The sequence below is a fragment of the Pleuronectes platessa genome, chromosome 19, assembly GCF_947347685.1.
Source record: "Pleuronectes platessa chromosome 19, fPlePla1.1, whole genome shotgun sequence".
Taxonomy (NCBI): domain Eukaryota; kingdom Metazoa; phylum Chordata; class Actinopteri; order Pleuronectiformes; family Pleuronectidae; genus Pleuronectes; species Pleuronectes platessa.
In genome coordinates this window covers 18,127,743-18,199,671 of record NC_070644.1, presented here as the reverse complement: position 1 = coordinate 18,199,671, position 71,929 = coordinate 18,127,743, and the positions used below count along the sequence as shown (strand labels likewise).

The 71,929-nt window shown below is 42.6% G+C and overlaps 4 protein-coding genes across 5 annotated transcripts in view; 1 reads left to right on the top strand and 3 right to left on the bottom strand.

The window, feature by feature from the left end:
- Positions 1 to 6,837, bottom strand: part of igsf9a (immunoglobulin superfamily, member 9a) — a 43,593-nt gene extending 36,756 nt beyond the window's left edge. The window contains 1 exon segment of the mRNA XM_053411787.1: positions 6,562 to 6,837. The gene's annotated coding sequence lies outside the window, so the exon portion shown is untranslated.
- Positions 6,838 to 7,353: 516 nt separating this feature from the next.
- LOC128425273 (transmembrane protein 230) lies at positions 7,354 to 12,396 on the bottom strand. The gene is made up of 4 exons (XM_053411817.1): positions 12,265 to 12,396; positions 10,472 to 10,586; positions 9,974 to 10,096; positions 7,354 to 8,198 (listed from the first exon to the last, which is right to left on the bottom strand). The coding sequence occupies exons 2-4, from the start codon at positions 10,571 to 10,573 to the stop codon at positions 8,058 to 8,060; spliced, it is 366 nt and encodes a 121-aa protein (XP_053267792.1). The 5' UTR covers positions 10,574 to 10,586; positions 12,265 to 12,396; the 3' UTR covers positions 7,354 to 8,057.
- Positions 12,397 to 26,646: 14,250 nt separating this feature from the next.
- Positions 26,647 to 31,492, top strand: adra1ab (adrenoceptor alpha 1Ab). Its single transcript, XM_053411479.1, has 2 exons — positions 26,647 to 27,562; positions 31,041 to 31,492. Exons 1-2 carry the CDS (start codon positions 26,647 to 26,649, stop codon positions 31,490 to 31,492), a joined length of 1,368 nt encoding a protein of 455 aa, XP_053267454.1.
- A 10,821-nt stretch (positions 31,493 to 42,313) lies between these two features.
- dpysl2b (dihydropyrimidinase like 2b) lies at positions 42,314 to 63,663 on the bottom strand. 2 transcript variants are annotated; one of them, XM_053411090.1, is made up of 14 exons: positions 63,397 to 63,663; positions 53,478 to 53,566; positions 52,857 to 53,041; positions 50,993 to 51,157; positions 50,546 to 50,607; positions 49,179 to 49,259; positions 48,771 to 48,839; positions 47,965 to 48,085; positions 47,617 to 47,773; positions 47,373 to 47,514; positions 46,975 to 47,145; positions 45,191 to 45,370; positions 44,780 to 44,945; positions 42,314 to 44,624 (listed from the first exon to the last, which is right to left on the bottom strand). In XM_053411090.1, exons 1-14 carry the CDS (start codon positions 63,661 to 63,663, stop codon positions 44,533 to 44,535), a joined length of 1,947 nt encoding a protein of 648 aa, XP_053267065.1. In that variant the 3' UTR covers positions 42,314 to 44,532. The 2 variants fall into 2 exon arrangements, with proteins under 2 accessions (XP_053267065.1, XP_053267066.1); XM_053411091.1 differs by lacking the exon at positions 63,397 to 63,663 and adding an exon at positions 60,867 to 61,140.
- Positions 63,664 to 71,929: the final 8,266 nt, after the last annotated feature.

Genomic DNA, 71,929 nt, shown 5'->3' with positions numbered 1-71,929 from the left:
TTAAATGTTTCAATACTTCTAAACACAAGTCTATTATAAATAACAAGGTAGAGTTTAATGGGTGATGGTCACATTAATGATGTGTGCTTGTCAACACCCCCCTCCCCCCCTCATATCTTCTCTCCCTCCCCATGAGGCTTTTATGAGCATTTTCATTTCATGACGGGGGCAAAGTCTGAACCTGTGAAAAACAATTACACAGGCTGTCAACAGCTTGTTCCAGCAGCACTGCCACGCTGAGGCAAACAGCACTGTGGTGGTGGTTGGAGAACTTCCTATAAATTAACATTGACAATCTCTCCCACACTTGATCGCGATCCACGAACTGAATTGCGATCATTCCTCCCAAATTAGGAAGGTACTATCTAAAGAGTATTGACTTAAACCAGACAATGGGATGAAACGTCTTGACTGATCTTGATACCACAGCTCCACACCACAACCACCTGCTGTGCAGACTGTTTTAGCTTCATTTTAGTATCCTCAGTATCCTCGTTTGGTGTTTTGATCATATTTTACTTATTTCTCTAAGGAATCATTCAATAACAAACTTGTTATGTTTTAGGATGACTCAATATCATCGAACTGTTAGACCTACGAGCTCCAGAGCCACTAAGAGAGGAGACTGAACATTTAGTATCTGTATTGACATCATCTAGGATGATTTATTTCAGTCCTCTCTCATAGACAAACAAATACAGTGGTGGCATAAAAGAGAAAACCTTTAAGCAGCACTCTTTATCTCCACTCAGGTTTCAATGGCTGTTGTTCCCAAATGAAGGTCAAATAAAAGCTCTTAAAGTTTCTATTATACAAGTCTTGGTTTTCCACGAATGTCAAACCGGTGACGGCTGAAGGAGTGAAACCCTCTGAAAGCATTATCCTTACATTCTCTTTGAAAGTGGTTCATTAGATTGTGTTGTGTTACATTTCGGAGCGCTCTCCATTATCCGATAAAAGTTGCTTTGTGAAATACCTGACTCTTTTTTAGCCTGACCACCTCCGCACTGCATCAAGTGCTTTCCTCGCCCCAGCTCCTCTTCCACCAAGCGGCTCACTCGTGTTAAATCATTTTTCAAATATATCAACAAAGAGACCCTGTGATATTAAAAGGTAGACTGAGGCTAAATGTCATGAAATGTCAACGTCTCTGTAATTTTTCAAACTTAAGACAGATGCTTTTTTTTAAATATGTCACAATTCTTTCAGACTTTTGAAAGTAAAAGGACTGCGGCCCTCTTCGGGATCGATTAAAATACAAAGTCCTCTGATTGTTCAACCCTTGCCCAGCAAACACAGATCTTCCACAAAAACCAAAGTGAAAGTCAATTTGAACTCTCAATCTCCAGCACGTCTGCAGTTTGCAGTCTAATGGAACATTAACAGAATTCTATCCCCTGCCCTTCAGCCGTGTGGCTCCGAGCAAAGCAGCACTACACTCAGAGTTTATCCTGAAGTTATTACACTTGAACGAGGCGGTCGAATGTTTGCCGAGGCTGAGCTCGGGCAAACCGAGGTAGAGCTTTACCGCCGCTATTCTGTTGCTTCTCTCCCTCCCACTGTGGCCAGGACAAAAGAGCTGCACACACACTCAGTCTTCCCTCTTTGTCGAACAGATGCTCGCCATCTTCTCCTCATTCTTCATCCGCTGCCTCTTATTAAATCATGAGACGAGCCATGATGAGGACTGAACACCCTGTAATGACATTTACGCTGCTGATTAAAGAAAGAGAGCCGGTCACATCCAGTCTGCTGGGGCTATCCAAATAGAGACGATTATAGATGGATTAAAAAATGATGTTCCCTCGTTTTGGGGCTGTGTTAAGAAAATGCTTATTGGTCTGGCGAGGTAGCTAAGTGAAACAAAATACCAGCTGTGTGGAGGGAAAAGAGAGAGAGCCGGGGCAGCAAGAAGAGCGATGAGAGGCGACAAAAATCTTGTTAAGCTGCGGGACATTTGGTGTCATTAAATCTGGAGCAGGAACTCAGAGAGCAGCTGCCGGAATGAAACGGCCTGCACAGGTGAAACGCTCCACCATGGAAACGCAGATGGTCTCCAGACATTTCCCTCCGACGTATCATTTCCTCCCTCTGACATTGAGGACATGCATAAACATAAGCACATTGGTGACGACGGCACAATCTGGAAAAAAAATGTTTAAGGCTACAAATAAATGAGCCGGTATCGCACCAAAAGAAAGCGCCCTGTCTCCTGCCGATTTATCAGCTGACAGAAATAGGAATGTCAGTGGCGGGCACGCTGCTGGAAGTCAGGGCAGTTGCCGTTTTCATCTACATAAGGAGAGAAATGGGGACCAGCTGATTAATTGCAACCGAGGCCCAGTCACAGATTTATCAGCAGCTCTGCTCTCCCCCTACCCCACCGCACTTTAAACTAAAAAAGATAAAGGGGGCTCCTACATATTAGCTTTCTGTTCAAATTCCATTTCTTTCCCATGGGTATCGCCGTTGTGCATTCGAGTGTGTGTATGTGTGTGTGTGTGTGTGTGTATGCACTCAGAACATGTCCTTGGTCAGTGGGTTAGGCCTGTTTCAAGGCTGTTTGTATCTGCCAGCAAAGCTAAATTGGACATTAACCTCTGATCACAGCGAAAGGGGAAAGAAGACAAACTTCCCAAATGCTCCAAAAGGCACAACATAAAACACACAGTCATGCAGAGCTGCAGGAGAGATGGGTTTCCTGTTTCCAGACAATACAGTACCCTAGGCACACCAATGCATTCTGGGTGATATGCATATGTTAATGTAGAGTAAAGTCAAATTAAGCTGATGTTGTCGATCAACTTCATTGACAAAATAAACACAATAATGCAACATAACGGACGGCAACACCAGGTAATTGTCTGATGTGTTACATTAATGCAGAGCCTCACATTAGAGATGACGGCGGTGTAACCATGTGTCAATACACAATCCATATTATTGATCACTGTGCTGTGCTGTTTATTTTTGAATTTTCATCCTCAGGAAAAAACACACAACATGATTAATTTTCCATGCAAAGCCACGTGTCTATCAGCTGTCAGCGCTAACTGCTCTTAGCTAACAGGTGGAATTAGCATTTCAGTTTTAGTTAGAGATACTCAAATGTTCATGTTGATCTCCTAGTGATGACTCATTGTGTGTTGTTGTACCGCCTCATGTCTGCACATGCATCCTCACTAGATTTGTGAGCATTGAGGCAATAAATCAAAGTTTAATTGCAGCCTATGCAATAGTGATAAGATATTTATAACCTGATAAAGGAACCTGATACATTTGATAACCTGATAAAGGAGCTTTTCCTGAAGGCTTCCAGAAGGGATGTACGTGAGAACACAATGTCCAAGTCAGCTGCTCCCTACATTTTCCAAAAAATTTTCCTGCCAGTCCCCTAGTAAAATGTCAGAGTGAGTCCACGTGAGAATACAGAAGGAAACTGATGAAGATTTACGTGACAAATGCGAAACTGAATAAAAGATGTGGTGCAGTAAACATAGAAAGCAGAGGATGTTGACTTGGAAAGACGACCAGATACCAGAGCTTCCTACACATTGTGTCCCGCCTTGCATCATAAGGCAACGACAGCATAGAGCTGCACCTAGCTCTACAATGGACAGGAAGTCAAAAGTAGACGTCCCTGACTCTATAAAACGTCATCGTCATATTTTCAAGCTGCTTTCATGACATCGACGACACACACTAACCACACACTGTCCGGCCAAACACAAGGTTCTCTCCCAGTCTGCTTGTTTGACTGACAAAAGCTTTCCCTCACAATAGCAGCCGCCCGCCTGGCTCAGTTTGATGTGCACTTAGGAGAAAATAGGACACATTAAAAGCAGAGCAACCAAAAAAAAAAAAATAACAGGAAAAGAAAGAGGTTTAAAATCCATCTCCGCGCTCAGGGTACAAATATTTACAATAATTTTACAAGTATCCAAGAGAAGGAAGAAAAGGAAGGACAAAATGTTTTTGTTGTTCTGTTCCATATACTTCAGTAAGGAAAAGAGAGAACACGCCAGAAGTGAGGTGAGGTCCTAGACTTTGAATTTCGAGTCCTATATAAACATCTAGACAAATAGAACTTTTTTTGCAGCTAGTAAATTAAAACATAAGACTTAACATGAGAACCTGATCATGAAAGATATCATGTCTCCTGCTCTACACTGCCAAACTTTAATAACCTTCTTTCTGCTGACGGATTGTTGCAAGTTGTTGAGTTTTTATATTTTTATATTTTTATATTTGGGCTCAAGACGACATTAAGTTATTTCAATTCAAAAGACCAAGCAATAATGAGTCAATCAGGTCAAGTTTAAAGTTGTCGGATTCGTGACTCATGTCCAAGGTGTGTGACTCCAGTCCTGTTTCCAGTTTCCTCGTTGTGTAACAGAAGCTGTAACTCGATATTCAGATGGTGTAATCCTCCTGTAATGTTCAACCTCTTTGCTTTAAAGGCCCTGAAAAACAATTTTCCCCAATCGGCTATATATGAATGACGGCATTCTTCATTATAGTATTTCAATTCATACATGTTTTTTGTTTTTGTGTCTTTATGTCCTGCGCTCATCTTTCAGTTGATCTACGCAAGATGTCAGCGTACAGACGAGAACACAAAAACAACTTAAAAGAAGCATGCCAGGCCAGTAGGTGGCGATACTGTCTACATCAATGATCTCTCATGTACAAAGGAAGAAAGACAACTTGTAATTGGACCTAGCACTGCGAAACCAAACGTAGATACACAAGTATGCAACTGCTATTGTTGTAGTTTCTGGTTCATGTTCATAACACAAAGCAATATGTGCAAAGCTTCGTTTTACACACAGAACACAGAAACCGGAGTTGTTGAAAACGTGCACTTTAGAGGACGTTTGTTAAAATCTCTGTTCTAGCTTTAAAACACTGATGATTTGTGGATGAGCGGCTCAAACGCTAGTGTTGCTGAACATCTGCATTAGTGTGTAACCGTGTTAGTCATGAGTGACACAGAAGGAACACTTAACATCTGAAGCCAACTTTTCAGGCGTTTTAAAAAAAAAGTAAGAGGGCAGTTTTTTTTACATTACTGCCAATTAGTGTTTTACATTACTCCCCGTGTTGGACTGAGGTTTCCCAGATGATTCATCACAGAGATCATCATGTCTCCTTTCATTTTGTCAAACTCATCCTGCAGCTGTGATTCAGAGCTTCCTCTCGATCTCGACACACAGAGCCATGTGCAGTGAACTGGGATAAAGTGGCAGAATCACTGGTGTGGGCTTAATGGCGGTTTCGCAGGTAATTGTCTGCTCGATGTGAAGTGCTTCTCTTTAATTTAGGGGGTGTCGGGCAAATCCTTGGCTTTCACAAAAAAAGAAAGAACATATATCCACTCAGCTCCCTATGATGCAAAGCTTTATGGGAAATGTAAAACTAAAACATGATTCTTCCCTGAACCACGTCAGGAGGAAGTATGGGGAGAATATCTCTGCTGTAAATCAGTGAGATACAGATGGACTCCGGACTCCAACAGAGCAAGAAGACGACATGTGTTCTGACCCTGGCTCTGAATACTATACGATCGTATAGGTGAGTTATACATGAATTCATATAATAAATAATATGTATCTGAGAGTGTAACGTAGTGAATAGGATACGAAATGAAAGACTCAGCCTCTGCTCCTCTTTGTAGCGCAGACCATTGAAAGAGTATTCAACTCAATTCAAAGAGCATTCATCTGAATGAAAACACCAAGCAATACAAGAAATCAATTCCACTAGTTTCAGTTCACATAGTGTCGGGGGGGGGGGGGGGGTAAAAACAACATCAGATATATGAATCATATACACACAGGCCTGAATAAGATATGGAGGCTTTGAATTAAAGCAGATCGATATGACCAGAAACATAATTAAAACAAATACATTAATTCATAAAAAGTGTTGACTTTAGATACAGATTGTTGCTTCTGAGCAAAGATTTTGTTAGTAACACTTTGAAATTGATATAAAGGATAAGCAAGAGGTATATTATATACACACAGCTGGTTTTCTAATCATGCGATATATTTTTTACGATAGAAAACAACTTTAGAGCAAACTGTAAATCTCTAATCTCGAGTGAAAAGGAGCAGAAAGAAGAATAATCGTATTTAATCTGCTCAAATATAAAGACAGGGTTATGGAATCAATCCAATTCTTTGTAATAGACACTGTATGATATGTGCAGCAGGTTTTTCTTGACTTACAGATTTTAGAAGATATATTGGACTTTATTAAATGTTATTGGGATTATTATCGTTTTACAGCTCCGTCTGAACTGTCCTGAGAAGTTCCAGCTCCACAGACTCACTTCTGTCAGGTTCCCATTTCACATGATTATGAAAAGCTCCCATAGAAACTTCATTATACTGACGTTTAAATGCACGACACAGTTCAGAGGCTTTGGGAAGGAACGTTTCCACAGTGTGAGCTCAGCACATTAACTTCTCATCCTTTCAAAGCTGCAGGAAACTTTTCACAATCATTAACTTCTGACTTTTACAGCTTTTAATTTAATTTTAAAGCTCATCCTACCTGTAGCACAGAGTCAGTTCCTGGATGTTTTAAAATCCAGAGCTCGGTCTTCTCTTAACGCATCCTCCTCGTGTGTGTCTGTCTGTGTGTGTCTGTGTGTGGAGTCCAGAGGAATTGAAACAACTATGGGCCTTGTTCCTTTGTGGAGCTGCTGAAATATGAGCGCCTCTCCCGGTGAAAAGCCCCAGGCAACAGGTGTTCATTTCAGGTACAGGTGAGTGTGAAGTGTCGGTGCGGCCACACGGAGCTCCAGAGTCCCACCTCCCCCAACTTCCTCCCTCCCTCCTCTCCCTCCCTCCCTTCATCCCTCCCCTACCGCTCCAGTTCCTGTTTGTGTTCAAAAGGTCCAAACCACATCAGAGTCCCATCAGCTCTTTAATGTTTGAGCCAATGTAGATTTAATAACAGAGTTTGTTTGTGCAGGCAGAGGATGAAAAGGAGATTTGTTTAATTATTTTTTTTTTTTTTTTTTTTTTGCCTTTAATCCCCCTGATGGATCGGTGGTAGCCACAAGAGGGTGTCCTTTACCTTAACCTGCTGTCTGGCACCAAGCAGAGAGGAAGGGTCACACTACTGTCAAAATAAACTTTTATTAATCAACATATCGAAAAAATATTTACTTTCAGTCTAGCTTTTGGTTAAAGTTTTATTTGTATACAATCATATTTTGCATCTATGTTTTCAAAATGAAGTTATATTATCCATATATGTGTTTAGCCCCTTTTATTGACTTCTTAATAGTTTTATTGTTTTTCAGATAGTTGATATAAACACACACAAGTACATTTGCGATCAAATATCAAATTCCAGCTTTTATTGGATTTTTTTAATCAAGCAAGTGGATGAAAAAAATACATCTTCCTCTGACATTTCAAATCAAATGAAATATACACAACGAGCAATAACACAAACAGTAAGAAAAACTTTTCTCTCAAAAATATACTGTACTTAACGTAAACTTCTTTGGATAGCTCGGCAAATACAATCCTTCAAGGAGAAATACAACCTCCCAAGCTTTTTAATGATACTATACAGAGTACAATCACAAATAAATATTTGTTTAAGATAAACCTTATCAACTGTGCAGTCACGATCACTCCTCCAGGTTGAGGACTTTCTAGCAGTAGTAAGCTGAAGGCATCTGTGTCGACTCAGAATAACGTGTCATCACTGATCCTAGGTTTGTTTTTGTTTCTTGAAAGTGTGAGACCTTTTGAATAACAGTAAAACGTAGCTGCAGCGTTGTGGAGATTCTATTCTCCTGAAGCTCTACAGCCTCTAAGAGAAGCGTGTGCATGGAGGTTGATATAGAGCAGTGAATAAATGAGTTGCAAAAACAGGTCAAATCAATTGTCTGTGCAACCAGACACAAACCCTGTGTCTTTTTTTCATCTTGCTACATACATTCAGAAACAAGTAAACAGCAGGCAACAGTCTCAGGATGCAGTTTGACCAACGGGGGGAGATTCTCCACCAATGAGCGGCCGTCGTTTGGCTCAGTCCCCGAAATCCGGAATGTCGTCGTATGAGTAACCCCGGTATCCTTTGGCAGCGTAGTAGGCAATTCTCAAATGGTAAAATCCAGGGAGGAAGACGAGCAGCCCGATGATGATGACAGGAATGGTGCGGTCAGGATGCTGAAGACAAAGAAGAGCAGGAGATTGTCAGGTGTGTGTGTGTGTGTGTGTGTGACTCACTATGTAGTCACTAGTATGTCCTTTCATCGTGTGCTCAACAAAGACATGAAACACTGAGGAGTGGACACGGTAATGAGATGCTGGAGGAAGTGTAATGAACTCAGCGGGCTTTAACACACTTATCTCCACATCGCCCGTGAGCACGACACATAAATCCTGGGAAGGAAAAGGGCGAGCAGGAGGCGCACAGACAGGATGACTTCATCTGTCTTAGATCTGCCTCCATGTAAATCATCAGTCATTTCACACACACACACACACACACACACACACACACACACACACACACACAGCAGCTCAACACTAAGGTGATGTGTGTATCTCCACCAGCAGATGGCAGCCTTGTGCACCGAGTTACTTCAGCCCCTGGAGGAACCATGGCAACGAGCCTCATATTCATGAAGCTTTAAGGCCACTAGTTAAGTGTCATGTGATCTATCAATCAAAAGTTTTAGAAGATTTTTCAAGTGTTTATCAAAAAGTTAAGCAGTCCAAGTCCAGTGAAAAAACTTAAATGGTAAAAAACAAAGAGGTAAAAGGCCCAAATAAAAAATGAAGGGCTTCAGAATTTGAAAAATCATGTAAATCTCATATGAAACAGGATCATAGTAGAGTTCACCTGCAGCAATGGAAGTTAATAAAGCCTTGAAAATTAATGCAGAATATTTCTTTGATCACAATCATATATTTATTCTAATTGAGGGAAAACTGACCCCCTGATTCTCAAAATACAATTATTTACTATGCGGCTTGTTATTAGCATACATTAATAAGTAGAGTGAAAGGTTAATTAGTTTCTATCTTTATATGCAGACACTGCTTGTGTCCCATTTCTTCACCATGCTTTGCTGGAGGCCTGTGTAATCTGTGGTATTAGATATGCCTCTTTAACCCACGTGGGCTAACTGGCAACCAGACGGCTCAGATACGCTGAAGCTGCCTTGATGTCAGATCAAATTTTCAGCAAACACAATCCGCAGACTGCGAAAAACGTTCCCATTAACCTCCTACTGATAATTACAAATATAATATGTGATGGCTCTGTCGTCTCCCACATGGAGTGTGAGATCTGAGAAGCAGAAGGCACCGCGGGGAATCCGCCGAAGTTGACTCTCCAGAGGTATGAAATATCAAAATCATTATAATCAAAACACCGCAGTGTGGCGGAAAACTGTGAGTAAAGCAATAAAATGTCATGATGACTGTTTAATTACAGCCATTTAAAAACAAGATTAACTGCAGTCTGAGTGTTTTAATTAATGCTGCAGCTGAATATTCGACAGCTGTGTTTGGTTCTCTGTCAAAAAATTAGAGCTGGATATCAAACCACTGCAGCAGTGAGTGCAGAAGACTGTCAAACAGCAAAACATGGATATTAAGTTACTTTTGTTTTTGTTCTTCTTCTTCTATGATTAAATAGTTACGGATTTAAAGTTCCAGAGTGGCTCCAGCTGCAGAAAGGGAATATAATGTTCATAAAAATATGTAGAAGCACGAACCATGTTTTTGTGTTATCTGAAGCCAACCGTAGCTTCTCCTACGTGGTTGGAACACAGACTGTTAATAAAGCTGGACTTCTTCCCACTATTCATATGTGGCCCGGCCCGGCATTTTCTGCAGTTTAAGACGCATTAGATATGCTGCTGTCGGGACATCTTTAAACCACATTCCATTAAAATCAACTCTGAGATGAAAGATGTTGTGGCCCAACTCACCTCCACCTTTATGGTTCCTGACAGAAGAAGGGCCCCGAAGATAATGAGCAGGGAGCCGATCAGAAAGAGGAATATTGCGAGGGCGATCGCCTTGTATGGGACCTTCGGCGGGCTTTTCTTAAACTGGAAAAAATGTGTTTATAGTCAGTAGCTGATATAACTGGTATAAAGATTGTGCTCACAAACAAGAAGCATCACTTTTATAATTAATATCAAAGTGAAAGAAGATTAGCGTTAAACAGAAATAGATCTTAAACTGGAGCTGCTTCTTTCGCAGGCGGTTAGTCATGTGTCCTCTGCTTCAACCACAAGATGCTTTGGCACAAGAAGCTTTGGCTCATAACCAGGAAGTCATTAATACGGATTTATTTCAAATCCATCGCTTGTGGCCTGGTAATCACTTGGTAATTACCAGGCTGGTGTAACAATAACAATAATTACCACCACCACAGAGCCGCATGACACATGTCAGGGTTTTTAGAGGAACTGGTCCCTTACCTGTAAGTCTATGTAACCGTCCTCATCAGCCGCCAGCCGCGAATACTTGACCTTGGCGTTGGAAACTGCAGAGCCCAACATGTTGATTCTAGCTGCCTTCATTTTAACATAGGAGCTGTTTGGACAGAGAGACACAATCATCACGATCCCGTCACATTCATTTCTTTACTACTTATTTATGTACTTATTTCTCGTTTGTATTCCACGGAAGCCATTCAGCGATATTAGAGACAATTTACTCATAAATAGGACAAATTGTCATTCCTCCATTACTCCATAAGATCCACCCACAAGCAGAAAAGGAAACAAGAAAAATACAACATCGCTGATCTGCCCTTCAGGGACGTGAGACCTAAGGTTTTGTTTATATTGGCAGGTTTTGGCTCCGTGCATCCTTGCTCTTAAGCCGCCCCTGTGGGGAACTAAACCCATGAATACAGACTGTTGTTCCTGCTTAAACAAAGCACCCAGGAGCGTTAAGAAACTGTTATTTAGCTGGCAGCTGTCACGTCAACCCACCACGAGCCCCCGCGATGCCGAGAGCCCAGTTGGTGCAGAGCTGCATCAAGGGAATAAAGCATATTTAGCAAAGTAGAGGGAGGAAATGTGTTGATGTGACCTGAAAATTAATAATGTGCAGTTTTACGAGAGGGCTGTACACATGGAGCTTTTCAATAACATCCGCCTGGATTGGTTTCAGCTGGAGAGTGAACTGAACTTTTAGTCCAAAATGAAATTGTCAGGGTGGTGTCAACTTTTTAGAATCCTTTTAGGTTTGGTGTCTCACATGTTGAATAAAGCAAGTAATTCTCTTCTCTTTACCACCTGGTTGTAATTTTTTACAATGCATACTTTACATTTTAATCTAAACTATAATATTAAACACTATGTGTACTGCACTTTACTTTAACAAAGTTCTAAAGCACTTAAAAATGGAAAGTAACTATTTAGATCCCTTTAAAACATTTCATATACTTTTTATATTGTTTGTATGTGTCGCAGGATGCTTTTTTCTTATAAAATACAATAGTATTCATGTTTTAATTACTCCTGTTATTAGTAGTAGTATTGACTGGTACTTTGATTTTGAAGTATTATTTTCACTGCTGCGTAACTTGATTTATTATTTCATTTTCATTTCTACTGGTTCTGCATTAGTCTGTATTCACTTTATGTTTTTCTTTCAATGTCCACTTATATGTTAGACTTAATTCTCTATGGTTTTACTCACGTATTCTACTTTATTATCTATTGTTGTATAATCTTAGCACCATAATTTCCTTTGGGGAAGAATAAAGTCTTATCTTGATTATTTAGTTCACCACTGAATGTTTGTTATTGACATGTATAGTGTATGAGCGTATTGTTGTTATAATGCAGATCCATGTATTTAAGGTGAATAAGCTCCAGTATGAAAACTGAACCATATGTCCCCATGAAGTTATAAACTATAAAACACTGACTTTAGGGAATGGACGTGTAAACTAAATGAAAACGATCGATCCTGCACTTTAACCTTTCACCTGAATCCCGACCTGGGCTCAGGCTAATTACCGGAAGCAGACAGCTCGCTGCAGTACTGACCTTGTGCACATGACGTGTTCACGGTCTGAATCACAGACTGTAAACACAAACAGCTGACGTGATGAGTTACCTAGCTAATTAGCTTGTAGCATTAGCTTGTCACAAGTTGCGCTAGCGAGCTCTTGTGACGTGGACACGCAGATTTGACTGACACTCGTCTGTTCTGCTCGTCGCGTTCTGACCCGAGTGTGAGATTGTAAACAATGTACCTGTTGTTGTTGTTGTGCAGCGCGGAGAAGACGCGTCAGTTCTCCTCCTCGTCCGAGACGTTTCTCTTCCATGGAACATCTGCGTCAACTTCCTTGTTTTGCTCCAGTTGACGCATGCGCACTGAGCTCCTGTCCCCTGTGGTCCAGTCTATGTGCTGGACACTGGCCATGTTTGTCCAGGTGATGGTGCAGACTAATCCCTGGTAGCTACTGTTCACAGGTGGAGGGAGAAGAGATGAACCCACACTCATGTAGATACATGTAAATACATTAATAATTAAGTTTAATCACTTACAGTTAATAATAAGATAATGATCAGGAATGAAAAGTCATATTGAATGTGTTGAAATTCAATAAAAGATAATTATTCATAACTCTATAGAGTATATTTAAAAAAAATAGGTTTTCAATCATGTGTATACATTTTGCTGGGAAGCTCCATTCTCATGTAGAAAAATCTAAATCAACTCATAGTTGTAGTTATCAATCAATAACTACGCATATAAGTGTGCAACATATTCATATTCGTACTCCAAAAATAGTACACAGTACAACATAGTCATAAGGCACATAAGGTGGATAGGATGAGAGTATTTCAGAGTATTTCTAAGGTAGAAGAAATTGTATGTTTTCATGATACAAAGATAAAGATGATTATTGTCACATATCTTCGTAGATATGTTCAATAGATAGAGTTTTCAAGTACTAAAAATAATAACAATGATCATGATGAGAAGAAGAAGAAGAAGAAGAAGAAGAAGGAGAAGAAGAAGAAGAAGAAGAAGAAGAAGACTTTTAATAAAGTCAAAAATGTTGTACAATAATAATAAGACTAATAACACATAAATTATAAAATAATAAAATAGGAATCCTCCCCAACAAGACATTCGAATTCTGGAAAATACGCAGGAATATAAAACAAGGTGTAAAGAGGAGTAAAATAAATAATGGGGAAACTAAGTAAAGAAAGAAACCATCCGTTAATAACCTGTTAGATTATGTGTCTATAGAAACTCTGCCATCTCATTCCTCTCCACAGTTCATCATTGTGTGTCCTTATCGGGTGAAGGTAAATTTCCATAAAGCAATAATCTTTTCTTGAAGAATCCTCTGCTTTTGATGAGCCTCAGCTCCGTGAATCAATATCAATCTGATTTGTCGTACACAGACATTTACAGTGAAAGTGCTACAGACACTTGTCAAACTTGTCTTGGAGATATGCAAAGAGTTCAGATCAAATCACATCAACTGAGGACAAATGTCAGTAACGATTGGTTCTTGGCTGAAACAGCCTGTGCAGACTGTCGATAGCATTATCCAGCCTCCTCCAGGCGGCTCTCCCTCTATCAGTGGGAGTCAGAATCTGATAGGAAGAGGAAGAGAGTTCACACAGTTCACACAGTTCACAAACCCCTGATACATTTATTAATAATGAATCCTGCAGACGAGTCACAAAGCTGCACCTCAGAGAGCCGGGATTCTGCAGGTGCAGCATCATCTGTTATGACCTTACATTAATACATATTTATAACGTTCAGGGAATAATCTATAATTTGTAAATATGATAACAAGGTTTAGTCTACTTGCTGGCAGCCGTCTTTTTCTAATATCAACAAGTGTATGAGCTAAATGCTCAGATAAGGATTTCACTGAATTCATTTCTGCAGGTCAATTTGTAGTGTTCTCTATCTTAGATTTGTGTGTCCTCAAGCAATTATTGGATATATATATATATTTCCATCGATTCTATGTTTTCTTGAATGTCTTGTTCGAGTATCTCTCTAGCATCAGTTTGCCCTGGTTGCCGAACCCTTGACGCAGACCTCAGAGCCGGTGTATTAACTCTTAATCCTGAGGCCGGCTGGTAGCATTAAGGAGTCTTACCTAAGGTCCCCACACCGGACTCACCACGCTCTGACCGGTATCTGACCAGACCTGAGCTGCTCCTATAGGAATGCTCTCTCCTGGACAGAGACCTGGATGTTGTTCCTCATGTCTGCTGGAGCCGCTCCCTGGGGATGGATGCAGCAACTGGGGTTACTTGAATAGTGTCATTGCTTTAATAGTTCTATTAATTCCATGTTCTCCGCCTTAGTACTTCTCCGTCTTGTTCTAGTAGCCAACTTCTCATCAGGTTGCCCTCGCTCCTCAACCCCTGATGCAGAACTTGTCTACTTGAGCGACCAGGGACTTATTTATATTTGCTCCCATGTCTGAGGTGATCTGGTAACATTAATGGTCTCCTGTAACCAAAATCAGTGACGTTACCCACTGAGCTTTCCAGCTGCCTACGATGATGTGTGATCCAACAGTTTGAGCCTGTGTTCACATATGATATATCTCTGAAACATAAATACAACACGGTTAAAAAATACTTTACTTACAGTACAACATTACAAATACGAATAGAACTTGGCAGCATAAGAGAGAAAGCTGCTGGAGAAAGCCCTTCATCATTACCATCCATCAGTAATGGAAATGAGAACAGCGCATATTCCAGATGACATATCAGTAACTCCCCTTTCTGTACATAACAAATCAAACAATTTAACTCCCCTCAAATGAAGACTATTAAAATTCAGAACCTCCTCACCACTTACCAGAGAAAGCTTTTCCGTGCAGCAAGTATTTAAATGAAACATCCGACAGCTCCAAACCTACGCTGTCACTCAACGGCCACACTGGTACATTTAATATAACAGATGCGATCAAATGCACAAGAAGCCTTGAGGCTCAGAGTCCACATGCAGCGCACCATCCATCAACGTCCTCGTGGCACTTTAATAACACAAAAACCTCTTTTCAGTCTCTGGTCATCTGAAAGTACAGAAAAGTTACTGCTGAAAATACGAGAATCGATGCCAAGATGCTTCTGCTAAAACGGGAAATACTTCACGGCCTCCAGCGTCCTATCCTTTATATTCACAGGAGGTGAGCTCCTGCTGCTGCTCCAGTGGTCGAAAAGAAAATACAACCTCCTGAGACGAATACGGGGCTTCACCTGTTGTGGCAGAGCTGGCAGGACGTCCAGCTCTCCTTGGCAGGCTCACAATGCATCAACTGCTGCATTGTATAGTTTGATTCTGTGTGTGTGTTTGTATGTGGGTGTGTGTGTGTGTGTGTGTGTGTGTGTGTGTGTGTGTGTGTGTGTGTGTGTGATCACATTTCAACAATGCATGGAAGGATTTCAAGGAAACTTGGAAGGAATATAACCTTGGAGCGTATCTCCCTACTGTTTGGAGCTGAACTGCCAAAGGTCAAAAGTCAAGGCAAACAAAGATATGGAAGGAAATATCACATTTTCGCAGATTTTTTGAAAATAACAGAAGGAGAATATAGAGTGGATATTGTTCAGAAAAATAATTCCCCATCATATGATGTCATATGATAAATTCAACGCATATAAGCGCCATATTGAAGGAAAAAATATTCTGAGATTTAATGAATATGTCAAAGTATTACGAGAATAGAGTCGTTATTGTATCACAACGTAAAATATGATAGGAATGATGTCATCATATAGCGTAGTGATGCCTTAACTTTTGCAACCAATAACATAACTGAGCTACACGATTAACCAGTCATTAGCCATCATATGATATAATCAATATCATGATGATTTAGTTTTGAGATGGTTATGTTGGAATAGGAAAAAGTCAAGCCAAGTTTATTTACAAAACACATTTTAAACTAATATAAAATGATGAAATAAGATAAAAGGCTAAAGGGTGAATAAAAAGTCTACCCTTCAAAAAGCAGTGTTGCCTGGTTGGAGTCTGTACAGCTTGTGCAGCGTGTGTCTCCTCCTCTGATGCTTTTCATTTTTTCCAGTTTTGTCTCATTACCTCCTATCATGGCCCAGCCTTGGTAACCTCGCCTTAAAGAGAAAATCATTGACTGGCACCGCGCAGCAACACACCTCACAGTCTCTCAATCAGAAATGATGTGCTCCAGGTAGCACCAGGGAGCAGCTCCCACAGCGAGTCTCAAGTTTCCCCACCAACATTCCCATTACAAACCCTGTCTCCAAGAAATTGCCCTCAGAGACCACAGTTTGCTACACAAACATATTGAGTGGGGGATACAGTCCCTCACTGGATTCTGTTCAGAGGCTACACTGAATTTATTCACTGTCAAACCAGAGAGAAATCCTTCTGAGCGCCAGGACATAACCATACTGTAGAAAAGGCCAAATAATGCACCAAATTGCACTAATTCGTGAAAACAAATCCCCTAAAAATACCTAATTTGTCCATTAAGATCCATGATTCCACCACAACACAACAGTTGTTATTGCAGGACTCAAGTCAGTCCCAAAAGGAACAATAATTACCTGCAGCAAACAGATTTATTCGATGCTCCAAAACTTTTAAATGTACAAACTGAACCAGTTTGTTTGGTTTGTTTTCTCAGCAACTCTAGCAAAGTCCACGTCAATATCCTGACGCCACAGGGCCTGTCTTTCCATTTCAATTCCACTAAAGTTTTTTCCACTTTCTCCCTCTTCTTGACTTGAAGAATCCATCGTGTGTCTCTGTCAGAAACCCACAGGCTTTATAAGTTAATGAAACAAAAGCGCTCATCTCAAATTCCATTTCCCCATCTCTAAGTGCTCGGCCTGATTAATTGGAGCCACCTTATCTTTTATCCCAAACAAGCCCCTGGTATCACAGGCATCCTCCAGCCTCCTCTAGCAGAGCCCTACACAGCACGGGGGAATTAGATTAACATTGACATCGCTCTCTTTGAAACGCCTTCATCGTTGTGTCCTCACAGTGAAGGGAAGCAGAGTGTCATACACCTGGTGGCTGTAGTGTCTCTCTTTAAAAAATGAACTGTGCTGGAGGCTGCACTTAGTAGCAGAGAACAAGATTGTGCTTTGTATTCATTCAAATAACCTCTAATTTCTTAAACTGAATTGTTACTCTCACTCTTTTAAAAAAAAAAAATATTTATGTATTATACTGTCTAGCTGACTTTTACATTGTGAATTGTTGTGCTGTTCAAATATGCTTTTGTTACCAGGGAAGTCTAGAGTTTTATTATTTCACTGAAAATAGGATTTATATGACGTTTACTGAATATACTCGGGAAACCTCAGAAGCCCAAGCCTTCTCCAATCTGATGTCTAATATCCCTCTAACTTCACCAACCTGCAAAGAAGGAAGTATCCATTAATGCTGAGTGTATACTAGAAGTATTTCTGTAAATAGACCCTGAATGTCACGTTCTCTTCTCATTAAAGAAACCATCCTGGATCCCGGTGCTCAGCCAGCCTCACTCCTCCATTCAAACCGGATGAACAATTAGTCGCACTAATCTCATGAGGCCAAGCCTCTACCTCCCTATGAATAATTTAAGCATTTAAACAACTGAAGCTGATAACGGTGAAATGTATTTCCCGCTGCCAAACGGAGCCGAGTTCTGTTTACATTCCTCTGGCAGTGAAAGGAGAGAGTGGGTTTTTCCAAAAAAGGTAATCAATTTAATGGCTGTGCTCAGCGAATGAGAGACAACATCAGTTTTGAGAGGAAGCTGCGAGGAAGGCGATGCAGTGATGGCTTTCTCAGGTGGCTGTCTGCCAAGGGTGTAGAATGAGAAATATATATATATATATGTATATGTTTATATACATGAGGGAGTTTTCTTTTGACAGGTCAGCACACTGTAAAAAGAGGAACAGAAGTAACACATGACTGATTGACGTTATTAGTGAGTTTGAAGTTAAATTAAATGAAGACTGGAGACTCAGAGATTTGAGCTGAATGAGCATAACACTTCAAAGTGCAGTTTGAGAATCTGAGCTATTCACTGAACTTTTGTGAAAAACAGTTGAAGCTGTCCTTTCTCTGCAGGAGCGCAGGAATCAATGCAACTCCTCACAGTCTACATCTGATAAAGTCTATGACCTATGTAAATGAGCAGCCAAGTTCAAAATCAAATTTAAAATCAATATTTCTTCCCAAATAACAGCCTCAGTGTAGACACCTCTTAGATCTCGACACAGAGCAACTTGACACATACCTTGAAAATATGTTTCCAGAGACTCGATGACATTTCTTTAATTATTAACAGTGTTTTGGGAGGGGGAGGGGGGGGGGGGACCCTGGTTAAGAACACCACTGTGTGTTTCCTAGCAGAGTCAAATTTACCACTCTCCTCCAATATCCATCCATCATCATCTGCACCACTTATCGTCTGAGGGTCCCAGAGGGAGCTGCTGTCAATCCCAGCTGACAGGCCAGCCGGGGGGGGGGGGGGGGGGGGGGGGGGGGGGGGGGGGAAGGGGGTACCACAGGGATGAAGTATAGGCAAACAACCACTCACATTAATATCTATTCGAGCAATTTAAAGTGTCTCAAGCTGAATGTGTTTGGACTTGGGGAGGAAGCCAGACAACCATTATTGCAGTTTGTTCTATCTATCTAACAGCCCTTTAATAAATCCTTCATTAATGAAGGTCAAAACCCGTTTTCATTACAGAGTTGATGAGAGTCTTAAGCTTGTAGTGCTGTTGAACTGAAGAGTGTTGTTATTAGAGGTGTCTCTAATGAATGTTAAATTAGAAAAGTTACTTTACCCATAGTAAAATTTGAGAAAGAATCCTTCAAATCAGTATCAGTGAGTGAGAAGTAAACAAAAAATCACATAATTGGGTTGTGTGCAGTGAGCAGATGTGCCACAGGACTGACCTGCTGCTCTGGATTATAAACTTCAGTCTCTGCTGTTTAAGCTCCAGAACTGGTCTGTAGCCCCGGAGAGGGAAAGTCTCAGAGAGCAGAGTGAAGTGACCTTCACATCAGTGAGGAAACAAGTCTCCATCCTCCAAACTATCCTCCTTACCTCCTACCCTCCTACCCTCCTACCCTCCTTACCTCTTACCCTCCTACCCTTCTCTAACTAATCTCCTTAAATTGTGCCAGATCTCCGTTATTTTCAAATAACAACTTGTTTAACGTTAAATGACAAGTGTTGGTTCCAAACAGCAAAATGAGCAGCGATACCACTTTTTCCTTTTACAACAGAATAAATATATTTTACAGTTTCAAACAGTGTGAGCTTGGCAGTTTTATTCTTGTGCAGCTACAATCAACCGCAACACAACACTCATCTTTCACAATATGCCCAACCATTTTATTTCATTTATTTATCAAATTCCCTTCATTCCAGGTCTGCATCCTCGGCAGCCGCTCTGTGAGGGAAGAGCAGTGATGCTTTCATTCAAATGCTAATCCTGGAATGGCACTCAGTTGAGCACATACCTCCGCCAAGGCCCAGCGGTCCCCTGGAATTCAATCAAGAAGCACCAAACTGCAAACACTCACTAGATCTCAGTCCCTGAAATATGCCCATCCATGCATTATTCCCTGGGAAATCCATGTCCAAATGTGAGAGCTTCTATTTTGGGCCCATGTCCGATCCGTTGAGGAAGTTTTGAGGAAATGCATTCAGGGGCTTTTGAATAAACAAAAAAAACATTATAATAACATCAAAACTAATACATAAATACATAATATTAGGAAAATATAAGTTGTAATATTACGTTTTGCTAAACGACTTTATTTTCCTAATATAATGAGAAGTATTATCCTCCTTGGAGAAGGTAAGAGGTAATGCTAACGTTGAGGTTTAGCATGTTTACCATTTTGATTTTCTTTGTCAAGTATGATTGTAGTCAAACTGTTTTGAATCAAACTTTTATCTTTTTAAAAGACCTGAAATCTTGATGATTCATCATTTGGTCAATAAAGATGTTTGTGCCAATCCATCCAGACTGGACATAGCAGACCTGAGCTGAGAAACATCAATGTTCAAGTCCGTCTCATAGACTCTATGTAAAGATGGATGACATGACAGCTCCCAGAAAGCACGTCCCGTCTCTATCGCCCCCTGGTGGCTGGCTGCAGTATAGCTCACAAACCCTGCCTCTACCATGTTAGCGGATAGGACCTGGGTCAAAATATATACGTCAAAAATTCCGTTCCGTTTTAAATTTATTTGATGATGTTGAAACAGGATGCAAAGTCATGACTGACACTTGAGACTGACTCGTGATTGGTTGAGTTGGACAGACTCCAGATGACGGTCGAAATAGGAAGTGGAGACGCGTCATCCATCTTTATTTAGACTCCATCGTGAGGTAGAGCTCACGAGCATTATGCTGCTCTCCACTGATATAAAGTACTTACACAAACCAGATGCTTCTCCAAATATCCATCTACAGACGGTTGCGGGGAACAGTGGGACCTGATTGTTATCCATGAGATGGATCTCACTGGTCCTTAGAGTTCCCTGTGCTCGAGGTCTGGAACAAACAGTTCAGTTTACCGTCTCAGACACTTCACATAATGATCCACATGTTGATGAGCTCAGTGCTTTGGGTTACACCTGCTCAAACTCCCTGTCGGTAATTTGTTCAGGGGTGAATGAACTAATCAAAGTTCCAAAAGATTCTACACAACAAATCTCCTCTTTTGTTTTTGAGACTGAAGGAGGCCGGTCTCGGGACAAACGCTGAAAGTTGCAGACGAGAAAAGATCTATGTGCCGGATCGATACACCCGGCGGCGGCGGCGGCCGACTTATGAGACAACTCAGTAATTTGAATATGAAAACATCACCATGTCACTCGAGACAGAGGGAGTGGGGGGGGCTCAGTGACAGCTGCGGTCAGGCCAGTGAGCCGTCACTGAGGCCATAAATAACACAAACTGAAACAATAACCAGAGAAAATAAATAGCCTATTTGTCATCCTGGAGGGATTATTGATGTGCTGGGCCCCTCCCGTCCCTGTTCCCCCCGACGGCCTCAGCACTGGTGTCCCTCTGCAAATTAAAACACGGCCACCACCAGGACTAAGGGGGTGCCTCAAGCCCCCTAAGTGTCCCCTACAATGTGATTTAAGGTCCTTGTCCTCCAGTTGTCCTCCAAAAGACCTAAAACTTAATCGCCCCGAACAGCTTCATCAGCATCCGAGCTACGGTGTGTGGACACCTCGGTCTGCTTCAGATGACTTGGGTCTCAGTTGCAGTGAAGGGAGTCTTAAATCATGAGAACTGCAGTGGATCAACAGTTTAGTCATTCAAAGCTTTCACACCTATCGTCCTCTGAGGAGTTAGTATCAACCAATCAACAGGCTGACGTCGGATCCCTGCCCGTCTACAAACACGTCAATGTCGAGTAACGATAGATGAGGCCCATGAGCTGATAACAGGACAGGACATATAACATTTAAATTAATGTGAAATCAGATCCAAGTGGATCAAATGTAAATGTATCAAAAACTTGAACCCTAAACCTGGGGGAGATTCAAATTGTGTTCCTGTTGATTATAAAAAAATTAAAAGATGAACACCAGAAGCAAAGAGTATGTGTATGTGTTAGATTAGTCCAAAGTTATTTACAATTATAGAATCTCTTTCTGTCCATGCTATTTAAATATATGTATTTAATAGGTTATTAATACAGAGCAGTCATGTGGGTCTGGGGTTACCAGGTCACGAGTAACATACGTGCACGTGAAGGTCAGGAGGGTGGGGGGGGGGGGGGGGGGGGGCAGGGGCAGGGGGCGGGGCCTGAGAGGATCAGGTGGGGGGTGCTCCACTGCGACTTTAGCTCTCCACAGAGGAGGCAGGAGGAGGAGGCAGGAGGAGGCAGCAGGAGGATGGAGAGAGTGGCTGTGCTCTCTGCCGCCTGTGACGGACGCAGCAACGCACGACTGCCGTCAGAGACAATTAGCTGATTTACACCTCTTACCTTTATTTTGAAAGCCTGTGCAGGGAGATGTGAGCGCTGTGAAGAAATAAGGTAAGACTCCTCTTCCTCCTCTTCCTCCTCCTCCTCCTCTCACCTCATCATCCTGCAGCTTACTTCTCATGCTGTCACTTCTAATTTCCAATATTGATCATTCTTATTATCTTTTTTGGTTATTGTTTATCAGTTTGTTTGAAGATTGTTATCTTTTTTAATAACACAGCACTGATGTGCATATTGTGAAAATTGCTTTATTTGCTGATCATTATTTATGCAGCCTAATGTTCATTGTTTCTTTTGAATTATTGTACATTTAAAAATGATTTAAACAAGATAAAAGCAGAGTTCTTACTGGCTTTTTCCCTCCTTAGATATTTTTCAGAATATTTCTCCCTCAACAGGTAGGACATGTTCATCTAAACAATAACAGGCTGTTTCATTCAAACAAAGAAAATCATTTATTGGTAATAATATATTTTAGATTGTGTTAAAGGAAAATGAAGCGTCATCCTCTGGGATTTATCTGCCGTTTGGGAACAAACACCACAACCTCCTCAGATGGATGAACCCACAGCAGACTGCGTGAAGGGGAGTGCAGCCCTTTAGTTCAAGGTTGATAACACATAATGGTGAATGTCATGAATGATCCTCGGGCGATCGCTCTCAGTCCCTCACGAGAGAGTGCAGCATTTTAGAAATGGACCTCAGTTAATCACGATAGTGCACTGCTCCTGACACAAAGCGTTGTGTTTGCACCAACACATGATAGATGAAGTCCTCAGCGGCGTAAACTGGCAGCAGAGTAGATGGTGACTGGAGGAACAATCACCTGAATCTTAATGAAGGCAAAGACATTTTTTAAAACATTGTTAGGTAACGTCTGGTTGTTGGAGTCAGCTGTCCGGAGAAATATATTCTCAAATGTGAGGATTTGCCTCTTCTGTCTGATTTGATACGTTTGCTTTTAACTTATTATCCACTTATTGTTTTCAGAATGTAGTAACAAAAGGCATATTTTTTTTATTATGGAGACATTAAAATTAACAATTCAATCAACAAGAAGGAGAACAGCAAGTTCCAACAGCCACTTTACGAAACAAATCTACTCATCCTTGTTTTATTACGTTTACAAAGTTGTACTCTGTCCATGTTCAATTCAAATACAAACGAGACTGCTTCTTAGTAGATCCCATTTATCCGCCAGGGCCCAACAGTCCCTAAAATTCAATTAAGCTGCAGATTAAAAAAACACTCTTAAACAAAAGTCCCCCTAAACATGCCAGACTTTTCTATTAGGCCCATTGATTATTCTCTGAGGAATCTAGTTTCAAAATATTTGGTAAAACACCTTCTCTCTATGTCTGATCCAGAGCAGAATTTAACAGATTCTTCCCTCACTTCCACCACATCCTTCCACCAATTTCTGTGGTGATCCGTCTTGTCGTTTTTTGCATAATCATTGTTGTAATTGGCATGTTCCCCCCCATCAGTCAAATGATAAATCAATATATTTCAGGAGCCAACAACAGATCAATCAAGAATAAAAACACCAACTCAAGTCCTGAGTCTAGAAAATACAGAGGAACAGTGATGAATCGTTTCTGTTACATGTCGTCAAGTTTGACAAAATGCCCGAGCTCAAGACCTGATGATGGATGTCACAGAAATAATAAACATAAGAGAATCTGTGACAAGCTAGAGACAAATAACACATGTTTTAAGGGAAAAGGAAAACCTGATGTTCTGCAGAGACAGAAAAACTTACCGTGATTTTCCCCTTGTAGTAATAATAATGTTGTGTCACCATGATCCCCTGTTCTAATTGAGTATCCCCGTGGTCAGGCTACATTAAGCCATTTAATACGCTTCTCTGTCCTTAAACAAAAACTTAATTAGAATTCCAACCGTGGATTTAATTGTCCGACTTTGTTTCAGTTCCGTCTCGGCCGCTTGGACGGAGGCGGAAACTTTCCACGAGATTCACTAATGCAATAACCAGAGAGGTACACCTCCGGTTTCCAGCTGTGAATGGGAACGTAATGACGTTCAGTGAGAGCTTTTAATCCAATGAGCTCAGAGGATGAAGGATGTGAAGAAAAGATGCAAGAAAATGTCCATACAGGAGACATAATGTCTCATTATCTCTTATTTCTTGTATGGATTTCAGCAATAATCCCAAACCAAAGATAGTAAGTAAAGATGGATGACTTGACAGCTCCAAAAAATGAAGCCAAATTATCTTGATCGCCCCCCCGGTGGTCTTCTGGGTCATAATCCCCTTAGATATATATATAAAGGCTAGATGTGTCGGCCCACGGAGTCGAACGTCCGCATATGGTGGCCATCTTGCCACAGGTGGCTCGCTCACCCATAACATTGAGATGTAGTTATGACATTGCATAATTATGAATAATTATGTTATTTTCTAAAAAATAGAATAATGTTCTATATAGGTACAAGATTTCCCTTTACAAATATACATCAATAATTTTTTTATTTTATTTTATTTAAAAAGTACATGTACCACTACCAACACAATGTTATGGGTGGGCGAGCCACCTGCGGCAAGATGGCCGCCATGGGCCGGCAGCGCGGATGAGACATCTAGCCTTTATATATATATCTATGATAATCCCTGCTGCCTCCATGTTAGCAGATGGGACATAGTTCAAAGTAGACTTGTTGGTAGTTCTTATCAGGCTGAGGTATGTTTCTAATACGTCTGGTTTCAATTAGTTTAATTACTTATCCAGATCAAATTATGACATTTCTAACACACAACAGACTAAAAAATTGAAGATGTCAGGAGAGTTTGTGGTGATAAGAGCCGATGCCTCTTATTTCCTGGGCTTTGTTTTACAAGTGTAAGTCACTCTACTGTTGCAAAGCAGCTCCTGAGCTCGGGTGAGCGGAGGATAGACTCATTTTTTTAGGTGCGATTAATCTTTTTCACTTCACCACCCTGAGAAAATTCATCTCAAGTGAAAATGTTTCATTTAAATATCACTGCGTCCGTCCATTCTGTGGGAACAATCCGCCGTGTGGGTGAACGTCGCCCTGCCTCGTGGGGGGGGGGGCAGCGAGCTTGAGCTCTTGACCCGGACAGGCACGACTCTGCTCTCCGAGGACTTCATCATGGCTGCTCTTCATCACAGCTGCTCTCTCGTTCCCTTTCTTCCTGGCGTTAATCTCCCTCGCTGACATCCCTGGATCTCCCACACTCTGAGTGGCACTGAGCGGCTGCCAAAGCCTCTGCCGCAGTAATATAGTGGCGTCCTCAAGGCCTGTCATGCAGCGGCTGAGTTAGTGCCCAGTTTGCAGAAGCAAGACCTTCAAAGAAGTCAGGACAGACTCCGGATGAAGTTCTCAAACATGCTTTTTGTTTATCTTCTTATTTCCTGCATGGCTGCCTGTTTTCCCCATCATGCCACGGATCATTTTCTTTTTGCCTCCAAGGATTGTTATTGCCTCTGTTACGTCCTTGTCATTACCTTGTTTTGTTTTTTATGGAAATCTTTCTGTTTCTTTCTTTCCTTGTATAATCCTCGACTGGAGAACCCGGTCTCTGTGAAGACGTGATTACCTTTAATCGATCTGCTTGGTTAAGTAGAGTACAAACATATTAATAATGAGCTGTTATACAGACGGCCCTTGTTTTCTTGAGGTTGCAAAAAGACGAGCGGGGTGTAAATGCTGTTGGGATTAAAAGGAAATTGTGATTGTAACTCGGTTCACTCGAGCAAAACCGGATTTCTAACAAAGGGGAAATGAAGGGAAAATTATTTGTGGACTCAGAGTTATATTTTCACCTTTTAATCAGATCTGGGTGATGTGTATTTACCTGTTAGGGGTTTTATCCTCCGCCAAGGAGCTTGTGTTTTCGTCTGTGTTTGTTGTTAGGATTAATCAAACGATATAAATATAGATGTTTTTTATCCACCTTTTCTTAAAATGGCTTAAAGTAAGCCATAGACCTTAACAGAATAAATCGGCTCTGTATAGAGGACGCAGTAGAACGACAGTATAACCGAGCACATGACAAATAGCACTGCACCTGTTAAATCAGGCATCACTAATGTTATTATGAAAAGTGTTAAACAAATTTGGGTTATTATGAAGTTGTCGCAGGACAAATTAGAATATATCGGGCCGCCACAGTCTAGATAATGAATGAGATATTGTGCCTGAGCCCTTATCTTTGCCAAATGAACACTTAAGTGCTGATGAGCCTGTTTTATGAGAGCGCTGGATCATGAATGTGTTGTTAAATATCCTTTTGTCTCGTCTCTTGTTTTAACAGGTGTCCTGCACTGAAGCGTGTGAGCATCGCTGATCATGAAATCCCAACATGAAATCCCAAATCCATCAGCGCCACTAAAAACAGGACATTTCTGCTCTGCTTTTTCTGGCCTGAAGATGACGAACCGGGGCAGTGGTTCTTTCTGCCAGGGAACCCGGGCCAGGACCATGTGACCAGTTGGCAAAGAACCACATCATCTGCGGATGAACTGGAGGAGCAGTCTCAGTTTTCATCAGGAGGAGCAGGACAAGGCAGAGACACTGTCGAGGAGACAGGAGTGTTACGAATCCAAGAAACCTTTAACAACTCAAACCCACCCGACAGATTACAATGGTTCCTGCTGAGAACATGAGCGTTTTCTCTGCTGCAGATTTCTGTCCCAACTGCAGCTCCACCACCCAGCCCGAGGTGGATGTGATGAAGGTGGTGGTTCTGGGCCTGGTGCTGGTGGTGTTCGCAGTGTTCGGGGTGCTCGGCAACATCCTGGTCATCCTGTCGGTGCTGTTCCACCACCACTGGCGCTCGGTGACCCACTACTTCATCGCCAACCTGGCGGCGGCCGACCTGCTGCTCAGCTCAGCCGTGCTGCCCTTCTCCGCCACCTCGGAGGCCCTCGGCAGATGGGTGTTCGGACGCTCCTTCTGCGGCGTCTGGGCCGCCCTGGACGTGCTCTGCTGCACTGCCTCCATCCTCAGCCTGTGTGTGATCTCCATCGACCGCTACCTGGCCGTCAGCTACCCTCTCCGCTACCCTGCTCTAGCTACAGGGCGGCGAGGCCTGACGGCGGTGGCGGCCCTCTGGGGACTCTCCGCAGCCATATCCGTGGGCCCCCTGTTCGGCTGGAAGGAGCCCGACCCAGAGGACGAGACGGTGTGCCGGATCACAGAGGAGCCCGGCTACGCCTTGTTCTCAGCATTGGGGTCTTTCTACATCCCTCTGGCCATCATCCTGGCCATGTACTGCCGGGTGTACACGGTGGTGAAGAGGGAGACAAACACCATCAGGAAGGGCAGCAAAGGAGAAGGGGTCGAGACAGAGGGGGTGGTGCTGAGGATTCACAGAGGACACACGGTGCAGACGGAGAAGCAGGAGGAGGACAAGGAGATCAAGAGGCATAAACGCTGCACCCTCTCCGTGCTGAGGCTGCTGAAGTTCACTCGAGAGGAGAAGGCGGCCAAGACTCTTGGCATCGTGGTCGGGTGCTTCATCCTGTGCTGGCTCCCGTTCTTCCTGGTTCTACCCATCGGTAAGGTTCCAATCTCACCTGACACAGCCCCTTCTTGTAAATCTCATGTTTTCTGTTTTACACTCAGGCGTTTGAGCCAAGTGTCAAAGACGATTCCCTGGCAATCTTTCAAAAAACACTGAAAGTTGTCCAACCATTGTTGTGCTGAATAGAACCCAAAGGATATGGATTTCTGGTGGCTGATGCTGATCCGATTATAGGGAATTAAGAAGTATCAGACAATGAAGATTTAATCAAACCTTCATGACCAGGGGTGAGGAGCCATCATCCCCTTTCAAACCAAAAGATTCCTCCCATCCCCTTAAGAGAGGGAAAGTGCTGAGGCTGCAGATTGAGATGCAGCCAAGGATCCTAACGCTGCTGACTCAATACTCGGATCCACAGTTTAGTCTTAAAACTTGAATCCGACTGCTCCAGTGAGATTTGCGTTGGCGGGACGCAAAGCAAGACATGTGGAGGTCAAGGCACACACAATTACAAATGTTACAGAGGGTTGAATTTCACACTTTAACCATAAAATGTCTGATGAATAACAAATAATAAATACAAAGAAAACACAAATTCAACCTTTTAAAATGAACTTGAATCTTATACTTTATTTCGTTTCTGTCCAAATTTTAGGTTAAATCCACATCTTTTCTGATTTGTTTACGTTGTCAGATAAAGATTTTCTTATTGGTGCATATTGGAAAATTAGATCCCGATATTTCAGTGAATGAATCACATCCCAAGATTTATATCGACTGCAATTCAAAAATGAAACTGTCGTCAGCACAGTAAAAATACTTTAAATCTACAAAGCTGCTACTTTCCATCATCGTATATTTTAATACACACAAAATGAAAGAAAATATCATTTTCTGTGTATGAAAATATAGAATAATAGAAGATATGAGAAGAATATCCAGTTGCTGGAGTACTGAAGATGTGTACTTATACCTCAACATCGTGGGTGTACACGTGTGTAAACATGCACCTCACTGTGAAGGAATTATTTTTAACGATAAAATGTGAGAAACACAAATTGGGGCCTTTAAATTCCTCATCTGTTTCTGAGGTAATGACCTAATCTCTGAATTTAAAACAGGGATTTAAATGATTAAAGAATTCATTAATGTCGTGGTTGGAGCTTCAATCATTACCTTAATCCATCTTTTAGAGAGGCCCACTCCACTCTGGGAGAAAACATGAAATGTTAATACGTTTTCGTGAGTAAAAATGTCTCTGCAGTTAAAAAACATCAGGAGGAAAGGTTCACGACTGTGACGCCACACAGTGTCAACTTCATATTTTAATAAATAATCCGTCTTTTTTGTCAGTGTCTGTCAAAGGAGACAATGAGAGCGCCGTTATCGAAAGCGAGGACAGAGGAGCGGCCATTGTGAAGCTCAATCTCAAATCTTAATTGCTTCTGAATCTGCTCTCACGGCTGGAGACAGATAAGTGATTGTCGGAGGAGGCCAGTGTGTAATTAAGGGCAATCGTCAATCAGCCGCCGGCTCCCAGGTCACAGATGGTGAGATGCTCGCTGGAACGTGGGCTCGGTTACAAATTGTTATCTCACCGAGAGAGAAAAACTGTTGCTCTGACACAAGATGGAGGAAAGTGTGGATCAAACGCATCCGAACAAACAATGTGTTACATTTATCTCATCTTTTTTTTGTGTGTTAACATCCGGAAGCCGCCTTATCATAAGCCCCCGATGTGTAATCCAGCTGTTAAAATGTGCTGCAGACTGTAGATACAACAATTGTATATTTCACGGGAGTATTACCAGGGGCCCTAGGAAAAAGGGGCCATTGAACAAAACCATCAAACCCAAGCCAAACATTCCCCCCCGATTCTTCTAGTCTCAAAATTATGAACCAAGTGCAGAATGTGCATAGTAAATAAAAGTAAAGTCGTAAAGTTTACCACCGTTGCAGACACATCGTACACACACACACACTCAACGGAGGGGGGGGGGGGGGTAGCTGCCAGAAGGAGCCCTTCTCAGGGGCCCCCTCTCAGATCAAAGCCCCATGCAATTACCTACTCTGCCCACCTCGTTGTGACACCCCTGGTGGCGCACACGCTCGTTTGTGTGGCGATGCTTGATGGTGTGTTTCACTCGGAGCACGACGCCGGGCTGGACCTTCCCCCCCGCTGAGCCTCGACTTCCCCTCCCACTGTTCTCAGAAGGAACACGGAGAAATTCAATTACAGGCAGGCAAATAAAACACCACACAGGAGCCGAATGGGCTTCCACTGTGTGATGAAATTGAATGAGCCAAAGCACTGCTCCCTCCCATGAACGCTGTTACAGATAACAAGCGTGAGGCTTAATGGGCCGTAATGCTCGGAGGCATCCTCAGTCACCCCGTGGGCTCCAGAGACATCGGGGTGTAGTTATGCATTTCAATTGAGACAGACCTTCATGGCTCACAGCACCGGCGCTCAGTCAGGCTCCCAGACAATAAGAGTCTGAGATTCCATGACTGAGGTTTAGAAGAACCACTGCATATTTGATATTTGTTCTTCAGATGGAAAGCTTGATTTGTGCTGCATCACTGAGTGGCTGCTCACCTTTTAACTGCAGCTACAACCATGCAGGCATCACCCGGCAGTGTGCTTATACCCAGCTCATGAAGTGAGGTGACTGCAGCTCATCAGAGAATCATACAGGATGAAGCTGCTGTGAAGCACGTGAAAATCTGACATGTGACTAATGGCTTTTGTTCCCCTGAACCGACGAGGCAGATGGTTTTTATCTCATTCTGTGTGCTTGCAGGTTTGCATAATATCAAACTATAAAAATGCAAAATATCTTCAATTGTTATGGTTTTGTTGAGAATGCATTCAGGTCATGTCCCTCTCTGAAAGGATAATTCTGTAACTCGGGTTTCTTAGTTTGGAAATCATTGAATCCTGAAATCCTGAATCCCGACTTTTGTAACTACATTCTGTGAATGGAAATTGTTGAATTCAAATTAAGGGCCCTTTGGTTCATTTATTTATTTTTAATTTGTATGGCACCGAATCAGTTTGGATAAGTCCCAAAGAAAACCTTGTTCTTTTGATGGTGAAAATGTTGTTTCCTTATTGAAACCACATAGAGGAAATACAGTTTTAATACAATCCTGCAAAATATGATAGCATTCCTGCAACAAGTTGCACAACAACAACATTATTAATTCAAAATATAGAATACTTTTCATCCTCATAAAACATTAAAAACAGTTTCATACATTTTAGATGTATTAGAGTTATTGGATACCCATGATTCGAAGATGGGGACAATTTTCTTGAATAAAAAATAGCTTGCATGAATCATTTGTTGTGCATTGTGCAGCCCAGTTGTATATGGATTCAGCTTTGGCAGTGTGCTGGCTCTTAAGAGCTTTCTGCCTCTTGCTGGAACATGAAGTTATAGTGTTGTATGAGCATTATAATTCATATTTTTGATTTACATGTGTGTGTTCATGTGTGTGTCCTCCAGGCTCCATCTTCCCGTCCTGTAAACCCTCTGAAACCATCTTTAAAATAACCTTCTGGCTGGGCTACCTCAACAGCTGCATCAACCCCATCATCTACCCGTGCTTCAGCCAGGAGTTCAAGAAGGCCTTCCTCAACGTGCTCCGTGGCCGCTGCCTGAAAACCGCCTCGCCACCGGGTCACATCACCACCCACTCCTCCAGCTCGGGCCCAGCCTCCAACACCTCGGACCCCTCGGCCCCAAGCAGCAGCTCTGCTTCCTCATGGTGTTGCTGCACATCCCTGTCAAGCTCCTCGCCCTCTGCCGGCGGTCCAGCTCCGGCTCGGAGCTCACAAATCCAGAGAAGGAGTCTGCTGAAGGCCTGGTGCTTCTCGGCGAGTCGAACTCCGGTACCGCAGAACAGATCAGCGAAGGTCTTGCATCTTTCGCTCGGCGTTAGAGGAGAAGATGTTTGAACGTCATGTCGAGGCTCCGTCAACACAGGCCGACCCTGTACTTTGGTTTCGCCTTGGGGAAACACTCGTGGACAATTTTTGTTCTGTATCCCTCGGAGGCCTCAGAGTGCCGGGCCAGACGAGAGCGGCTTTCCCACAGAACGAGCAGGAGGCAGCTCTGTTGCCTTCGGGCTCTGTGCAGCGTTTAAACCCCCGGAGTGGAGCAGAAAACATGATTCACGGAAAGTGACTGAATAATGTTTTTAGGGGGGGGGGGGGGGGGGGCACTTAATGTCACAGTGTCTAAGAAGTACTGCTCCAGTAGAGGACTTTGAAGCATGAGCACTCTCGAGAGACTTTGGGGGTAATTTCTTTCCTTCTCAAGGTCAGTGGGGATGAGCATCTGTGTTTTGCAACACACTAAAGAGATAAATGCATCTTTTTTGAAATGACATCGTGAAAGAGCCCCAGAGAGATGATCTCTTAAAACATTAGTCAATTTCTGCAGCATGTGCAAAATCCCTTTAGGTCGAGGTACTAAGAGTCAGAGAAATGACTTTACATCATCTAGCATCCGTCTTTGTGGCCCTGTGACAGGTCGAATGCTCATAGTGTGGTTTTGTCTTGACTGTATCAACCATGTGCTGAATCGGTGTTGTTTACATGAATAGGTCTCAGAGGCTTTCTGTTAAAGGTTCACCATACACGCCCACAGTTCCATTTACGTCGTCTATTTCTTCTTCGCAACCAAACCAAGAGCGCACAACCAACTGGACTGGAAAGAGTTGAACAACTAAATATAAATGTTATCTTTAGCATGTGTACAGTGAGTGAGATCACAAATATTTGACTGCACGCACGCGGATATCCACATATGGGGTTCATGGATACCCTGGCTGACATGGGTGGATTACGTCATGAGGACCAAAGCGGACCCCAGCAGCCTGATGGACACGGAAAAGTTCCATTCCCCATTTGTCTCAGTGATGGACTTTTTGTGGCGACTGGTTTCCTGCCAGATCTGCATCTCTGGTTGTTCTAAACTGATGCATGAACAGTTCAATCAAATATCGATATTGTTGTCTCCGTTCTTCTGTAACTTGCGTCTGTTCGCTTTGTCTTTAAAGCTGCAAGTGTTCTCGCTCTGCCACTAGGGGGCACAGTTATGGCTAGCCAATGCATTGCTATTAATGAAGCTATTAAGAAGATGTTTAAAAAGCATCTTCAGTGGTATGATTATACTATAAAAAATGGTTTGTATAAAACGGCAGAGACTATTTCACACATGCACATAAACACAAAACTGATACAAAATCCTAGGTAAGAAAGTGAAGAATAAAAAAGGTTACACCTACTTGAACAAGATGCTACTTCTGAATGAAGGCTGGATATTCATATATAAATGAAATAAATCTATGGAGGCCATATGCAAATAGGTGAAAGTATAAAAAAAAAGGTGCACAGCTGGTGCACATTTGGATTCTTCAATCACTAATATAGATTTGAAAACTATTTTTGGCCTTTTACTTTGCTACGTTTGCATTTATGACATTTATACTTTTGTTACAACTGGTTTAACTGGTTTGCATTTTGACTGCATTAACTGGAATTACCTGGATGGATGGATGAATGATGGATGGATGGATGAATGATGGATGGATGGACTCTTCTCATCCCTGCATATTCGCTGTTGAGACTTTGTTTTTGACAATAAAATAACTTATTTTTATGTTGTAAATAAATATGACAGTCAGACAATGTTTTATTCTAAAAAGCCATCAATAGGGGGCGCTCCTGCACTCCCCCCCCCCCCCCCCCCCCCATCATGCACTTCCATCATCGAAGTGCACAGATGTTAATGAAATGTTGAATAATAGAGTTTTTAATCCTTTAAGTGTCCAACGCTTGACATGAATTTTCAATTTGCAGCCTCATTCGATCACCTGGACGTGACTGAGGTTGTTTTGGTATTCAGCTCGCTAAGTCCCAGTATGACGTCCTTCGTGATGTACGGGGGGGTGCGGCTCACTGAATATAAAAGGTGACATTAGAGAAGGACCGCCAATAACGAGGAAACTAAACTGCTGTCAATCGAAGCTGTAAAAATATTATATGGCAGCCTTTAAAAAGGGTGAGCGATTATCATAGCATACGCCAACTGAGAATTAGCATTTTGGCGATGAGGACGAGTTGACCCTCATCAACATTGTCCCGGAGAGTCAGTGACTTCACATCTCTCTCATCAGGATTTTATTGTGTTTGATTATATCATTGATTTCTACGTGTCTTCATTGAAATGATGCATCCATTAGAAAACCAAAACTCGCCACATTACATAAAATCCCCCCCTTGTTCATCCAGTGTCAGGACAATGGAAGTGCTTCATTAAAAAACACGTCATGAACACTGATTCTGTCTTCTAATCTTTCCCAAAAAGTTGTCACACGTTTCTTCTTAGCTGTTAATCCTTTGCTTCCCCCCCCCCCCCACCCCCCACCCGTCACCAAGAGAGTTGTTTTTCTTGGATGAGAGACATTTTTTTGTTGTTACCCCGCAGACAAGACAACGGTGATGAATACCTGAGAATTCTTATCTGTGAAACACAGGATGTTTTCCAGACTTTCCAGAGGAGAAATGATTTTGGCAGTTTTACAGTCAGGCAGGTTTTTTGCGAATAACGAGAGGAGCTTCAATCGGCCTGCGTTGCTGTTTTTTGGGATTTGTGCTTTCAACAGTTGCATTGTGTACAGTAAGCGCACCGGAGGGAGATTCAAACTCCTGTAAGCTCCCACAGTTTACATTCATTTAGCAGCTAAATTGTCTCCGATAACTAATAAACATGCAGCTCACACTTCTGGAGATTTCGCAGCCAAGGACTCAATATCACGCTGCATTAGGCAACAGCAGAGAGGAGACGTGCTGACATTTCATTATTGAGGCATGACTGAGTACAAAGTACATATGAATACTATGACATTTCACACCTGAGCTTCAATCCAAACTTCATAACTTCCCTTAAATCTGGATAATGTCTGTTTTGGATAGAAAGAGAACATTTATTTTCATCTCCAGTGACAGTTACTTCCATTTTTCAAACGTGAACAATAATTTTTCCTTTTGAAATCGACCTCTTCACGCTGCAGCTGCCGCCTCCCATTGGCTTTTAAAGAGAAAAGAAGAATAATAATCTTTAAACCTAATAAATCACAACACAATATGAGCAGCGGAGGGACACTGGAGGCAGAATCATCAGAGCACTGAGTGTGGGTGTGTGTCTGTATGTGTGTGTGTGTGTCTGTGTGGTCCAGGTATTACTCCTGTCATGGGGACCTTAATCTGTTTACATTACTGGGAGAAAAAGCAAGTCAATGTAAATCATAACATTTTCAGGTGAAGACATGTTTTGAGGTTGGGTTAAGCTTAGGTAGAGGTTATTGTTAGGTTAAGGGTTAAGGTTAAGGTTAAGGTTAAGGTTAAGGTTAAGGTTAAGGGTTAAGGTTAAGGTTAAGGTTGAGGTTAAGCAAGTAGTAACTATTGTCAAAGTTAGATTAAGTCTCCAGGAAATGAATCGCTGTACCTCAATTCAGCGGCTGCATCTTCCAATGGCCACATGCCAACGTCGGCCATTGGGATATGTTGGGCCGGGAAGGATCCACCCGCTGGAGCCTCTGTTGCTCGGGGGGGTGCAGGGACACATTTGGAGGAGCCTTCGATTTGGGACAGTCTAGTCGTGCCACTGTGACGTCATCGGTCTACGAATGCAGCCCCCAGAGCAGAGACACGTCAGCTCAGGTAGGTCGATGTAATGTCCTCTGAAGTCCAGAGGATGCTCCTGCACGTCCAGGCCCAAATGAGTTTCCTATCAGTGTGGGCACACCTGTGTTTGTTTGGCTGCAGCGGTTTAACAACAGCAGTCGGGTCGGTTTCAAACAGCAGCACAGGATCCACACAGTGTCCCAGCAGCTGTCACATCAACACTGTTGTGACAAATGGATCCAGGCTGTGGTTACCGGAGAAAGACAAGCTCGTGCTGTTCACCCTGATCAGTGGACTCAGCAAAGTGAAGTTCATTACACACGACAATCAGGACTTAAAACAATGTCCAACACCGGAGTGAAGCAGTAGACATGAGTGGCAACAGGAAGTGAAGGAGGCCTGAATATTTGCGATGTGGAGAATATGGCGTCAGTTCCTCGCAGTTCTTCCAAATACCGTGACATCATGACGCAGGTGTCTGAACTCAAGTCAGAGCAAATGTGTTAAACTGAATAAACGCACAACCTGGCCTCGGTGGTGTTGTTGCCAGTTTCCTCCTCCGTGTTGTTCTGTCTTGGACGTTAAGATGATTAGTTGTAAAACAAGAGGTGACAAGTTCTGTCTCCCGGAGGAAATTAAATTGGACAATGGTTGTTATCTGTTCCCCGGTGCTTTGGAAGTTTTGAGTTATGGCCAAATGTTTCTCAAAAGTTTTCTGTCCATGGCGTATATGTTAATTTGCCAAGTTGTGAAGCGGCTCCACCGAACATTGAAGTATGAGGGGAAACTTTTTGTGAGATAATTTATGCACTTACCCTCCTTCAGACAGCCTTGGGACATTTTCATTGCTGGGTAGTCAAATGATTGATATTTAAATCAGCATTATCCAGTATTTCAAATCAAATGTCTGGAAGTGAAGTTGGTGGGGGGGGGAGTAAGTGGAGCATTTATCAGCCAAAGTGGATTTGGTGGAGACGAAAACAGAGTAAAAAAGAAAGAGCATGTTGCACTTAAATGTATTAAAGTTTTCTCCAAACGACTGAAAAAAGTTGTTTCATGTCTGAGTCGCTTGCAAAAATTTTAACATGCATGAAAAAAAGCCATCAGAGCAGGATAATTAATTTTTTGGCAAATAGTTGAATTCCAAATCTAAGCAAACGCAAAAGTTTCTCTGTTATTCAACTGGAGTTTATGAAGATATTGGAGTTTGTAATAGATAAATCTAAGCTAATGTGAACAGTTTCTCTTCCTAAACAACTGGAGTTCATATATATTATTGTTCTTACTAACTTAACTCCACATGAAGCTATCGAACTGTGTGCTATTAGTCTGGTAGTTTGATTTGGAGCTTATCAATTAGTTATGACTCGCATGAGGATCTTCTAAAAGTACATTAAATGTGAATTGTTGATGCAATAATGGGAAGAAAACCTTAAAGTGTTCTGCACTAAAAAAGCTTAATTAGCTTAACATTAGCCAACATGTTTCAGAGTTGAGGGGCTTTAACAACATTAACATAAAACTAAACTGTTTGTGTATCTGTCAGCAATTGTGTTGTTTCCATTATATATGAGACAAAGACGAGTCTAGAAGTGTTGACTTATTCGAGACAAAACTATGTTGACTTTAATAAAGAGATTTCTTAAAAGCCTCAGAGCTGTTGAGATTGTGCATCACCTCAAAATCCATTTATTTCACTGTTGTGTTTTTGCAGAATAGTAATTTACCACCACCTCGAGTCTTTTCAGTCTTTGCATATGAAGTTATTAAGGCTGATGGCGACGTGTGCGTGGACCAGTGATGTGGATGCAGCCTGGAAATTAAACAGCAAAGACTCCACACATGAAAACAAGCCAATGTCATATGAGATGCATATCGCTGAACATTTGTTTAAAGAGCAGTCAGCTGCCGTCTGGACTGTTGATTCACGTCTCCTGGGTCGCTCAGGTCGGTATCGACTTCATCGGAACACCTCTCACACTCCTGCTGTTCTCTGCCTGGAGCCCGGGGCCATAAAACATTTTTTAGTTTGCAGCTGTCAACTTTTAAACAACATTATTTCACAGCAAGTGAGCAGAGTGATGCACCCAAAGGTCGGGAGATTTGTTCAGGAGAAAAGAAATCGAGGGGCCCATCGTAAAAGCTGGTGGAGGTGAAAAACAATGCAGTTTGACTTCAGGCAGCAAATAAACACAAGCACAACAGGTTTGGACTCGTTTCTGAGAGGAATTTAAAAGGGTCAGAACATTTGTCCACAAGTCAGAACACTTGTCAGGTCACTGGTCCCGTTTCCTCTCATTCTGCACCGACCATTTAGGACGGCTGACGGGTTCTTTATATATAAACCCAGAGCTGTGGGTGCAGAAGCAGGTTTGTGATATAATTCATAATAGCCGTGAGAAAAACGTTTGAAAAATAATTAGCACCACTCTGAGGAAAACAATGTTGACAATCTGCAAAACATGAGGTTAAACTTGTCGGTTGAATTTGGTGTCTGGGTGTTCAAAAGCTTTGTTTCTATTTGGATTCATCCAATGATGTGAAATTAGAACATCTAATTGGGTCAATGCTGTAAAAATCTGTTTGTTAGAGCAGTGATTATATTTGTTTGTTTACATCGTCTGCTGTTGTGTTGTACGAGTTAAACTACAGTTCCTTTTTTTTTTGCAATCTACCCATCGTGATGAAAAACACAGATCACAGATGTTGACTTTATCCGGTTGATTTAATTTGCTGCATTGGCATTTACCTTCCCACATCAATTCTTTATATGTGAAATGTACGTTGCAGAAACATGAGTGGTTGGGAGACACAGGGGACATCAGTCTGTTGTCAGTCAGTCGCTGGGTTTTCCTCTGGGTGCTCCAGTTCTCTCCTGCTCTCCCAGACGAGACGTGCAGCTCAGACGAAATGGAGACATTCATTTCCATATGTGTGAATGTCAGTGTAAATGATTGACAGTGTGCGTCATCTCCCCGCGATAGACCTGAGAATGTGCTGCGTCTATATTCCCGACACATGTGGGGATAAAAATAAACCATTAAAAGGAAGCTGTTCATTTGATGGTCCGGTGACAGGAGCAGTGAGCGGGGGGGTTTGATTTGCTACTTGACAACCATCAGAGCTCCTGAGCTCCTTGACATGGAACAGCCACTAGAGGGAGTCTGCATTAAACACTTTCAGTGGATCCTAATTATGAAAATGTATCCACACACAAACATCCTCATAATATAAGAGAAAACAAAATGAATGCTCTCCTTATGAAACAACTTTCTTTAAAGTAAACAAACAGGGATTAGACTTGAAGAGAAAAAATCGACCCTGAATGAGGGAAAAAAACAAATTATGCTTTACATTCAAATCTCAAAAGGCTCCTTCATCCTGTGTGGGTTTATTTGTGTTGTCAACTTTTTGTCTCATTTTTTTTCCACGAGCCTCAGAGGAAGACACATGAAAGAGCCTCTGAAGTCAAAGAATGCTTTAAAGTGGAAAAACTGTTCAAATTCAATTCACACTTCAGAAAGAGAAACGTTGGGTTTTTCACTTTAATGCTCTCGGGGACAGATTAAAACTTAATTCTGTAGCAATCAAAGGTAAATATTACTCTACTTAATGAATGTGTTTATATAATAACAAACAAGTGAAATATTCCCTTTAATCGCCATTTTAAACAGGCCTTGATGATGGATTGTAATTTTTACCACTGCCATTTGTAAGATTACACAAAAACAACTGAATAGATGACCACGGAACTTGGCAGCAGGATGTGATACAGGAAGCCAAAAAAAATTAATCCATTGTGTTTAATTGCACTTTTCCCATTTTCCAAGATATAATTCGTGGATCTTATTGAAACAAATCAGGCATATTTAGAGGAGAAGTGATATCTATAAGTGTGTATAGCTGCTGGGCGTTGACGGAGGTGTGTGCTTTACATACTTAAGAAGTATTAATGACTCGCCTGGATGTTGTACAGCCTCTCCACCCCCCCTCGTTCTCTTCATATCTTTGTGTCATTTGTTATATCAAATAAATTTGTATGCCCCACAGAAGCTTTAATTAGTAATTTCACTTTTTACAAGCAGACAACTTGTATTTGTCTTTTTGTGTGTAATCATACAAAATATAAGCTATTTCATATACTTCTCAAACTGCAGGTACATAGATGATACACTCAATATGAGTGTGTGTGGGTGTGTGTATGTGTGTGTGTAAGTGCACAGGCAGCTTCTCTCTTTTTAGTTAGATGTGGTGTGTGATGATGGACAGTGTGTGGGGGAGACTTGATATTGTATAGAAATTGTGATGATATATCTGCAGGTGCATGAAGAAGAGGGCACTACTGCCACCTAGTGTCAGAAACGTTAATACAACCGCATGCAGGGGGGGAGGGGCTCTCCCAGCCAAGCAGGGGTCCGGCTACAACCTGGACATTTTTACACATGGTTCACAGACAGAAAGGCAAACACATTAACACCTGCATGCAACTTAACCTTCCACAAAACCTGCATAGTTTCGACCATGCAGGGCAAAAACATGCATGCTGCACACAGGGAGCTCTCACTTGGTCCGTTTGTGAGGATCCTGATCGATCATGGTCCATATTGTGTTTTTCATTTCAGTGCAGGAGGTTTGTTTGTGCTCCAAACAAAGTGCATGTGGGTCCAACACCGTCGTAAAGCCCTCATCTGACACCTGAACACTTTGCTCAACTGGAAAAATGCACTCAAAAATACTAAGCATAATATTTGCATATTTTAATTGCATTTAAAATGTTGATTACACAGATTTAACACAAACAGACTAATAAACTCAATGTGCTGCAGGTTTATCTGTCGAAAACTAATTAAACAAGAATGAGATAGAACTAAAAACCCTGAAGCCAGTGTGAGATGATGTCGAAAGACATGTTGGATATATTTTTTTGAAAGTATATTCAGCCCTTCGGCGTTTATTAACCCTGATTGAGATCATAGAATTAATAATATACATCATGATCTCCTCTGCCAAGGAGTTTCTTCTCACTCCTGTCAGTTTGTGTATTGGGTAGATTTCACAAAAACTACAGAAACTACAGATCAGAACAGAGCTACCACGAAAGGATGTATGAGTCTGGGAAGAAATTAATTTCATATTATGAGATGAAAACCTATTTCTCGGAAGAATTCATGGATCTTGATGAAAAACACAGTCATGTTTGGGGGAGAGATATTTATGAATGTGTGTAATCTGGTGCAGATCCAAATAAGGATTAAGAATTTAAATCTGGTTTTATAAGAGGACCGTTGGCAGAGATCTGCACCCGCTCTTGTGTTTAAAATGCTTAATAACCAGGATTACATTGGTTCTATTCAACAAAACTCACTTTTGATGTGGTGAGTACACATTTTTGTTACAAGCATATTAAGCCCCATAAGCCAATGTGAACATATTGAGAGTCTATAAACCAGCTATCTGATTCAGAGGTTTCACATCATGATTGTTTCTGTGGCCTTCACAGAACATTCACTGACACAAGTGAGCAGAGAAAAGCCTTTTCAGTCAGAGTTAATAGAAATCCAATACAAAAGACTAACAAGGACACAGTATAGGGAGTTGAGCTGTTGTCAAAAGACTTATTTGTGCAGTATTTGTACTACAACACCTCTATACTGCATCACATCCAGAAAGTAGGTGGACGAACCTGGAACCTTTCTAAAACATCTTGTCTCTAACACTCACGTTAAAACATTGAAGACAGAAACAAACGAAACAGAGATTTTTATTCTTTTTTTTGTTCTCGCTTTTAATTCTTTGAAATCCTTGTTGTTGTTTTTTTTTTTGTTTCTTTTTTTTTTACATCACCATCCATGGGATTTGACACTTTTTCCACATCGAGCAAGCATCCCACGAAATCCCACAGCCACCAAGACGAAATACCATCACACAGTTTCACTTTCACGAAGGGGGGCACAGGCTTCTTACAGAGGGGGGGGCAAGAAGGGGGAATCAAGAGACGACCTCGGAACGGGACGGACGCTCCTCTCAGTCACGTAGTGTACATACATATCAGTCATATATCATTAGCATAATATGGCGTAGAAAAAGCATCCAAGCCGACAGCGTTACAGGAATATAAGTGTGTGGTTCAGTGGATGTGAGCAAACTGATGAGGCATGGGACACGGTGAGGAGGACGAAGTGACAGCGGGTTTCTAACATCCAGGTCAATGCTTCAGACATGGGTGCACAGCATTCAGGGTGTGTGTGTCTGTGTTTGTGTGTGTGTGTGTGTCTGTGTGTGTGTGTGCTTTCAACTCTAATAGATTCTTTTCAAAGAGGATTCCACAACTCAGCACCGGATTATGTAGAAACGGTGCAGCACTGTCAAAGACTTATTATTAAAGTTTGTGTGTGTGTTGTGTGTGTGTGTTGTGTGTGTGTCTGTGCATGCTCCAAGCTGTTGCTCATGGCAACCTCCAAACCGACGCGGGGTTGCCATGACAAACAAAAAGCAGAACCCCGAGAGTGTGGAGGGGTCTGTCACCACGGCGACAGCCAGAAACAACGACAGAGGCAGGCGAGGAGAGGAAGGGAGAGAGAGAGAGAGAGAGAGAGAGAGAGAGAGAGAGAGAGAGAGAGAGAGAGAGAGAGAGAGAGAGAGAAAGAGAGAGAGAGAACAGGGAGAATGAATAGAAGAGAAAGACGGATGTGGAAAATATATAAATACAAGAACACAAATCAGTGTGTGTTTGTCGTCCACGCTCCCGCCTGCAGTACCAGAGTAGTAGTAGTACTGCAGTAGTACTACGACCTCTTCAAAGAGGAAACTGTCGACCACAGTGAAAAGGAAGTGGGAACACGAATCCCTCCATCCTGACCCATGTTGTGTGATGTTTAAGTTGCTGTGGAGATGGAGTTTCCATTTCTTATCTGGTCTCATCTTGGAATTCTTTAGAGACGTGCATCTGCCAAACTCCCCCCCCCCCCCCTCCCCCCCACCCTGCTTTAGATTCTTCACATGCATCCACCATTTGTAATGCTGAAGGACTCTTTCCCTTCTATAGGCGTCCGTTTAGATGAGAGGGGAGGAAGGGGGGGGGGTGATTGTGCACCATCTCTGTGCACAAACACAGAGATGGTGTAAGTGTGTGTAAATGTGTTTGTGTGTGTGTGTGAGTTTGAATCAGGGGCCAGTTGCATAAAAACAGAAGCTAACAGCCTTGTGTGTTGTAGATCAGATTTCTAAAATGTCATTTTGTGTTGGAGTTTAAAACAACCACAACAACACAAAGACTTGAATATGTTTAAGTAGCTAACTTACTTTGAGTTAGGGGCTTGATTTAAAAACATATAGAATACCAAGCAGGATATAAATGAGTGTGGTATTCTGAATGGTACATACGGTACGGGTGTCATAGTAGTTCAAAATGAGTTGGTAGAAAAGTCTGAGTCATAACCTACGTTTACGTAACCGGCCCCTGGTTGTGTCTGTGTCAGGCTGAGCTTGTTGCTCCGTGTTGACTCGTGAAAAAAGAAGCTGCAGGACGATGGTGGCCAAGACCTTGTTGACATAAGAGGTAACACAGGAAATCGGTTGCTTGGCTTAATGAAAACCAGATCGGGCCCCAAAAAAAAAGCAGAAAAATGCACATGTGAGCGTTCAGCACAGCTCGTCCAGGACAGAAGAGAGAACCGGAGCCTGTGGTGTGTCCCATCCCTCGCACATCAACACTGCACACTAGTCAGAAGTACATTAGCTCATGGCTACTTTCAAGCGTAAAATCAATAGTGCTCAGCCCTAAGGCAACTAAATACAGGGTGACGCTAAAAAAAAAAAGCAGTTTGACGACAAGTTTAAAAACTCTAAGACATTCGAACATTTTCAAGATATCGAGCGGGTTTCATCTTTAACGGGAGCTCCTCCCGGAAGAGGAGGCCCTATGAAAGCGCAAAATCTGGCACCTTAGAATCGGTTAAATCCTGGCTATTTTACATCTTTAATTTATCTTACATCCTTCACTTACCTCAATTAAGAACACCAACACAAGAAAAGAAGAAAAAAAAAACGAAACAAAATAGATCAAACTATCGGTACAACTTCTGTGGGTTCAGGCACATAAAGAGAGAAAAGGGAAAGAGGGATCTCGATGAGTACAAAAGAGTCAGAAACATTCTGTGTGTAAATGCACTGGTTGGTGATGGGACGGTTATCGGCTGCTTCAGTAGCGCTCGAAAAGAGAAATTTGTACCGTTGCGATTCACAAACTGGAAAAGAAGAAGCTGCGTAGTGAACGGCACCTTCCACACACTTCTCAAGAGTTTTCTACGAGGACGCCGATGAGAAGCAGTAAGGCCATGAGCCGACTCTCTTTCCTAAATCTTTTCCTTCAGTCCTCTCACTTGACGAGGGCCCTAGCGCTCAGAGACGAGGCTTAACGCCCCCCCCCCACCCCGTCGACTCACAGGCTCTCATCGCAGCTGCCAAATTCTGAAATATTCACTCATGTACCTCAGCTCGGCCACAGATGGGCCAACTCAAAGAGTCTAAATCTATCATAAAAAGGATTCCTGTGTTGGTAAATTTTTTTTCAAATCCCGGGGCCGCTCCTCGTGGCAAATAATCAATTCCATATTGATCGCAGCGGCTGCGTTGACGGACGGCGAAGGCCCTGGAAGGTGAAGCGATTGAAATGCAACACAACACGAATCACAGGTAGTCACAGGCTTGATGGAAGTGTTAGATTCTTATCAGCTGAATAAACTGCTTGACTATTGAATTTCAAGCAAACCTACTGTTTGGCCTATTTCAAAACCAGAATGAGGAAATAACAAAAAAACTGGGTTTGGACCCAAGAGAAAATGGAAATATAATGGACATCTTGCATGAAATGTATCCTCTTTTCTGAACTGTATTAATTCAGTTGAGTCTCGACCCCTCTATTAAAACAACAGTATAACAAACATCCAAAGGACACACGGCAGGGAGAAAGTACATTATTTAAAAAAAAAAGACAAAATAATGCTTTAAAAAGTGCTCAAATAAGGAGTGTTTTTCATTTTTTTCTCTTTTTTCATTATTTGTCGTTTTGTTTCTAGCAGTGTCCTCTAGGGTCGGGTACTGGGGAAGAGGAGGAGGAGTGGGTGCATGAACACGCAGCGGAGGAGGAAGTCAAAGATCGAGGTTAACGGACGGCACCGGTGCAGAAAAGGGGCGGGGCTCTCCCGGTTATCGTGATGTGGTTTTCTCGACCCCCTTTTGCTCCCGTCGGCCATTCACCCCCCTCAAATCTCCGTTCCCTCCTCAGCGGCCTGAGGTTGGAGCTTCTAGCCCAGGCTGGCGATGTTGGACTTGCCACCAGGGGGCGCCACGATGCGCTGGGTGCTGCGGCGGGGAATGTTGTCGTCGGTTTGAGCACCTGTGAGATCAAAATGGAAAATTAGCCAGCCAATGACATTTCATCCTTCTGGAGGTATTGGGACTCGTGGGGGAGAATCATTATTCAAGTGCGATAGGCTAGTTAGCTTGTTTGTGTAAGACGTGAAAAGGCCTGAGTGGGTTTGGGTCACTGACCAGATAGACTGAATCCAGACTGGTGCAGGTTGCGGACGGGCTGGTTGGGCAGCTTGGCCGGTGAGGTCTTGGCGGAGGAGGCAGGAGTCATGGTTTTAGGCGTGACCGACACCTCGCACACCGGACCATCATACAGTCCCCTGGGCACGCCCCTCAGCTCGGCCAGCTGCATGATGGGAAACGAGACACAGCAGGTCATAGCAGTGAAAAAAACTAACAGGGAAATATTCCATCTCTCATTCCAGGACGGATATAAACACATTTACGGCCAATCGCTAACATTTATGTCAAAATGACCTTTCAACAACGGAAAATCTGACTTTTTAACAGCAAATAACTAAGAGATAAAAAATGTCAACTGTAAAAAAAAAACACATGTAGGATGCTAGCAGGAAGAAAACAGCACTGTACCCTGCTGCGGGCCTTTATCCTCTTGTAGACGTAGTCAGGGAAAGGTTTACGGGCCACGAAGCGTCCCGAGCCCTCGGTGGTGTGGAGGTTCCCCTCCTCCAACACGATCTTGCCCTGGCTGATCACCACCAGAGGGCCGCCGCGCACCTCTGTGCCTTCAAAGATGTTGTACTCCACAGTCTGTGGACGAGAACAGACGATATCCACGAATACACGTTAAAAAAACACGAACAGTCTAAAAACCAAACACTTAAATTAGGATTAATCAATCTCTCATCTCTTTTCCGGGATGATTCTTTCCAGGATAGAAGTAACCTCAAAAACATTCTTCACCATCTGAGGTCACACATGCTCAGGTCACATGGTATGTGAGACATGTGATATGGAAACTGACTCAAGTCCTTTCTCATGCATCATAATCACGAATCTTTGGAAAGATAAATTATCTGTGTACGGTCATGGATTTGAGTTCAGAAGCCACATGGGGTAAATTTGTGTTGTGCAGCAGAATAAATACAGGAAAGAGAAATTATAACGAATATAAAATATGAACTTGAATTTGAACTTTTTTGAACAGGATAAACATACAGAAAAGATGTGCATTTATTTATGTGTACAGGTTAAAGTTCTCGACTGATGGCCGACTGGTCTATTCCTTCGATGCTTTCAGCTTCATTCATCAATCAAAACATTAAACCTCAAAGACACAACTTCACAACAGTCGCTGATTCATAGTCTCCAGCTGATCTTACCGACCTGGACGATGACGTAACCCCCCCCCCCCGAAGCACATGTTGCAAACCGCTGCTGCTCGAGGTCAAAGATTTACGAGCATCTCACTCGGTCGCTATCTGAAGAATTTGCCAGAGCGGCATTGACTGGACTGGACGCTCTGTGTTCACACATGATGCCAGCGTGTAAAATCGCCAGAAATATTTATGGATTAAAAGGCACTTGTGAAAAGGAGCTTAACTGATTCAAGTCGCACGGAGAGAGACAGAGGATTCAGTTCTCAGGGAAACGCAGAGGAAGAAGTGGGGTCGTTTCAGGAGTGTGTGTGTTTGTCTGTGTGTGTGTGTGTGTGTGTGTGTGTGTGTGTGTGTGTGTGTGTGTCGGTGGGGAGGTTGCTGTATGACCAATTTGGAGGCTGGAACTGTTTGACTGCTCTCTCCTAAAAGCTACTGGAGCTAAAGCTGAGGTCATGGCAATCTGGTGGACTCTGAAATTAGATCTCCAGTAAGACAGACACACACACACACACACACACACACACACGCACACACACAGACATGTACACACAAATACACACTCTAAATGAGCACTTTCTCCCATGAACATTAGTCCGTCATTTTCTTCCCAAGTGGAATAAAACGAAACCAAAGGACATGTCGGGATAAGAACATACACAGCACAGTTGCTCCGTCTCTCTGTCACACACACAGACACACACACACACACACACACACACACATACTGATCGGCCTGCTAACAATCAGAAATGATGTCTTCCAGTTCTCTGGCAAATTTTAGGGATGACCTCACTCCCTTGACGCTGAGGCCCACACCCTGTTCGGCTGTCATACGGCCGTAAAGCCCGAGTCGGGAATATAGTGAAATAATAAACCTGCTGCTCGATTAAATGAACTCAACTGTGATCATTCATCTTTATCACATAATAGAATATTGTGTGTTTTAAATGTAAGGATGTGCTTTTAAGTAAAATCACTGTAGTGGACATAAAAAATAACAGTTTTGCGTTGAGGTGTGAATGTTGTCGGCCGTACCGAGTTGTGGGTCTTGGCCGAGATGATCTTCGTGACGTCCGGGTCCCACAGCACCAGGTCGGCGTCGGAGCCCACGGCGATGCGTCCCTTGCGGGGGTACAGGTTGAAGATCTTGGCGGCGTTGGTGCTGGTCACCGCCACGAACTGGTTCTCGTCCATCTTACCTGTCACCTGAAAGGAATCAGAGCTGAGGGTGAGAGGAGTATCTCAGCAGCTCAGGTGTTTCTCCATCCTGCCGGCACAGCGCGGACTGATGTCGGCTCCTGGTTAGTGGCCGACCCACGCTACCTCCCGGGTCGCAGGAGCCTGTTTGTGAGGTTGTTAGTTCACCGGATAAACCAAACACAACCATATCCAGGAAAACTGAACACAAAAAGGTATAAACACACTGGACGCACCACACACTTGTCCCAGATGATGGACATCCTCTCCTCGGTGCCGTTGACGCCCTCGGGGATCAAACTGAAGTCGTCTTTGCCCACGGCACGCTGGGCGGTGTTGAAGGGACAGTGGGCACTTCCTGTCACCTGCAGGTCGCCGCTGCACAGGAAGTGAAGGAGAACAGGGACGACACGGTGTTCACATCAAGACGTTTTTATTTCACCCTACCTCCAGTTTCAAAGTTGTGGATCGTGGTCTTACCAGGAGAGCAGGGAGTTGAGATAGTCTGGTGTGGTCGGGTCGGGGCTCAGGGGGGGGGAGGTGACGAAGGCGGCCGCTTTGGCCCAGTTCTTGCTCCAGTAGTGGGAACCGTCCGTTCCCAGGCTGGCAGTGATCGGCTCGCCGTAGACCACGGTGCCTGAAAGTTCAGTCCCATTTTAAAACAAGACGCTACACACATGTCATGTGGAATGTTTCCAGACACATTTCAAACTGCTTCGGACACACACTTGATGGCAAATGATGATTTTAAACATATTCAGAGTTTTCTAGTCCAACTCTTTTTCTGTCGGTTTCATTTGATGGTTATTTTCAGTGTCAGCGTCTCACCCTTCTTCCTCGCCTGAGCGATGACATCAGCGGCGCTCTTGCTCATCACCTTGGTCACGTACAGGGGACAGTTGGTCTGATTGGCCACAGTCACCGAGCGGTTCACAGCCTCCGCCTCCACCTGAAGGAGAGAAGAGTGGAGTCGATGTCTTCATCCTCATCTCACTCATGACCGTCACGTGTCTCAAAGGCCTTTGTCAAATATAACTCACTCCAACTGTTATAGGATCATGTGAAGATATCAAACTTTGATTTGGCGAAATAACAGCTGACAGTCCCTCAGGAATGATTGAATACTTAAAATAAATTAACCCTTTAAAATGACTGTCTCACCCAGTTGAATAACCATTAATCATTAAAAGAGTTTTGTTGTTTACGCCTTTTTAACCCTATTGTCTGTGTTTCAGGCCGATTCTCTGGAATAAAGCAAAGACAACGTTTTTTCCATCCGCAGCCACAAAAATAAGGTAAATCACTTAAGAGAATCTTGGCAAACTTGTTTTGATAAATGTAACAGCAGGATAGTGATTTGTCAGTGAACGCCCCCCCGACGTGTTCCAAACACAGAGAGAACTGTGGATTCCTCACGTCGTCTGTTCTCGATTAGTTCAGGGCGTCCATTTTCTCTGACCTTTGCCAATGGGTCTTAATCATGATCAATGTTATTATGTAATTCCTCGGTCGTGACAAGTCAGTCAGTCACTAGTCCCTGTGTTGTATTAGTAAAAGGTTAAAGGAAACTTTTAAAACAGTCGCACCCTATAAAACAATCCACTCAGGTCACTTTCCAAAGTCCTGACTCTCACCTCCTCAGGATGACTCAGCACGTGGCCTTCAGGCCCAGTGATCCCCTGCTCCAGGATCTTACACTGCTCCTAAAACACACACACACACACACACATAAATGAACACACAAACCGCAGTGGAAGGTTGTTGAGTTGTGTGCAGGTACACACATGTTCTTCATGACAAGCCTTGGCAGTGAAAAACCAAGCAGGGCCATCGACTCCATCATCCTCATCTGTGGGTTATTAAGAGCTCAGCATTGAACATGTCATCGCGCCGGGGGAGAAAACGATGTGTCGCAGGTTTAACTCCGGTTTAATAAACCACAGAGACGCCGTGGGCCCTCTGTGCTGAGTGGGGCTCAGGGTTTTATATCCCGACAAGGAGCAGAGAATCACTCCGAGTCATTTTGGATTAAAGTCTCTTACCTCAGCTACGATGTCTCCGTTCTCAGCGTGCACCTGAGCGATGGCCCCCAGGTCGCGGATCACACTGAACACCTCATACACCTGGGGAGAAGACACACAGTAAACCATCAGACACCTCGTCACTACAATAATGATCTCTTTGTTTGAGTGATTTTAGACATTATTGATTATCTGAATAAATACTGGTTTACTGGAGTATTTGAATATCCTGTCTCTTTAAGGCCCACCCTCCTGATAAAACCCAGTCTGCTCTGATTGGACTAAAAGCTATTTGTGCATTATGTAAATGTAGAGGTATTGATAGGACTTCTGAGGAGCACTTTTCAACTTTGCAGAACTTTTTATTCAAACATTTTTTTTTTGTAAATCTCACTTGAGGTGAAAAAGCATCATATGTGTCCTCTAATCCCAGAAAAAAGACAAAAATAAAAACCTGAATGATTCACAACTTTGTGGTGAAGTGAAACATGAACCCCCCCCCCACTCGTGGTGATGACTTCACCGACATGTGAGTGACTCATCCTCCGCCCGCTGCCAAACACGCAGCAGTAAAGAGCCATCGACGTTCGACCCGGGAGAGAAACAGATAAACTCTGGCTGCAGCGGCCGGAGAGAATTCCTCACACAGGTGCCAGAGACCAACACGGATCTGTTTGGAAACAGCTTTCAAGTGGGATTAATTTGTTTCAACCGTGAGTCAGAGGAGACGTTCAGAGGGAGAAACACGGCGTGAGAGAACGGCCGAGACGGAAAGCAGCCGTAACTCACACTGACAACAGAGTGTCTCACTCGTTGTCGGCTCCCAGTCTCTGTTTCACCAGATTAAACAGATACAAACACAGATGTGGATTTTACACCTTTTCTTTTGTTTTCACACTGGTCCTGAGCTCAGAGTCTGGACCAGTGAACAAGTCCTGACTCAGATGTGAAGGCAACGGTCTCATAATTAGACACTGATGATCATGTGGAAAGTTGTCAGATTTATATGCTGCTGCAAGTTTCATGTTTACTGAGAATTTAACAGTTTAATTAGATTCGGGGGAGGAGAAGCTGCATCTCGACAAGACGGAGAAACCAATTATCGTTTTATTGTACAAAGACTTTGATTTAAATCAGTTTAGAACGTTTTATCAATTTTATTTTATTGTATTTAACCCTTTTGTCATCTGTAACATATTCACTCTTCTAGTTCTGCTCCATTATTATCTAATAATGTGTGATCATCATCATTATTTCATGGGATCTATGTTATTATATTTGATTTTGCTGTTAGTTTCACAATGGAATTAATGGTTTTAAAACAAGCTTTTATGGATTTGACGTTTACTGTCGTGCAATATCAATATTGAAATGACGAGAGGCCTCACCTGAGCGTCAGTGAGCTGGAAAACGTCTTTATAAGCCAGATAGACCAGGAAAGAGTTGACACCTACAAAATAAAAAGACGTAAAAAGTAAATAACTTTACAGCAATGTAGTGATAACAAACAGAGCAATTTTGTGCTTCCTTAAAAGCTGTAAACAACTTAACCCTAACCCTGAGCCTGCAAAACAGAAACTTTAATTTACCCCGAAGTGAAACACTGTAAATTTGACCCCATGTTTTGACCCCACACAATATTTGAAAACGTTGCTACTTGCTCTTGTCTTTGTGTTGTGGGTGTGGTGAACATTGCAGCCTCAAGAGGTCACTAGAGGGGCTTTTCTACTGATCAATTCTTTCATATTAAAACATTAAGTGTTTCCTGTCAAGTTAATCATATTCAAAGCATTGGGTTGTTGAACTGTGCGGCTGTGCTTTGGGTGTGGCCGCACCGTGATCCTTCACCAGCGCCTCCATCTCCTCCTGGATGCCCCGGTGCCACTCGGTGATGTCCACGTGCAGAGAGTAGTCGCAGCAGGACTTGCTGTCGGCCCATTCGCGCCACTGCTCGAAGGCGGAGAGGAGGCTGACGCCGGGCTCAGGTACCACGTGGTCAACTGGAAAAATAACAAAAACCACAAGCTCAGACTCAGGCCTGGTAGATATCATGTCTTATCTGAATCTACTGAGTCCACAGACGCAATGATTCAGTTTGGATCCGAAGCCCAGTTTGTCCGAAGTGAAGCGTATTGATCTGTGAAAATAACCAGATGCACGTCTCCTGGTCCACGTTCAAACCGCAGCCAGCGCTCGCAGCACAAACATCATCTGTTCGTGGTTTCCAGCAGCCAGCGCTCACGTATAGATCCGCTCAAGATGTTTTCACACACTGTGACTGTCTCGGATCTGCTGAAGCGAAGGATCCAGTTGATTAAATGATCCTTCAGGGCGGTAACAGATTCAGAATCAGCAAAGTTGACTATGTAGATGTTCTTATACAAGGAAATTGTATTGATGGTTGTATACTGTACAATAACATGTGAAAAGGAAGTAGGAATATACAAATATTTGCATTAAATCAATGCATAAACCGTCATTTTGAACATCTAATTGATCAGTTGGTTTTTAAATGTCTGTCACAGTTTCTGAGAGTCATTATTGTCTGCTTTGTTATTTATTGACAAACCAGTTTGTCGCTTCAGTGCTAATTCGTGTCATCCTCCTTCACGTGTGGTCACAAGTGTCTCATCAGATCTTAATCAGTCTGGATCATGAGGTTTAATCGTTAGTTTCTTCGTCTGTGGTTTGAAATCTGATTCAAGTCGAACCTCCGGCCTCTTTACAAACTGTCACTTTCCTTGTGTTTGGTGCAGAACTGTGTGCGACAGCCTGTGTGCGGCAGCCTGTGTGCGACAGCCTGAGGCGACGAGGCTGTGAGTGTGTGTGTTCTGCTGTGACTGAGGCAGAGGAGGGTGGAGCTGCTGAGTCAGAGGGAGGAACCAGTGTGACAATTACAGGGATTTTTCATTTAGCTTAATTTTCCTGTCACGTCAGGACTAGTCCTCAAACAGCCACACCTCTGTCATCACTAGGATGTCAGAGGGAAGGTTTCTAGGTGGGTCGGCCAATCAGGGTCTTTCTCTGTGGAGTCTGCATGTTCCCCTGTGTCTGTGTTTCTTAAGGTACTCAAGCTTGAAAAGAAGGAAAATAATTAGAAACATGATCCTTACAAGATAAACGGTTTTGATGGACGAGCTGAAATTTGAATGAAAGATTATGAAAATTTAAATAGAACTATAAGAATTAGCAATGATGCTAGACGTAGGGGGCTGCAGCACCTCCTACTGGCGAGGGGTGTAACTTCAAGACGAAAAAAGAAATAAAATAAATCCATTCAAAGAAACTTATTTCATTTAATTTCTGAGAGAAGCACAGAAGCACTACTTATAATATTTGATTCGATTTAAGAATATGCTGCTTTGACTTACAATGTATTGGTATCTGTTGGGTGGACATTCAAATTAACACTAAAATCATGATTGTTAAAATATCTGAGTGACAGAATCCATGTTTGTGAAATAACAGAATGTTGTGTGTGTGTCTGAGGGGAAAGAAATTCACTTCCTGGCTCAGTGTGAACTTCTCAGAGCAGATGGCCGATTTATTATTTTGGCTCCCATGGGACCCGACCTGGCACTTTTCCTGTTCTCATTAAAACATGTTCAAATGAGGCCAATCAGTGAATGGGGGGATCAGGAAGGACTCAGACTCAGATATGAATCACCGGCAGTAGGACCCTTGTGGTCGGGGACTTACTGATCATGGTGGTGCCTCCGGCGAGCGCGGCCTTGGTCCCCTGGTAGAAGTCGTCTGCAGACGTCATGCCTCGGTCCGGCATCTGGAAGCGGGTGTGCGTGTCGAGGCCGCCCGGCATCAGCATGCGGCTGTGGGCGTCGATGGTTTTGACCCCGCCGGGCACGATGAGGTTTTCCCCAATTTGTCTGAGAAAAATAAGTAATTAATCATAAAAAGAAGGGAAATAAAACACAAATATTAAGATTTAAAAGGTTCCTGTTCTTATTTGTTACTCCACTGTAGGTTATATTTATGCCCCTGTTGGTTTGCTTGATTTTTCAGCAGGATTATGCAAAAACTACTCATAAGATTTCCCTGAAACTATATGAACTGTATGTAAGGTTCAGGGAAGATCCAGATCAGAGGGCAGATCCCGGAATTTTCCAGGAATAATTCATGGAAATCAGACATATGCAGAGGATCAATATTTATGAGTGTGTCTAATTTTGTGCAGCTTGTTTGGATTGAGTGGGATTGTTGGCAGAGGGACGCGCTCCACTGAGCAACAAACTAGTTTATATTTGTACTAGGGACAGATTCTAACTTTGTAAACATGATGTCAGCTGCTTGAACTGAACTCACTTGATGACTCCATCCTCGATGTAGATGTCAGCACAGAACGACTGGTCATCGTTCACGATCTTCGCCCCTTTAATGAGGAGACGGTCGCTCTGGAAAAAACAATAAAGATGATTAGTGGCTGCAGATATAATAACACGTCATCGTGAAAACAGAAGACGCTCGAGGTCTGAACCCTCTGGGTTTTTTTATAGATGCCTGTAAAAATATGACCATGAGGGCGAATATCCGATTTGATTCGACTGGAAGTGGGATTAAGTGAGTTTGATGAAAGACATTTTGGGGAAAAGTCACATGAAGGAGTCGACCCAATAAAATGCAAATAATCCAAACTGGTTTAATCTACTGAGCTTTTGCAGTCCGGCCTTTTTTAGGATACACTCAGATAAGAAACACACAGCTTTACACAGATACTGGATTTCCTCCTACACACACACACACACACACAGATAAATACACTGCAAACACACACACTTCAAACACACTGTGATGTTTGGATCAGGGTGTGGATGTTTTTAATGTCAGGAGGGAAATGGAGAAGAAGGAGGGTTTTTAAAGATATCTGTAAGGAAACACTCCTCGAGTCACTCCAGTGTTTTCTGGTTGGAAACAGTAGCTGCAGATCACTAGTGAAATTCTTCAGCAGCTATTAGAATGTAAATAACCGTGACCTGTGACATAATGAAAGAATTCAGCATAACAATAAAGGACAGACCCCCCCCCCCCCCCTCCCTGTTGTCTACGTGTGTGTGAGCTGTTGTAGTAACAGACACAAGGTTGGACCAATCAGGGCACAGACTGTGTAATCAATCATCGATGGCACCCACTCCCACTGAGCCCCTCAACCCCCGTCCCTCCCCCGTGTCACCCCCGCAGCTCGGGTCCTCTTTCCAGAAAGGGAGTGGCAGCCCTGGTCACAGGGACTCCAGCATCCCCGGCTAACAAAGGCTGCTCTGTCTGAGGCTCTGTGTGTCTGTAGCTGCTGCCCGGCCGCCCGGCCAGCAGCTCGGGCCCCTGAGCACGGCTGCCGCTCTTCAAAGCCCCGGTCAGCCGGTCGTGGCCCCGCCCTGCACCATGCACAGAACTCTGAGCTGCAGGACGCAGCGCCATGAAATCGCATTTACAACCGTCCCCTTGTTTCAATAACCAGGGGGCTGAATCGTTTACTGCAGCACAATGAGGAGCAGGTGGAATTTGTTTGGTACATGAGGGCAGTTCATATTCAGCATGTGGGGAAACATATGACATCATTTTTCAGTCCCTGTTGATCCCTACAGGTGTTTTTATTGTTTTATTCAGATGCATTTTGTGTCCTGCAGCTTCCAGCATCTCACATGGAAGCAATTTACTGCTTCTCTGTTTCTTATAACATCATAAATTTAACATTTCATTATACTTTGACATTTCAAACTAGAGTGCCATCGCCCAACAGGCCCCTTGAAGTCAATCAATTTGAAATAAATCACAAACACTCATAAATAGCAGGCCTCTAACTGTGCCTACTTTTTTTCCATCAAGATCCATAAATTACATCCTGAGAAAATAGTGAAAAGTAAAATCCTGGATCTGCACCAAAATGAGTTCCTCCCTGACCCATAACACATCCTCCTATTGAATTTTAATAAAATGCCGTTCAGTTCATTTTTAGCGTCTTCAGACCCGACTGACAGAAACTCGAGTGGCATCACCTGACGCGGCTTCACGCTGCCTGTGAAACAACAAACTTCTTTGAACATTCTCATGGAAATGTGAATAAAAGAATCATAGCTTGAAGCCACAAAGTCAGGATTTGTCAAATGGTGAGAAGAAATATGGTAAAATCCATGGGTTTAAATCAGAAAAACATCTTCTAGGCCAGATTTTTGCATTTCAATCTTATCTCCTCCCTAACTTCCTTTGTTTTCATGCCGTAGATAATCCTACACACACTTGAGGACCTCAGCTGACGGCAGCCGCTCTGGAAAATGTAGTGCAGCTGTCATTTTAAAGGTGTGGCGATGCTCTGTCAGCGCTCATGGAACTCGGGCAAATAGATTGTGTGGTAATCTTCGATCTATGTGGTGCAGACGGCTCTGGTGGAGCGATGTGCCGCGCTCCGGGCCGCCGTTGGCCCGTGTTCATCCCAGCGACTGCTTTGAAATGAAGCAGTTACATCATCACGACCGTCATTATCACATTATACCGCCCGAGTTTGCCAGCAGCTCTCGAGTCAACAGTCACATAAACTCAAAGTCGTATGAGCCAAAGACTTTGGGTTTTATCCCTAAAAAGAGGTGGATCACAAAAAAGGTTCAGTGTTTCAGTTTAATCTGCAAAAGAACTACTTCCCTTTAATCCACTCTTATCATCTAATTGTTGTGGAGCTCACAGGAGCTGGAAAGTGTATCTGGTTGTTCTGGATCAAGGCCAAACATGACAGTGACCTTTGGATCACGGGAGCCTCTCACAGCCTCACAAACAGGATGTGGACGGAGCTCAATGGGCCCCCTGTTGCTATAGAGCTGTGTTTTCATTCCACAGCACAAAACATGAGCGTGCTAATGTATATATGCAGCGGAATGCAGTGTGGTGAGCAGAGAGTAAGACGCCACTGTTTTCAAACAATTAGTGGAAAAACAACTTTCCTTAACCCTAATTATCTTCTTAAAGAAAACATCCTGGTCCAGGGGGAAGCCCCACATGGACGGATGTAGAAGAATTGTGTGTGTATTAAACAATAAAGTCCTAATTTGACGAGACTGAAGTCAGACTGTTGTGAGAATTATTGTTGGTTACATTTGTGTGATATTAAAAAGGGGTTTTCTAAGAAGAAAGAAAAAGCATAACACAAACATTTCATGGCTAGTGTGTTAGCAAGAAAAACCACAACACGCAAATCTAGTGCCTGAACCTCCTCTACCAAATATCAACAGTGCAAAATGGTGGCACCTGCATTAAAGACATTTTGGCTTCATTTCTGCACTAGACACGTCGTCCATCTTTAAATTCGCACACAGCCAATCGGATCAACCTGTCGTATCACATGACTCGTGTAAGATATCGTTATTAAAAGCACAAACAAACAAAGCCACAAACCAACGAGTGGACATTTTAAATCGCCGCACAAAAGAAAAGAAGTCGCCTGCTGTCTGAGACGTTTGGTGAAATTAGAGAGAAATCTGCTCAGTCGCAATGAAAACAGTCGCAATGAAAACAGTCGCAATGAAAACATCTGCAAGTTTTAGACGTCTCCCAGCAACTTGGCGTGTTGTTGTCCAAATGGAACGTATCCTGGCAACATCTGTGAAGTCAGGTGGAGAACGGTGCCAGGTCCGACCCTCGGCACGCTGATTTATGGGAGTTCTGGATTATTCAAAAACCCTCCTGCTTATTAAAATAAAAGCGCTTACATGTTCAGACACATGCTCACTTTAGAATGACAGACTACAGCAGGGATTAAACAGGTTCCCCAAGAGAGGATGTCGAGCTCTACAAGTTGGCTGGAAAAATACTGAACGATAAAACCTAGGTTCAAATCAGCAGAGAATTCAAAAATCAACTATTCAGCAATGGAGAAATATACCTTAAATATGTGTTATTGACTTTAATATTCATTTTGACTTACATTTTCTCTTTATCATTGGAGAAAATCCTCTTTAATTCTTGGTTTTACATTTAAGTCCCTAAAGTTTTTTATACAATGAAAATCCACTTACATTCTATATATATTTGTATATTTTTTTATTTAAACTCTGACTTTTACTATGAAAATAAATCACTTGTATTCTCTCTGGTACTTTTGAATACTAATTCAAATTTTGGGTGACACTCGAGGACACAGTGATGGTGGAGGCACCACCTACATGATCTGTATTCATATACACATGAATGTAATACACACACACCGACACACACACACACACACACACACACACACACACACTGACATATACACACACACACACACACACACACCATGTGTTTCTGCTGTCATGAATGGGGTAAATGAACTGTGGGTGAACGAGGATGAAGCGGGGGGGCGGGTGATTTGGACACCAGCTCACTGTGTACGACGTGAGAACAGACATGGCCCCGGGCTGATGTGCACTGATAACAGCATGAACACACTGCAGTGACCTTAACTGTAACAAAACAAACGCTCACACTCACACACACACACACACACTGTACTCAAGGTTTACTAACACACTCTGATGATCTCTCCTCCTCTGAGGACACGGAGTCACTGAGACTTTAATCCAGTCTTATTATAGCTTCAGTCTATTTATATTTCTCCACTATCTTTATACATTTTTTACTAGTGAAGACAAAATGACTCGACTCACCGTTTCACTGACAAACTTACTTTATAGCAATATTGATGATGATCCTTTGATCAGGTTCCAGCTTCTCGCACGTGAGGATTTGATTTTGCTTTTCAATATTTTACACCACTCACCGCTGCAATTAATTTCTTACTATTTGGCATTTTAACTTTTAATATCAAGAAAATAATGCTCATCACGTTTTCAGAGTCACACAATCAGGCCAAAAAATATATATTTAATTTATAATTTAACTTTTGCATAAAATTTCCAGTGAAATAAAAATAACAGTAACAACAGCTAATTTGCACATTTGAAAAGTTAGAAAAAGAGGATGTTTGACGTTTTTCTTGATAGATGGGTTAAATGACTCATCATTGATCACAAACATCGATAGACTAAATAAATAATTCAGTAAGTGTCTCAGACTTAATATTGGAAACTGAATATTTGGGGGTTTTGGATCATTGCTGAGTTCAGCTTCTATTTTGCTCCTTTTTATTAACGATATAATCGAATCATAATAAAAGTATCATTGGTTGCAGGCACTGCTCGCTCACTTCTTTGAACTCTGCTCGGGTTTCAATGTATGAATCAGAGATTTCATGAGTCACAGCGACGCTCTGATGCCAGGTGGTGGACTTGAAGAGTTTCATTCATATTTGATGAGCAGTGCTTTCAGAACCTCCCGGCCTGTGGAGCTGACCCGCCTCCATGTGGCCGAGACCAACCAGTCGGCATCCTGAGTGATTCATTCCCCTTTGTATTAAATCTACTTAAACTCATTAAACTGGCAATTTGGTGGAGGCACAGACATAATTGTTTGGTCAGTGCTCCTCCTGTATTGTATTTATTCGATTTAAGCCCATTCATTTCCTCTCCAGCTTGTGTTTGCTTTTAATAAACTCATCACTGGCTCTGCCACACGGTCGAGACCCAGGAGCTGAAATCAAATCCCTGACGGGGTTTTAAAAGACAAAGCTTCACTGCTCCTCCCTGATGTGACGTGTGTACAATTCACTACAGGACTGAGAACGTGCAGCAGGTAGATCCTCCATTCTGAAGAAAACTGTTCCAGAGACAAGTCGCTCGTCTCTGACCTGCTTCCTCTTCCATGCGTGGTTCAAGAATAGTCAGTCTATCCATTTAGTTCTTACTTAATCACTGTTGGGACTACACCTCCGACTAATCCTCTCAGCTCTCCACCAACTGGCTGCTGCAGCTCCAGCACAGAGACAGTTGGGGGGGGGAATATGCCTCTTTTCACCAGCGACACCACGCTGCCAAAGTCCAAAATCTGTTTTCAATTATTATGTTATTATCATTGGAATTTTTGTGTGCATAATGCCTCTTTATAAACAACTGAAATATGAAGTCGTTTCAGAATGGTTTGCTCTCTTTATATAATCTATGTCTGAGACAAGCCACTTTATAGTATTTTTCCATTTGGATCATCACTCTGAGAAATCTCAGTTTGTGTCAACGTCACTTTTTGCCTAATAGAGCAGCAACTATTGACTGATTTTCATTTGGATCAACTTATTGATTTTTTTTTTGGGACTAATTGATGAGTTGTTTGGTTTTGAAAGCGTCAAAAGGGCAAAAAAAACACTTACTAGAGGCTGCCAGAGCTCAATGAAGCAACTACACATCATGTGTCCAACCAACAGCTGCAAACCAGGAGATAATTCATTTATAATGAGGGTTCAGGGAAGACGGGAGTCCAGGCTGATATGGGATGGGACAGGTTATAGATCGCTCTGTGCATCCTCTCATGGTTTACTTTGACCACACGGTGTTTACATGTCGTCCACAAAGAGGACGGATGGAGGTTTAGGCCTCAGCTAATGGAGAGTAAGAGAGAATGTAAGTTTGGGCCCCTGGTCCAAGATGTCTGAAGGGCCCCTCATCCTCCTCCTGCCCACCATCATCTCAACAGAGTCCTGTTGACGGCTTCTTCACCGTGACCTCAAAGTGAAGATGTCTACTGGTAGAAACTTTTACTGAGGACACATGAGGCTCTTGTTGACCCCTCGGGCCCAGAAGAACCACTGTGCAATAAATATAATCCTATCAATAATTCAGCCGTGCATCTTTTAATCTGCTGCATTTCAGGATGAAACCATAAAATAAAAAATGCAACACACATCTGAGATCGGCTTCATAAAGAGTATTTCAGCTCCGTCCCTGTTCCGAGTGAGTCCGGACATTTCTAACTCGATTATTCCACCTTGTTTCCGCCCGGCGACCTCCCTCCTTCCTCCAGCTCTGCCGGTGTGCAGCAGCATCTTCCCTCTTCTTACACAGCTGAGCGAGAGAAACATGGAAGGAAACGGGAACCTCTGTCCCCTCCCTTCCCCATGGCTCCCCTCCCTTCCCCTCCCTATTCTCCACTTTCCACTGAACCAGCACCACCTCCATCATCCAGGGGAACTCTCTGCTCCACCGTGACACACCGACCTCTTAAGAGGTTAAAGTGTCCTAAAAATAAAAATCTGATTTTTATCAAATCGTAAAAACGGAGCTTGAGGGAATGAAGAAGGAAAATGCAGGAGGTGTTGAGGGGGATGAGGGGAAGCATTTGCTCCACCAGCTGGTGTGCATTGATACCCGGCTCCCAGACACACAAAGACCACCGGCGTGAAATCTCTTCTCTCCTGCACGACACGCATAAAGGAGGACCGAGTGGGAAGCTGCACCAACAATGAACGGGATTATTCTAACGGTTTTTTCTTGGCACTTGTCGCAAAGATGCTGCAAAAAACCCACATTCTAATTTAGCTTCGAGGGCCTCGGTGGTTTCATCGATCCTAAGGCGCGTTCATCCTCCACGACGCGGCTCCCACGATATAAACCCGACATGCATGTGCAAAGATGCATTCATAGGGAAGAAACGCATGAGGTCAGCCTGTGCTCCGAGATCACATTTGAGGAGGAGCGCGGCGCAGCGGAGCCGCAGGGACCGTGCCGCGCCATGCCGGTCCCATCCTGCACCCACTCCCGCATGCAGGCCCGACCCACCCGAGCCAGGACACCGGGCCGGATCCGCTCTCCTCTGTAACGTGTAAAAAACACCCACGACACTCACTGTGATGCGGGGGATGTTCTTCTTGCCCTGGTAGCCAGACATCTTCGCCGGTTGTTCGGTCGAGCGCTGCGCCTTGGACCGCTAGGAATGCACCGCGGGATTACTGCTGCTCGCGACGAGGAAGATGAGGGTGACGAAGAGCAAGGAGCAGGAAGTGTGGTCGTAGTCGATCCTTAAGGAGGCCACGAATGTGAAGAAAGTATCTGTGGACTCCTGATGGCAGCCTCCCGGTATCCACCGATGCACCAAACCTTCTCCCACCCAGACGGAGTCAGACGAGAGGGGAGGAGGGAGGGAGGGAGGGAGGGAGGGAGGGAGGGACCGTCCCCTTCCCCATAAAAGAACCCCACGGAGCATGCGCAGAGCCTCGCCCTGCTCCACTGACGGAGAGAGGGCCACTAATGCCATCAATGGCTCTCTTTGGATTAGTGAAGGCAGAGTGCACAAGACGGAACAAATGAAGAAACATCCAGCAGCCATTTTAACCTCTGATCACTTTATCTGCAAAGCACCAAATAAACCAGAGGAAATAAAAGAAACAGGCAATTTCACAACTAGTTTCAACCTGAGTCCCCGGTCACTGCTGGTGATGGTCTGTATTCATAGAACAATGAAAGCACTTCAAAGTAGATTTCCATACAGTGAAGCACTTCCTCTATCACAGTTGGGGTTCAGTATCATGCCCAAGGAGGCCTCGAACCTCCGACTGGTCAGTGGACCACCCTCTCTACCTCCTGAGCCACAGCAACCTTGGTGCTAAAGATTCAAAGCGACTCAAAGTAGTTTCCAGTTGTGAATAGAAAGAGTTAGTGACACTTGTTGGGATCAGGGGAGACAATAGGACAGGATTTAGTAAAATAAGTTTTAAAGGACTATCTTGTAAAACTGGTGGAAGTTGTTTTCCTTCAGCTGCAGAGGTCAGATATAAGACACCTGACCTGACTGGTTCTCCTCATACGAGAGATGGAATGAAATCAGACTGAGAAATATTCAAATTCAGTGAACTGATGCTGTCATGGACTCCATCTTAACTTGAATAGCAGATTGTTAAAGGAGGTTATGGCTTCATCCATTTATTTGTTTGTCTGTCCACAAGATTATTAAAAAACGACTGAATGGATTTCTATAAAGAGTAAAAGGGTTGCTGATGAAGAAAATCAATGAATAACAATCTGTTTCTTTCTAAAAACATTAAATTACACCAAAGGAAGCACGTTTAAGCCAATTTTTGGTGAACTTGCTAAAGAAGGTGACCGACTCCTGAGTTTGATTGTGTTTTCTTCTAAATTCGGATTAGAGTGAGCCACTAGCTGCCGTCATGAGTCAGACTTGGGTTGATGCACCACAAATTTGTGTTATTAAAATGTATTTCCTTGCAGGGCTCAATTTTCCTGCCTCGGGTCCAAAAAACTTAGCAGCCTGCACCTACTAGCCGCTAGTTAGCATGGCTAGCATTGTTTTAATCATGTGAATTTGCCATAAATTAAGATCGTGAAATACAGAGGAGTAAGAATAAGCTATGATATTTATTTATTTATTGTAGTGCAGTAGATAAAGTTGCAGATAATAGAAGTACTCAAACAATACCTCAATAAGTACCCAAATACAATAGTAATGTTACTTTTCACCACTGCAGTCTGAAAAATAGACCTAACATGTCAGATAGCATTTAAACATCCAATCATTTCATGATATCTCTTTTATTATTCATACGCAAGAACAATTAAGTTAATTCCAATTATATAGGCTTATACGAGAGAAGAGCAAACTATACATGTACGATTAAAGTAGACAAAGGAGTTACGGGAGTATCAGGAGTGGATTGTGTTGCTGATGCTTCCGATCAATACGTAACATGAAACCAGGATTCAACAGCCAGAGCTTCTAATAGCATCCTGAGTGCTTGAATATTAAGTAAAGGAAGTGATGTCAGCGCCACGATTCACAACCCAACTGCAAAACCTGGATGATGTGTCGAGCCAGCAGGGGAAGAGTGGATTTTCTTGCAAGTCAGAGCTGCGTCTCAAGTCAGTCAGCTCCACACCCTCAGATAAATGAAACCCTGCAGTCGTGCATTATGTCATGAGCACTCATCCTTCTGTGTTTACATTAGTCTCAGGCAGGAGGGGAAGACACGTCTAACTCCTTGCAGATTGACTTGTTTAGATAGTGATATAGCTCAAGGGCACTTCAGCAATCCATGCACACGTATGCAAGTACAACAAAAATCCAACTGTATCAGCTGGAGCTCACAGGAGCCACTCCCTCTGACACCCCTGCATGCGGGCCCTCCACCGACTCTATTACATCAGAGTGCTTTCTGGGAAATGTAGTCAGAGCAAGTTGTCTGTCGTGAACAGGCTGCAAGCTTAAACAAACTCAAATAGTAGGGAGGGGCTTTAATTGGAAGATATTTGGATGCAAATTACGCACAGATCTGATGGAAGAAATGAAAGAAGGAGAGAAAGAGATTGAAAGAAGAAAATAGACAGAAGAGGTAGAAAATAGAAAGACAAGAAAATGAAATCACCCTTTTATCGTCCAGGTTCTGCAGAGCTTCTTTCCCGGTGCTCAACCTGATCTCCACCTTCCTCGGCTGGGAGATGTCGGTCTGCCGGTCAATGACGCTTCTGTCGCTCCGGCCCCTGCACATCGAGAGCGCGTCAAAGTCCAGCGTCTTGCTGTCGGAGGAGCCCTCCACCGGGCAGAACATGCCACAGAACTGCTGCCTCGGCCTGGCCGGGCTGTCGGAGCCCATGCTCTTGAAGAAGCCTGGTACTTCCCCGGTGGACGACATGCTTCTGGAGCAGGCGGGGGGGCAGCTGGAAGCTTTTTTTCTCTGGGGGGGTGTAGCTGCACAAATGCTCCGGTTTCAGCTGCTTGTGTTCTTGTGGACAGCCACCGCCTTTTTGCCGGGTTCCAAGTGCAGGTGGTCGCACTGTGACAAAGAGCGCAGGCAAATCTGTGAGGCTAATGCTGCATGAAAACACTCCCACTGTGGAGAGCGAGGAGAAATGATGCGAGGAGATCCCCCTTTCCGTCTAGGAGCAGCAGACAGTTTTGAATTGCTTACTCATGAGTCTAAATTAGCCTCCGGGCTGCAGAGTTAGAAGTCAGCGTATGAGGAGGCGACCAGCAGCTTGAAGCGTCGCCAGAATAAAGATCCACTGGGCTGAGGCTGGAGGATTATTACCTGGAGTCTGTGTGAACCCGGTCAGAGATGGTGGCGGTTCCAGGAGAGCATCACATCTGACGGTCCGGAAATGATCGCTCCTTTTTCTGTCCAAAGTGACTCGTTCTGTGGCTGCATCGGTTCACAGAGACCTGGCAGTGCGTGGGTTTAAGAGCTGCGTGTGGGTCTGTTGTGTACCTGTTGTGTGTCTGGAGGCGTGTGTGTGTGTGTGTGTGTGTGTCTCTGCGGGGAGTTTCTGGCACAGGTTCGAGGTCAAGAGGGGATCAGCACCATGGACAGTTCCACCAAAGTCACCACGCCCAGTCCAACAATGAGAGGCGCTGTCCCTTCAGCACCACACACCCACACGCACACACACACACACACACACACACACACACACACACACACACACACACACACACACACACACACACACACACACACACAAACACACACACACACGCACACAAACACACACAGACAGGACACTCTTATCATAACGCCTTCATACCTATAAGTATAAAGTGAATTTTGTCCCCTGGAATTCTCTACATACCTAAGAGGTCCCCTGCCCCATCTTAACTATCCCTTACCGTAACTAACCCCAACCTTAACCATCCTGAACCTTTACTATCCTCAACCTTAGTCATCCCCAGCATTAACCATCCCGAACTCAAACCCTGTGCTGCATTATAAATGTTATTTTTATGGGACATATAGGAACCAGTAGGACATTGTTAGCAGGTTGGGTGACTCTATTTCTCTCTTGCAGCCCACCTCCTACTTTCTATAGAGCCTCCTCAGCTCAGTTGGTAGAGCAACAGCCTTGAAGCCTTGAGGACTAGAGTTCAGGGAACTTCTTCGTAGGCCATCAAATAATCACATATAAAGATGACATCGATATAAAGTTTCGTTATCGCCCGTGCTCCTCTTGAAACACCAAGTGGCCCCCAACCTAATTCGGACCTTAGAGCCACGTTTCAATGTGTGCTTTCATTGTAGGACTCAATTAATTATATTGTAAACATTCTAAAGCTCAGTTATAAATACAGATTAACTGTTGAATTAGTGACTTGTGTTCTGCAGGTTTTATCCTGAAGGTAAAAGTCGTCCTTTGATGAAAAACAAAGCAACTTATCCTGGAGGAGAAATGTAAAGATGCTGGATATTAAAACCTGACAACCCATGAATTAGATGTATTTATTTACTCTTAAAGCCATTAGTTAAACAATAAACCCTTTATCACCATTTTCTTTTAAAAGCTGTCCGCTGTATTAATCATCACAATGTGCACAGTAAGTTGATATGTCCAGTTTACTGTTAAACAGTATGTGATGATTACATATTGATCCCCATTAGGATCTTAAAAGTCTCATCAGCCATTAAACACACAGGACAAATATAGAAGAGCTGATCATAAATAAATTATAACATCTTAGAGTAACATGAAACCACAACTTATAATAGTAGCTTGCATTCAAGGGGAAGTTTTGCATCATAAGTCAGAATGTGAAACCGTGAATTTGAAAGAATCAATTAAACATTTTCGTTCACTGCACCCACTTTTACCCTAATATTGATTTTCTACCTCTGGAAAATCCTGCAGTGAAACTTCAGTTTACATCAGGGGATTTCACCCTTTGAAAACATGACACTTTTTTTTCACCTCAGATCGACTTCAGTAACAATTAACTTTGACTCATTTGACTCTAGAATGAAAAACATTCTTGCATTTGTAGCCACAGGAATTTTACTGAACTATATGAATTCAGTTTGAAGTGGTTTTGTTTCCTGTTTCCTACAAATCCGCCTTTAAAGCTGTATTAAAGTGAATCGTTGTTACTTCCCTTGTGACACCACTTGAATTATTATTTTCTTATGCCCTTCAAAATCATCAGGCACACATTGTAAACACAGAACATGCATCATAGCCGGATCATAAAATATAGATATCAACAGGAATCATGAATGTTTCTGGACTCTTAAAGACTTGCGTTTAAATATCCTCACAAGTCATATGCTGTTGGAATAATAGGACATAAGGCAACAGAAGATGTCCCTATGGTATATGATTAGAAACATCCAATAAGTAAAAACAAATTATGCATTATAATTTAACATTTATTCAGCTAAGAAAGGTCTCCTGGCCGAAAAGGAGACGAACACAGCAAACACAAAAAGGCCATGAAAATCATTTAAAAATGATGTAAACTTACCACCTTATGAGACTTGTGCCATCATCATATCAGGGATTTTACAATAAAACACATTCAGATGGACAAGCAGTAGAATCCTCCGTCCTATTTATCTTAACAAACTTTGCAACATTAACATGTGATCTTGCATCTTCAGTGACAGACATCCACACTAATTATGGTTTGTTACAGAGAATGAGATGCATGTGAGGTCTAAATAACATCAGTGCTGCATGCTGATCAATAACAACAGGCAGCCACAGCTCAGCCTCACACACATTGTTAATTCCTGACTCACACTACAACAGACAAAAGCTCTGTTACACAAGTGGCCACGGAAAATGTTTTAACACAGTCCATGTCAGCGCAGTTTCCATAACAACGTGGTGGGCCGCAAATGGCTTTGCTTCGACTATTTCCTCTCCCGGTGTGTGTCTGAGTGTGTGTGTGTGTGTGTGTGTGTGTGGTCATGGCTGCAGAAGAGGCCAACAATGTCTGTCATCTGAATGTCAAAGGTGGAGGCTGAGAAGTGAAAATGTGGAAGGTGCAGCCACGCCCTGAAGCCCACACACATACAACACCTCCGCCTTTTGCTGAAGTAAAAAAAATAAATAAATAAACTCCCCCACTGGGAGGAGAGACGGGGGGGTGAGTGTTGGATAATTAGAGGGGGAAAGTTGGCAGCGTGCCGGATAAACAGTTGGAAGAGGCGGAGTGTGTGTGTGTGTGGGGGGGGGGGGGGGTTGGTCTCTGGACAGGAAGGGCACGGTCCTGGCATCCAGGGAACACATGTAGGACAAGCAGTGAGATCAGCAGAATGAGAGGGTTCTCTCAGCGGCGGCTCCTCCTCAACAACGTACTGGAAGCTTCTATTAGATTAGATTATGATCTCTGTGCAGTGGAGGTTAAACAGCTGTTTGTCAATCTGAGGTAAAACCATTTGATGTTAGTATATCACCAATAAGTGGATTCAGAGGGTCATGTGCCAAACCTCTAAAAATATTCATCCAAATCAACATTCTTGGTGAAATCCTGCAAACAAACAAATAAACAAACAAGAATGTCTCTCATTATAAAACATGCCTCCTCTAATGAAACAACTGTTAAATTGACTAGATCTGGATTTTCATTTGGATCTGCAGCAAATAACAAACACTTATATCAGTCCCCAAAAAATGTCTGATCAATTTCATCAAGAGTCACAAATCCTTCTGTTATCAGCATCAGAGCAGCAAACACAAACAAACCAGCTTCTTTAAAAACGGAGCATTGATTGACTCTAACAGTTCGTCCGGTTCAGACCGAGTCATAAAGATGACTCTTAAGAATGTGACACGGGAAGATGAAGGCTTCTACAGGTGTGCGTCAGACAGCTGCAGAGTCCAGAGAGCTGGTTATCAGTGAGACCGGACAGAGGTCAGCTGAACATTATCACTCTGCTGTGTATTCTATAGAAGTGGATCAGTGTCACGTATCAACTGTTGTTTCTTTTAGGAAACTTCACATCAGAGGAGACTCCAGCCTCCACTGGTATTTTTCTTATTCATATACATCTACTTGTTTTGGAGGAAATACTGAATATTAATCAACACATTTTCCATTATTGAGTGAAGCCTTTTGGTTGTCTGGTTCTCCTCCTGCTCTGTCTTTTCATCAAGGTCTAATTTCATCAGGAAGATCCCTCAGGATCTAATGAGATGAAAGAAACTACAATGGGACTCAGTAGAGCGCATATTCAACAAGGCCCAGCAGTCCCCTTAAATACAATCAAGCTGCACCAAATTTCACACACTCATAGATATCAGTCCTCTACATACGGCAGATTTTTTTCATTAAGGTCCAAGAATTATTCCCTGGGAAAACGTTTTAAAAGCACAATGTTAAAGAAAGAGATAAAAAATGACTGGATCAGCTTAATACCAAAATACAGTGGGCCCTTTCCTGACACTTACTACATCTGTCTGCCAAGTTGATTGGAAATCCAATTGTTGTTGTTATTATAACAGTTTTATTTATTTAAACAAGTATTATGTCGTCTTGATCAGGTTCCTGGAAATGGATCATTGCTTCATGTGGGGTTCTACTTCTGATCGTCATTCCTTTGACTGTTTGGCTCGTTTGTCACTACAGGTTAGTATTTATAAAATTGTCATCCGTCTTGACTTCCTACTTTCTACTGCATGAACGACAAGCCCAACAGGTGGTGAAGTAAATGATTCACTGCCTGTTGTATTTTCCTGAAGGTACCAGAAGTTCTGCACTTGGAGCTGCTGGCCTGTTTCCAAACAGGAAGTTCCAGCAGGGGTGCTTCCTGCCACCAAGTTGGATGTGACGGAGGTGCAGTGGGACCTGTCGTGGATGGAGATGTCCAACCTGTTGGAAAAGGATTCTTATTGTGGCACTTAAAGGGAAACTCTCTTCTGAAGCCCAGAGACTTAACTATTGGGTCAAACCTATGAGAAAGCTCAGTCAGTGCTGCAATTTGTAGTATTTGATGGTCACATGTCAAAATAGTGCTACCTGATATATTTTTTAATTGAATTAAATGAGATGTTTAGGATTTATAAGGATGAATACATTTGCTGATGGTGCAGATTTGATAGCTTCCAATACAAATGTTATTGTTTCAGTTGTCACCTTTGTCAATGTCAATACTTTTGCACATTTAAACGTCTCTCCTTTGAGTACATTTTGAAACTAAGAATCGTATTTGTTATATCTTATTATTTAATCATTAATATAATTGACTGTTCTAAATCATTTTACATGTATCATTTCTCCTGTGTTTGTTCGAGGTTCCATGTTGTTTGCTCCCTTTGAATCGTTATTTGCTATTTCTTGTCGTCTGAAGTTATAAAAGTCATGGAGATCGTCGTGCTTGTTTTATATCTTTTAAGGCAGAACAAACAACTACCAAGAAACTAGAAATAACTATAAAGATTAACCAAACAAATGAAGTTCATATATTCCAACAGCCTCTATAGCGGTCAAACCAGTTAGGCCTCATTGATAGACCATGTTAGCTACCAATTTGTTGCATTTTGCATTAATAGATCACTACAAACAGTACACGTCTTCTTAAATAGCCCTAAAATCGACTTTAGACAGAAAGATGTTAAGAATCTCCAGTACTAAGAATCTAAAACAGTAAAAATTAACTCTGAGATGTTTTTGAAATCCGACCTTCAAAATCATACTTGCATGCCATGTGTAAGGTAGGGCAGTCGGTGGATGAACAGAATGTGTGTCCATTCATCGTTGAGGAAGATATCAGGAAGTCCTACTGACAAACATTGTTGTGCATTTTAAAGAACAAAGTATTTTCATGTGAGAGAACAAGCATTTCAATGAAAACTAGGGCTGCGCAAAATGATCAAAATGTCATATCCTCTTGTAGAAGTCATTTCATATCCAGTTAATCATATGTATTGTAATTGGATTTCCGTCTCCGTGATTCTTTAGGTTTTGTTTGAGCTCTGAGTTGTATTACTCTCATCCATAGACACCTATGAAGGTATTTTCTGCTGCAAAACACTTGTGCAATGGAATTTGTGGTTGTAGAAAATCGTCTTATCTTAAATATTCTCCATACAGTGTGACATGAACCTCTTGGTAAAATAAATTTAAACTATTTAAGTCTGAATTTTGTTTGGAAATATCCTGGGTTGTATAATGTTCACATGTTCGTTTGTGATGAAATACTGCGGCTAAGAGTTACACGACGAAATGAACAATGTATTTTGTTTCATTTATTACATGCATATGTTAATGTATATAAACATATATGTAAATATATATTGTATATATATATATATATATAATATGTATATATATATATATATATAAATACTAAGACAAGAAGGTGATAAGACAGGAGCCATTAAAAAAATTAAAGATCAGATGCTGCAAGAATGACGCAATTAAAAGTCCACCAAAATGAAACGTCTTGTTTTTATTTACAGAAATAAATGATCGCAAAACTTCCTCATCAGTAGGTGGTTATATCACCATAGCAACCAGATGCTAAGATTTTAAATAGAAGATTATTTTGATTGACAGGGACACTCTCTCAATACCTCCTTTGATGCTTTGATGAACAGCATCATAGTTGGTACTTTGATAGGAGACCTCTGATTGGCTGTTGATTGCTTTAAATACTGTTAAATTTTAAGACAGCTGCTATTGCACTCTGACCTTGACTGAGGTAAGTCATGTCTCACCCTCTCTCTGTATTTACCCAGCATGCTAACCAATACAATTCAGGCTCATTATTCAAGTTGGAAATTAAACCCCTGTATAATATGAAGCTTCTGCTGTTACATGTTGATAATGTGCGGTTTTCTGTTGCTTTTATGACAAATGTGAAAATATTGTTGCTGGCTTCTTTTGTGTTTTCTGCTGCTTATCTTAATGAGTGATAAGTGTTAACGTGATGCTAAGTAGCGTTAGGTCGCCAAGGCCAGGCAGAGCGAGGCATTGTGGACAAATCACCTGTAGCACCAGGAAATGTTCCCATTTCACAGTTTATTCTACCAAACGATGTGTTTTGTAACATTGGGAAGATTAACCTTGGTGTTTAACTTTAGTATTTAAGACAACAGCTTCCATCACTGCCAATCAAATTCAGATTCAAATTCAAATCAAAGGGGCTTGGTGCCATGGTGATTGATGAGGGAAGTTTTATTTCCCCAAAAAATTTACTGGTGATTTTTTGGTTAATGTGTAGTTTGAATGTGTTAAAGGACAAGTTGATGGAAGCTTAAGCTAATGCTAGGAGCACATTACATGAGGTGTGTAGCTCCTTTAAGGAAAAAAACAATCCCTCTCTATTGGGTCTAATGTTATTTCAGAGAAAACTTTTCTGGAAGGAGCATCAACTTGCATAACTTGCTCACACGGTCCCATTTTTTTACTCTCACAAATTTCAAATATATCTGTGTGTCCGGCAAAGTCTTGGAATTCTCCCGATGTCTTTATTTCACAGATAGGACTTATAGTTTCTGAATTATAGTTGTTTGAGTGGTGCACTCAGAGTTTAGATTTATCTCTTCCCAGTGAGGAGAGAGCAGTTGCATTCAGTTGAGTTTCCATGGCAACCAGATACACACGTAGCAGGAGGGGAGTCTCTCTCTCTCTCACTCTCTCTCTCTCTCTCTCTCTCTCTCTCTCTCTCTCTCTCTCTCTCTCTCTCTCTCTCTCTCTCTTTCTCTCTTCTCTCTCTCTCTCTCTCTCTCTCTCTCTCTCTCTCTCTCTCTCAATCTCAATCTCTCGCTTAAACCAGCCAGTCCGTCTCTCTCTCTCTCTCTCATTCTCTCTGCGTGTGTCTCTCTATCTGTGTCAATTGTTTTATATTGAATGTTTGATTGATCAGATTCACCTAAATCTTACACACTATTTCATCCTGTCACCTGCAGACATAAAGCCTTTTGACTTCAAGTTCCAGACAAGAGCAGAAACTTCTTCGGAAAACAGTGCATCAACTCATCCAACAGCTTCTTCAAAAGATACATCTACTCTCTGTGGTGAACCATGGAGAAACCAGATATTCTGAAGATCCTCAATGACGAACTCCTCACAGCCTACAGGAAGATCAATGCTCTTAAGGAGGAGGTGTGGCAGCTGCAAGACCAGCTTCAAGACAGAGATGAGTTCATAAAGATGGCGGTGGAGAAGGAGAAGGAGAAGGAGAAGAA

Excerpts from the sequence above, each read along its gene's own strand:
- LOC128425273 (XM_053411817.1), bottom strand. The coding sequence starts at position 10,573 with ATGAAGGCAGCTAGAATCAACATGTTGGGCTCTGCAGTTTCCAACGCC. Across the intron at positions 10,097-10,471 it reads ACGGTTACATAGACTTACAG|TTTAAGAAAAGCCCGCCGAA; the intron begins GTAAGGGACCAG and ends CATTTTTTCCAG. Across the intron at positions 8,199-9,973 it reads CAGGAACCATAAAGGTGGAG|CATCCTGACCGCACCATTCC; the intron begins GTGAGTTGGGCC and ends CTTTGTCTTCAG.
- adra1ab (XM_053411479.1), top strand. The coding sequence starts at position 26,647 with ATGGTTCCTGCTGAGAACATGAGCGTTTTCTCTGCTGCAGATTTCTGT. Across the intron at positions 27,563-31,040 it reads CTTCCTGGTTCTACCCATCG|GCTCCATCTTCCCGTCCTGT; the intron begins GTAAGGTTCCAA and ends TGTGTCCTCCAG.
- dpysl2b (XM_053411090.1), bottom strand. The coding sequence starts at position 63,663 with ATGTCGTCCACCGGGGAAGTACCAGGCTTCTTCAAGAGCATGGGCTCC. Across the intron at positions 53,567-63,396 it reads AGAACCTGGACGATAAAAGG|AGCGACCGTCTCCTCATTAA; the intron begins GTGATTTCATTT and ends TGTTTTTTCCAG. Across the intron at positions 45,371-46,974 it reads CGGCCAAGACCCACAACTCG|ACTGTGGAGTACAACATCTT; the intron begins GTACGGCCGACA and ends TCTCGTCCACAG.